Consider the following 71,692-nt stretch of genomic DNA (forward strand, 5'->3'; position numbering starts at 1 on the left):
AAGGAAGCTCTTTAGGGGCACACTGAAGCTTTAAGACGAGACAGAGGCCGGTGGGGCCAGAACACAGTGTCACAGACTCTGGCGTTGAAGGGTGAATTTGGAATTTCTTTCAGAATCGTCCTTTAACTTTACTCTGGAATTTAACTTGATTCATAGAACCATATTATGGGCTTTGGCAGGGTTTGTTTTCCAATCACCCAATCCCATGTTTGGCTCTTAGGTGCAGCTATTTTCAGGTCCCAGCCCTGTCTCCAGAGGGTCCCTATAGCGGCCTCTATGTGGATCCTCTGTATAGGGCCACCTGCCTGCCCCGGGCCCCACCTGCCTCCTCAAGATCAGAGCCATGATCCTGCCATGACCAGCAGCACCTCTTGTAGCCCTACCGTCCCATATCCATATTAAATGTCATGTCTGTGCCTTCATACTGTGGCTTCTTCCAGGAGAGGAGCTGAGACTGACAAGAGCTAGAAACTCAGGCAATTCATGGATTTGCTCAATGCTCCAAAAATCCTTTGTAGAAATTGACGCTGTTCACTTCATCAAGAGTGGTCAATTGGACTTGGTAAAGGAAAGACATAGAGGGCAGATAGAAGAAGACAGAGAAATGAGAGGCCACAAGAACATGGTGCTGGAAAAGCAGGTTTAATCAGAGATGAGAGAAAGAGAATCTGGAATGCCAGGTGACTGTGAGTTAGTTGAATAGTTTGGGGATCGTTGGGAAACTTGAATTTTCAACTATGAGTCTGATCTGTTCGGTCTGAGCTTACAAACTAACACACTGGTGGTTAAGTGATTATGATGACTATTTTTAAGCCCAATAAAGTTAGGAAAGCTGCTTATATGTTGTGATAACCTAGCATATTGGTACTACGCAGATCTCTTGGTGATGAGAAAATATAAGCATCCCAGAGCTATAGAAAGAACTACCACACCAGAAAAGATTCCCACGATGTTAAAACAGTGCTAAGGACACACCTCTACGTCCAAAAAATCACGTCTCATGGGAGAAGGAGTTGAAACTGGCCAGGACATTGGAGATTGGAAGAACTATTATTTATACAGATATAGCACAGGATTTTAGAATCCTGAAAACATCATCTCCTTGGCTATTGTGCTTAACATAATCACCTGAAATCTCTAATCAAGGCATTTTAATAATCAGGACAAAACTTGTAGGTGCTTTGGGGTTTTGTCAAAAGTGGTCATAAACAAGTTGCATTTTTAAGAGCTTTTAAAGCACAATCATAAATAGTGTCCACCATGTACAGACTTGTGCCTGTCGAGGCAGCCCCATGTCAGTGGGTTGCCTTTGTCCAGATTTAGTGACTGCTCACAGATCACTTGGTGCCCAACCGGCTTTTTTTCATGGCCCTTCAGTAGAAAACGGGATCGCCTCTAAATGACCTCTCATAATGTCCAGTTCAGGCGCAGGGAGGTTGTCATCATCATGGACCTAGGGCACTTGGATATCTTTTGAAGAAAGAAATCTGAGTTTGTCAATGGGCTCTAAGGCATTGAGGCCACAGAGGATAGACCAGGGCCCCTGCAGGCATGACATCTGCTTTTATTGTTGTGAAGTAGCATAAAGAGTATTGGACTCTAGATGGCTGGCTGAATACTTCTCTGTGTCCCCTCAGTGGGATGCTTAATGGAAAATTTGGTGGTAATGGTGATGAATTCAATCTTAGAACACAAACAATAAACTTCAACCATAAAAATTCAGGTGGGCATATGAAGATCAAACTTGGGAATCAAATCTTCTAACTGCCAGGTTTCTCTACTTTTAAGTTGATCATTGTGGACAAAATCAGAATTGAGCCCATAAAGAAGAGAATTGAACACTTGATTACACTATGAGGAAAAGGTTAATTTTCTTTTAGAACTAAATGGAGGCATCTGTTTTGTTTAAATTAAGGGTCTGTAAGTACCAGCCAGGGACTGAGTTGACAGCCATTTCTATAATAAAGTAATAAATCATGGGGATGGTTAAGGAAGCAAGAAACACCATATTCTTCCTTTACTCAACCAATTAAGCAATAAGCCATCTGGGTCTTTTTGTTAATTACCATCAAACACAACTTATACAATTGAATTCAGCCTTTTATTTAATTATATTAATTTATTCCAGCAACATCAAATACCCACAATGCCAATAATAAAGTTCATTTAAAAAAATAGAGGTCTTGTTTAATTTTTATTTTTTAACCGTTAATACCCTTTACAAGATTGCCATCTGAGAATTATTAGCTTTATCTTCACCTCAGGACATTAGAGGAATTCGTTTTAAATATATACAAATCTGAAGGAAGAAGACAGTGGCTGAAATTTCTTCCTTGATGGGCTGATGTATCTATCTAGATCAGTGCTATCTAATAGAACTGTTTGCAATGATAAAATGTTCTGTATCTGTGTTGTCTAATACAGTAGCCCCTAGCCACATGTGACTATCGAGCAGTTGAAATATGAGCAGTACAACTGAGGAACCGAGTTTACATTGTCTTTCCTTTTAGTACATTTACATTTAGATAGCCACATGTGGCTAGTGGCTACTAGCACAGGTCTAGAGCGTGTCTTCTGAGAAAGGGGAAACACAGTGAGTCATTGCCTTAAGTAGGTGGAAAAGGAATGCGTATATATGATAGCTATTGCCGGGAAACCCTCACTTCCTACCCAGTTTTCCTAGTTTGAAACACACTGCATTCTGAAAGAGCCCAAGGGAGACCAGCATCTTTGAGGAGAGGTTTCTATGCTGAGCATGTGAAGAGTGAACTCCATCTGGAGGAGAAATGGGCATGAATGGTGTCTTCTGAATAGCAGAACCAATCCTGCTCAGCAACTCTGATTGTCAGACTAGCCCAGGCCATGACAAGGAGAGCCAGTCAGCTCTTGCTGGCTTGGTTCTGCTCTAGTGGAGGTGTGTTCTTGCCACAGTTGTGAATGTTCAACCTGTGGGCACAATGGGGGCCCCAGACAGCTCCTACAGGCTCAGAAATGGCCCCGTCAGCCCTCATGAACATTAACACCCAACCCTGGTTCCTCTCTTATGAATTTTGGCTCAGAGGTTGGCATTTCTCCTCAGGAAGGTTTGTCTCTTTGAAAAGGTTGTTATTTCTGATCCAGTCAATGCAAACCCTGTAACAGGGCCTCCGGAGAGTTTCTTGAGTGTATGCACTTCTGTTAATGGGAATCCTCAGTCTGGGCTGACCCTTCCAATAATAAAACCAATAATAAGGAGAAGTACCCACTATATTGCATGAGAATCTGGTTGTGGTTAACCAAAGTACAGAAGGGCTAGGACAGGACGAATGGAGGTAGAAAGTTCTGAAGAAATTCTCATTAATGTGAAAACATTCTATAATGTGACTCTTTTGAGCTACTAGGCTGAGCTGCAGAGTTGGCCCAAAGCTCTCTACAATCTTCTCTCAGTAGTTTTCCTTCCTTCTTCTGAGCTACAGCTTAACCAGTGAAACATGGAATTTGTTCTAATAAATCTAGGCCAAAGGTTTTGGTATGCCAGGCCTTAATGCTGTCTTTATACTTGAATTTTCATAGTTGGTTACACAGACTATCTAAGGCAAGGCCATTTCAAATAAGCTGATGAATTGGATTTATGTATTCTGGAAGTGCTACCAGAGAATGTCCAGGCCTCTTTTCTAAATCAGAGATTAAAAGCAATTATTACATGCTCAATGCTCAATGGAAGAAAACGAAGAATCTTCTGTACTAGGTAATGCTCATCTACCAGTGATGAAGACAATGAATCAATTTTTTTCTTTTTCTTTTCTAAAACAGCCAGCAGTCAATGATATAGGCGCGAGATGGAAAACACTTCCTATACTCGTTCATGGAGCTTTCTTCTCTACAATCAGAAGGAGTACAAACGCAGAGGGGCCGACTCATGAAATACACCTGCTTTCTTAGTTCTCTTGGGGTTGAACTGTGAGGGCCCAAACTTCTCTTTTCCTTCTGACACTGGCATTCATCGTTCATCCACAGCCTTGACATTGTCAAAGTGCCACAGCTGGCTGGCTTTTCCATCACACTGGCGCAAGTGCAAATCTTTGTTGTTTTCCTGCACCACAGCTTCCATGCATTTCCCAGAAACAATGTGAACAATCATTCCGTTCTGAAAAGTGAGAAGGGGGAAAAAAAGACAACCAGTCAGTCTCCCTCAGTCAGTCAGCAAAGTAGGAAATTTCTAAGATTTGTGCTAATCATGAAAAGAATAATAGAGATAATGTGAACTGGAAAGGAACTGTGGTATTTTGGTTAAAGTATAATGTAATTTAGGTAGCTCTGAACTTTAGATATCAGTCAGAGTTTAGGAGCCATTGATTCAATTATATTTGCTGTGGTTGCTTAATTAGACCATATCTTAAAGTTCTGATTATTAGAATGCCCAGTGTAAAAATCATATTCAGTCTTTATATCATATTGATAGACTCATTGTTATCAGTGGCTTGTAAATTTCTGCTTTCAAATGATTTAATGTAATCTCTGCCCTCTATTAATCCTGTAATTTAGTACTGCTGCTACCAGGTTATAGTAGAGAGTAAGACTTTAAGGATATACTAGAGGCCTAAGTCAGCCATGTTTGAAAAATTACACCAAACCTATCAGGTTTATCAAATTTATCTAACCATGCCCTTTTCAAGGAAAAATCAATGTCTTTATGAAAAGTTAAACTTCCTTAATGGCACGGCTGATAATGTCCATTTATTCATTTATTTAGGTATTTTTGAAATGTAATTTATATACCATAATATTAATTATTTTAAAGTATACAGCTTGGTGTTTTTTAGTATATGCACAGAGTATATGCAACCATCACCACTACCTAACTTCAGAAGGTTTTCATTACTGTTAAAAGAAAATTACTGCTCCTTAGCAGTCACTTCCAATTCCTCCTTCCTTCCAACCACTGGAAATCACGAATATACTTTCTGTTTATGGATTTGTCTATTCTGGATATTTCCTATAAATGTAATCATGTAATACATGGCCTTGAGTGACTGGCTCCTTGACTTTGCGTAATATTTTCAAGATTCATCCATGTTATAGCATAAAATGGCATCTAGTTCTTTATTTTTTATCATGGTAAAAATAAATAACTTAAAACTTACCAGCTTCACCATTTTTTAGGTGTAAAGTTTAGCAATATTAAGTATATTCACACTGTTGTGAAACAGATCTACAGAATTTTTTCATCTTTCAAAACTGAAACTCTGTACCCATTAATCAACTCCCCCCTCACCCCAGCCCCTGGTAACCACCACTGTTTTTTCTGTCTTTATGGATTTAACTATTCTGGGTACTGCATATAAGTGGAATCATACAGTACTTTTCTTTTTGTGACTGGCTTATTTCACTTAGCATGATATCCTCCAGGTTCATCCACATTATAGCATATGACAGAATTTTCTTCCTTTTTAAGTCTAAATAATATTCCTTTGTTGGGTTATGTTTACCTCTTTACCCATCATTAGACACTTGGGTTGTTTCCACATGTTGGCTATTGTAAACAGCGCATCTGTGAATAGTACATTATTCCTTTTATGGCAGAATGATAATACTTTTCTAAGTCTTACTCTTTAATGCCTAAAAGATGTTGGGTGTATTCTATTCACTAATCTTTTGCTTACTATTTTAAAATGCTGTTTCTAAAATGTGTCTTATCCAAAGGATTTGCTTAGAATAATACTTTATAGTCATTTACAAAGGACCTTGCCTTGGTTTCTAAGGCTTCTTTGAGTGAGTGTGGGCCTGAGTTCCCCACAAGCTTTGCTCTCAAATGCTTATTGTGAGTTCTGCCTAAGTTTTGCATCATATAATTTTTTTCTTTCACAGCCTTCTTTAAGGATACCAATGCATAGTCTGCTTATTTTACCCTCTTCATTCCCAAGATGAAGTTAAAGGAAACAAAAAAAAGATGTGCATATTTATTTATTTGGTTGTATATTTTTACCCTAACTTATTCCAAAAAGGATTTGAAGTGGAGAAAGCGCTGTTGATACTGTCACCTTCCTATCCTAATTCTCTATGGGGGACACATGCACTCTCCCTAAGTATTTGTATTTTACTTATTTCCTCTTCATTGGTGCATAACCTCTCAAAAGGATCCTCTCCCCTGGGGTGACAGGAATCAAAGTCTTACTGATATGACAAGATGTCCATAGTGGAATTTGTAAAGGAAGAAAGCGACACCTATATCAGTATCTATGTTGGTGTAGAGGGGAGAACTTTTTCATCCTTAAACCACACCAATGAGGTGGTTGACTGCTTCTATGATGTCCTCCATGGTGCTACTTGTGGCCTGAGCTAATAAATTTCATGAGGGGACGTCTGCCTCCACTCTCTGCCACAAAGGAAGTCAAAGCTATGCAGAAACATGGCAAATTAGTACATTTCAAGAGTGATGACGCAGGCTTTCTGCAAAGTTGGCCCTCCCCGAGACCTTAGTGCAAGGCCATTCATTTAAACAACAGAGGCACAGATCTGAATGGTAAAACCTGACCACTTGGAGGAGCCTGGGACACAGCACCAACCACCGGCACTGCCAAGCTCTTCTGTTGGATCACTGACCTCCTGGAAATCCCAGTGCTGCTGATGGATGGCGAGGCCTTCCCCGGTGCAGTTCTGAAGAATCACCTGCTCTTGCGTGACATCGAAGCACAGGTGTTGCGGGCTGCCAAAGCGGATCTCCTTCCTGCCGGTGTGCTCCAGGTGCTGAGAGAGAGGGAGCGGTGCTTAGCACAGCCAGAAGGGGATACTCTCCATCACTGGAGATGAGGGAAGCACAGCTCGACGGAGCTGAGGTCTAGGGGAAATCTTCAGAGGCTGGGGCGGAGGGGTGGTCAGCAAGACTGTATCTCATCTCAAGTCCACAAATATGCTGCTCAACTAGCCCTGGCCTCTGACATCTCCACATTCCAGCTGCTCTCTCATTCATACTCATAGATCTGGTGTCTTCCTTCATTGTTCTATTTACTGCATCATAGATAAGGCCGTAAAGAACGCTGTGTGCTCTGTGAGTGTTCTGCTGGAAGGGCCGATGAGGAATCCCTCTGAAGGCTAAGGTGATCACTTTCTAGAGAGAGCTGACTTGACCCTGCAACTCATTTCCCTGCTGTTTGTCGTGTGTGTTGATGGTCGCTCATGGTTATTTCCTCCAGTGTTTTGGAGTATTGGGCTGTGCATACCTTTGCAAGTGGACTTTAACTGTGGGAAGTCTGTGTGCCTGGGAATAGAGGGTACCATTTTCTGTTTGTTCCTGCCAAGTATAAGCTGAACTAATTTTTATGTTAGTTGTGTAGCTTAGAGACAGGGCCACCTACAAGGGCATGTGACCTCGGCTGCCTTATGGGGCCTCATGCTTAAAAGAACTTAATATTCTTAATGTAATATAATTGGTTTAATGCTGTATCATCACTGCCTTGAAATTCTTAATACACGCTGAATTAGAGGCCTGACATTTTCATTTTTGCATTGGACCCCACAAATTAGGTAGCTGGTCCTGCTGGTGTATTCCCAGACTACACTGTTCATAACTATGGATCCCAAACCTACGTTAGATGCAAACCTCTGGTTAAACATTCAGGGAAGAGTAATTGTCTTCTCCTCAAAGACCCTGTGGAGATAGAGAAGCTTCCTTATCATTTTCCTGTGGCGCTGTGTGGATTTTTCTAGTTAAACTTTTCACATTTTGAAGTTTTTAGTTTCTCTTTGAAGGTCAACACTGGCTTGACATGGAAATCTCATTTCCATCTTCTCATCTCTAATGAGCTGCAGGAAGGCTCTTGTCACTTATTCCTGCAGGGAACCAACACCTTTGGGTCCCGAGGTTGTCAGTGACTGTCCCCTCCCCCGCAAGGCAGGGCAGCTTGGTCCATGGCCATTAGCTCTACTTTCAGTTGCCTCCTGATTTTTGGCCCCTAGAGTTTTCTCTGTCTTATAAACTCAGTTACTTATGCATGGAAAAGGGTCTTTCTTCTTATTTTTTAATCTAACACATCTGGATGTTCTTAGGAGAAGGACTTTTGGCTTATCTAGTTCACAATTTTGCTGGACCCTAGCTTCTCCTCCTCCTCACCAAAAATTTTAAAAACCTAAAAAGCTGCCATTCTGTTTGCATGAGGGAGGCTGCGTTATTCCCACTGCAGATGAGGAAATCGGACTTGGAGAGGTTAAGAAGCCTGCCCAGTACCACAAGAGTAAACAGCTTGAAATCAGCGAGCTGTTTCTGCCTCATCACATGACTTCCTCACTTTATGTGCATGTCCTCCTCCCACATGCCAGGTGTGAATGCCTATCGATGTGTTTGGGAAGACTGGCAAAAGGCAAAGCTGAAGAGGTTGAAGGGATCGTGAGCATAGCCTGCCCCCCCCTCCCCGCACCCCGTATCTTGGGACCTGCCCCGCCCAGCCCAACCTCGGCTGGTCCTTCCTGCGTGAAGGGCTGGACTCAGATCCCTCCAAGAGATGCTCTGGCTTTTGCTCTCAGGCTCTCAGGGCCTCACCTGACTCTGCTATCAATATCTCCAGGAATTTGTACTTGGTTTTTTGTTTTTAAATAGAGGTCTTTGGGCTATGATAGCTTAACTCAAAGGTCTCTGTCTCGGGCTGAAAGAAGAAAGATTGGGAGGCAGGCTTAACTTTCAAGGTCATCACCCAAGCTGTGAAAAGGAGTGGACCCGCCAACCTTCAGCCAGCATCACGGAGGCTGCCTGCCACCTTGAGCAGTTATTCCATGATGGAAATTTTGAAGAGAAGATACCCTAAGATGTAGGAGATCTTCCTGATGACCAGGGGCCTATACGGATTCCAGAATGACCCTGCTCGAGGTCTTTTCCCTGACTCAGTTACCTTCTTCTTTCCTCAAACACTTGGGCTAACCTACCAACAGCTGAGCAGCTGCAGGAAGAGACACAGTTCTACCCTGATTCTTTCATTTAACTTTTGGGAATATTGAGCCAGCAATTTCGGAGCCCCCTGCACCCTAGGGGGCTTCAGGGACTCCATGAACCCTTGACATTATTAAAATTTTGTGTGGACATGCTTATGTGCATTTTCCTTGGGAAAGGGTCCTGAGAGTTCATCAACTGCTTAAAAGAGACATGTAACCTGTAACAAACATGTCTTATGCTTGACCTCTGAGTTTCCAAGCCCCACCCCTCTCCTTCTCCTCTTGCCCCATTTCTGGGTGAGCTCATGAGAAAGCCTGGTGCTGCCTTCTTTGATGCTGGTGGGACATGCAAACCAGGTAAGCCCCAACCCGAGCCTGGGAACCCTGGCCCCAGCCTGCCCCCTAACCACATAAGATCCAGAGCCAGTCACTCTGTTTTGCTATTTCAAGCCAGTTGCAGACCTGCTTGGGCACCTGCCCTGCTCTCCCCCAGAAAGCCTCAGTATGTGAATAACAACGAGGCTGTTCATTCCTCCTTATTACCTGTGTGGAGTCATCAGTCTCAATATCTGAACCAAACTTTGGGTTGGGGGGTGATCCTGCCTCCTGTAAGGCAATCACAGGATGAAACCTACAAAGGTTAAGAACCACATGCAGGGAGTGGGCTAGTCACTAGACTGGCCCATCCTTTCTAGGCCTAGATTTTATCCAGGCGCCACCTGGATTTCTTGGTGTTGATCTCAAATAGCCTGTCCCATAATGGGCTATCCATGAGCAGGACCTCTGGCTCAGGGGCGGGTCTCTCTCTCTCTGGGTAGCATGCCTGCCACTCATGCTCAGCATTTCTCCTTGGCTGCCTTTTGGGCCATGAGCTTTATTTTGTCACCAGGGCAGTCCCAGTCTTCTTGGGTACTGAGGACTCCAGCCATACTGCAGAGTGGGGCCCTGGGAAATCCATGGAGTTGGTCTTCAGTGCTGTCTCTTGGTCCCTCCCCACACAAGTCATCAGAGCCTCGATTCTGGGGAGAAGAGGCCCCCGCCAGCCCTGGCATCCCAGGAGAGCTTCTGTGCGACTCCCCTCCTCTCCCCAGGGGTATTTGCTCCCTCTGTTTCCTTCTCCCTGTGGAAGGAATTCCACAAACCAAACTGCTGTGTGTGTGGGAAATGTTCTGAATGAGGCCAGGCCTCTGAAAGCTGGAGCCAGTGGCCCCAGCTGTGTGTAAGTCCTCCGCTGGCAAGTGGAGCAGCTGGTCACCTGAGGCCATGAGGCCTGCCTGCTCCGAACCCAACCCCCCCCCCGCCCACACACACACACACACACACACACACACACACACACACACACACACCAGGGTCCTTAGGGGGAGCCCTAAGGGTCCCCCTCCTGGATAAGGGTCGACTCCCATAGACCCCCATGGAATACCTAAAAGACATGGCACATCTACTCTGGGCCGGACTCAGGATCAGAGAACTTGAGACTTAAGACAGTGAGTCATGAGTCATCACTGCAAAGGGGGGATATTTTCCGGGTTCCCTTGCATTGTCAGGGCTTCTGAGCCTACAGCCCCCACTCGGTGACCCACTTTCCTCACCTCAGGTTCTAGTTGGCCAATGATCTCAGGCTGGACCTAATATTTCATAAATGGTGTCCTGGTGGATATTGATTGGCATACAGCTTTTCTTTGACCTCTGAATATAGCTTTTAATTTTAATAGGGAGGTTTTCCATAAATTCTGGATTTCAAGTATCTTTGAAAATTTTGGGTGATCTCGTAATTCTGAGCCCACTTTCATAATAAAAAAAAACCCCATTTATCGAGGCTGGGGCAGGTTCAGCTGTCCTTTCATATGTGCCATGGGCCCCTTAGTCACAACAGCCTCCACCCAGCTCAAGGTACCCATTTCCTTTACGTGCCTGAACCCTGGATGACCACCATCAAGCCTCAGTTTCCTCATTTGTCAGATAAAAGCACTGGCTCCACAGCTTCCCCATTGCCCTCGAGCTCAGTCTTATATTCTCTGATGATGGTCAGTGTCTGTTCTTGCATCTGGGGGCGGGGTGGGCAGGGATGGGGTCACAGTGGGTGACAGTGAGTCATCAAGGGACATGGAACCACGGAAAGTAGATGCCCTATGGGGAAGTGATGGGCATTACCTGGAGGACTCTGGCCACTTACCTGTTGCCGCCGGCTGTTGCTGCAAGGAGCCAGCATCATGGCACAGCCCGGGAGGTCTTCTTCTGCCTGGCAGTCTGCACAGAAGCCCAGTCCGGTGTTGTGGAGCTGAAAGTGGACATCCATGCAGAAGTGAATCCCGCCCCCCATATAAAGACACCCTCTGTTAGTCTCCATTCCTCTCCTTTGCTTTCTGGAGTATAGCTCACGGTGCCACGTTCAGGCCACAAAAATGAGCAAGGTCAGGCTGAAGCCACTGATGCTGAGGGACAGGCCTCCTGGTGGAGGCAGGCAGCACCTGTCCTGGTGAGGGACTCTGGGATGGGGCAATCCAGTGACCTCCCTCAGGGCAGGCATGGAAGCCCCTGAGGCCCCGCTGAGCTTGGACTGGTTGGCCAGGGTCATGGAAGACCACCAGAACACCCATTTCCTGCCTTGGGAAGCTGCCCACCCTTGCTATTCCTCTTCATCTTCCCTGGGTCACTCCTTGCCTTTCCAGAGAACCTGGGCCTGTGTTCAGATGGGTACAGCTCAGGGTAGACATTGGCCAGAAACCAGTGGAACGTTCGACAGCCCAGCCTCCTTTGCAGCTGCAGGCGTTCTGTGCAGTCTGGCTTCTCAGCCTGGGGAGGAGAAAGTCACAGGCAGTGAGACAGAGAAAGCCTGTTGTACATCAGAACGTATGTGGTGGAGGAGGGATAGAAGGGGCTGAAGCCAAAGGATTGGGACAGAATGAGGGGACCAAGACTGCAGCTCTCTAGAGAAGTGTTAGGAGAAGAGGGTTTGGATTGGACAGAGTAAGAAGGCTTTTAGAGATGTGGAACCAGCCACAGAGTAGGGGACGTCACTGCCTCCCCACAAGCCCTCACATCTTCAGTCTACAAAGACCATGATATCTATGCTTTGATGACTTTTCCGAGGCAGCTGGCAAAACACGATGGGGCTTTGCCTTTGGTTGGTGAGGCACAACACCAGGATGGGCCTTATGGAGGCAGAAACTGACTCAAAAGTAACTGAGATGAACCACGCTGGAAACTCATGGAGTGAGGGTAGAGACAAGGGGAACTTACCTTTCTTCCCTCTAGATGCCCAATTTCCTCCATTAACAATTCATTCCTTTGGGCTACACTATCCTCCTTTTTTGAGATTTTCCTTGATAATACAATTGTCCTGGAATGAATATTAAGGTAAGTCCTTAAGACTTTAGTATAAACTAATGTTTTGGGTTGTATTGATAAAGAATTCTTGACCAAGAATTCTACTCAGAAGTTTTGTACTAAATCCTGGATATTGTTAGGGAAGAGAAAGGGGCTAAGGAGGGATTTGAAGGACCAAAAAACAAACAAGAAGAGAGAGATAATTATTTCTTGGGGTGGGGAGGGAAATAGAGGAAGCTGAAACAGAAAGTCTATTCAGAGCTCTAACTTGATGGCCTCCAGTATGGAAATTAGACACTGGTCTAATTGGCTATGTGAAGTGAGTTTGGTTCTGTTTTACTTCTTCCCTCTCCTAGTCCTCAGATATAAATGTTGGGAAGAGTAAGGTCTGATTCTGCAACACTGAAATGCTCTCTACATGCTTCTCAAAGTGTGATCCCCTGAGCAGCTGGTTCAGAAATGCCCAAGGAACTTGTTTAAAATGCAGGTTCCTGGGACCTACTCCACAGCCTATGATTCAGTAGATAGAGGCATTTAATCTGCACTTAACCATTTATTTTCCACAGAAAGTTTGAGAACAACTTCTCTAAGTCAGGAGTTTCTCGTTTATTCAGCATATTGACCCATCAGCAAACCAAGCAGAACTGTCACTTTTCCTCTAAGGAAGTACAATAGGTTTTTTGATGGTTTCTTGGCATCCTTAGTGTTCATTTGATCTCCCCCAGCTCTTCTCCAGGGCTGGATTTTGGCACTAAAGCAGAAACATTTCTTCAAGAGAGTCCCATCACCTTCACTGTTCTTGGTGATGAGACAAACTGGCAAATCCACCCAGCCTCAAATGTGGGGGCATGTTGTCACTGAACTTTCCCCTTGGACAACCGTGTGTGAGAGAGGAGAAAACAAGAGAATGTCAACTCCTCCAGGGCTGAAGCCTGGCCTTGTCTTTGGGTGCCCGGGATTTCTGTATCTCAAAATTCAAGTAAGGATTTTGGGGGTGGGGCAGGAAGGAGGATGAACAGATAGAAATCATTAGAGCGAAATTAATTTTTGGCTCTTTAAAGTAAATGCATGCTATCAAACACCTTGGGGAGACAATGATATTATTGATATCTTGATATCAAAGTAAGCACCAGAGCATTTCTAAAACATGAATTAATGGAAATGTTCAAAAGGAAAACAAGTAAGGAAAAAAAGGTCTTCTAACTTACCAGTAGGAGGTGCCATTCTTCTTGTGAAAGTCATCAAAGGGACATTTGTGGATCAGAGAATGGACCACACTCAGCAGCATGGGCTGATGAGGGGCTTCTGGGAGCTCTTACAAGACTTCTGTGGGTCCCCGAAATCTCTCCTTTGGAGTCCCCACTCCCAGCACAGCAAACTTTAACGTGAACCCATGTCTCACATGAAATAATACTTGCATCACTCTATAAGAATTAAGCTGAGCGACAGTTGACCAGCTGAAGATACAATGTTTGTGGGCTTTAACTAAATGTTTAACATTTTTATTTTTGTATGGCTTATTTTGGATCCTTTGTGATTATTTTTATGCTTATATTTGCTTCATGTCTTGGATGATTTCACAGCCTAAGCACTTTGCCCAGGGTGAAAGGGCCCTCAGAGACCTGCTTTGCCCCTTACTCCCTACCCAAGCTCTCCTCCCAGCCCTGAGAAAGGCTGGAGACCTGTAGAGGTCATCCCACAGACTTCAGGGGGGCCCAGGCCAAGACCGGCTGTAATGCCCCATGGAGATGCTGAGAGAGACAGAGGACAGCCCCACCAGGTAGTAGAGCCACGTGACAGGGACAACTCAAGGGAAGCACAAGCCAGGAGCTTCCATTTTCCCCGTAGACAGGAAGGAGAGACACTCCCTGGCCCAGCCCCCAGCTGGTGGCCCCGTAATAGGCCCAGAAGACCCTGCCAGGCCCCCCTTACCTTGCTCAAGGAGAAGGCCTTTGGGTTGTGCTTGTAGAAGGTTTCTTTGAACGAGCCCAGCCAGGTCTCAGAGATGCGAACCTTGTTCAGCAGGGTGGCCTCCTGGTCCAGTGGGGAGTTAGTGTCCTGATTTCGGTAGATGTGCCCCACCCGAGAGCAGGGAAGGATTTCAACTGAGCCACCGCAAAGCCAGGTCTGCCATGAAAGAACAAAAATACACACCTCTGAGCTGTTGTCACTAAACTTTCCCCTTGGACAACCGTGCAGGGCATAAGGGCGTAGGGCATCAGGGGCCTGCTAGGGGCTGGCTAAATGCACAGGAAATCATGAGCACAAAATGGCAAAGGTATGCATAGTCTTCAGGGTGCAGCAGAGTTTCCAGATCTGTGAGTTCCGGGCGGGGCGTGACAAGGTAGGAAGTGAGGCCAGCTGTCCTGGGATGGAACTGTGGGGTGAGGGTGCCACAGCCATGCAGCTACCTGACCACTCCCCCTCGGACACACGCACAGACCGAGTGCTCTTGGTGATGTGGCCATATGGGTTAGCGCCCTATTCTCCAAAGGCTGCTTCCTCAGGGAAAAGGGTGTCCCTAGTGATCAGTCATTTTTAAAAGCCCATGAAGTCTCCTGCTGCAAAGGCACCAGAAACTATTTGTGTGGGAATCAAAGCGAGTTTTCGTTAAACAGTCTCCCTGCCCTCCGCTAACTCTCACACCTACTCCCAAACGCCTAGAATTCCTTTGACAGGAAGCCTTGCACTGCACACTTGGGGACAAAGGTGAAAATGAAAACATTCCTAGCAGAGGTGCGTGTGAATTAAACACAGAGGCTGGGGTTCTCAGACTGTGTGCCAAGGTACCCCAGGGTGCCCCGGCAAACTCCAAGGCCCGTGTGGGTAGCTGAAATGATTGAAACATGGTGACATCTGTTGGACATCCTGCAAACTACAAGCACAAGGGAATTTCATGGTTTCAATTCTTTTGATGGATTTTTGATGGAGTATATCTTTCCTGGTTTGGGTTTTCAGGAGTTGCTTTGATGAAAAAGCAGATATGCTCACATCCTCGTGGAACAGGAAATGAGGACGGTGGCGTCCAGTCTGATTCCAAGGTTAGAGAAGTGTGCCGTGCTCAGCACGTGCTCAGTTGTTCCAACAGATACTTATTAAGTTGTTTGGACCAGACTACTCAATATACAGAAAGCTTGGGATTTGTTTTAGGCTGTGGGTGTTGTGAAAAATAGCTGAGATGCTAAGGATGCTGTGAACGGAGAATGTAGGGGAATGTCTGCACTAAGGTGTGACTGCCCTTTCCCGTGGGCTGGTCTGATAGTCAAGTTCATGGGGAGGGGAGGGGGCAAAATCAAGGTAGGGCAGAAAGAGACGGAGAAGACGAAGGCATGGGAGGTTCGGTACACAGCATTTACTGACTTTATAATTTTCCCACAGCCTCATCCCTGAACGGTGGTATTTCTAATGGCTGCCTCCAGGCTGTGGCCACACACACAGCTCCAGAGAGCCCATCTGGGTCCTCCCTTGGTCCAGGGCATACCTTGAGAGACAGTTCGAGGCTTTCACCACCCCGCAGTGACATGAGCGGGTCATACGCTCCAGTGTTTTGGAAGTAATGCCTGTCCACGGCCACGACCCCACCGGGCAACACAGGGCTCCTGGAGAGAGAAGACAGGAACAGACTGCAGTGCAGAGCCCAGAGCACATCAGGGAGGCTAACTGGGCTCCAGTGGCTGAGAGAGTTGACTCTGAGCTCAGATAGATCTCACTGCTTTTAATGGCAAGACTGAAGCAAAACCACTGTGTCAGAAATCCTGGTATTACGAGAAAAAAAGAGCTGTGGTTGCCTGGGCCTTTTATATCCCACCCCCAGGTACTGCCCCTCTAGGGAGGGCCACAGGGTCACACCTGAGGATCCCCTACCCTTTGGCTTGAGACCCTCTGTTGGGACTTTTGGGAAGAAGGTCAAGGTTAAAGGAAGATACCCTAAGGCAAGTAGCACCAGGTGTGGACAAAGGTCAGCTCTGTCTTCCTCTTACTTCCCTCACCCCTGACCTTACCCCATTCTTTTTGCTTCATGACATTCCACCCCAATTCTAAGATAAATCCACCAGGGCCTGTGTAGTAGATAGGTCGGGCCCACCCTGGGGGAAATATATATGACTTACTGAAATGTATTTAATGTTTAAATATCAGCTTAAACACAGGAAACTAGAACCCCAAATAAAGGAATTAAGATAACAATAATATCTCTCAGAAGGATTTAAACAGGAAAAGACGTAGCTGGGAGGCTTTTGAATAAGTGTGACCCTCCTTTCAGGAAGAATTTTTTTTAATAGAACACATATTAATGCAGCTAACCTCTGGGTATATCTTGAGATGTAAAATACTCAGAGTTCATATTTTTTTTTAATTACCAAGAAAATAGTGTTACATTAACAAAACGACTGACCTTTTGGTTATTAAAAATACTAAGTTATACCAGAATACTAAAAAACAGTATTGTATGTTGCTTGGTACAATTTCCAACTTTGCTGCTTAATATTTGTAAAATCAGGGTTAATTTCTGGAGGGGGAGGATCCAACGCTTGTGGCGGGACACCTGAGAGAGGGGGGCACTTTGCCTGCCTCCCATATGGCTGCCTGGAGAGCCCAGGAAGCCTTTACCACCCTCTGCCCTAGGAGACACCATGGGGCACCAGGCAGAAGGCGGCAGGCACAGCTCTCTGCAGGACCCAGGACTGTCAGCCGAGCAGCATGGGCTGTGGCACGGTGGCCAGGAGAGGACGAGGGGCTTTGGCAGACAGGATATGGGGGCGCAGGCTGTGGGGCCCAGGCATGTCAACCTCCCGCCCGAGACCATGACCAGGGAAGGTGCACCGTGGTCGGCACCGATGCAGGACAGTGTGAGTCCAAGGGGCACTCCCCGCCCCCAGCACTAACTCCACAGAAGCCTGAAGCTCAAAATCAACTCCAGGGAGACAGGGAGAGGTGGTGGTCACACAAGATTGGAAAGGCACTAAATGCTACTGAATGGTTCACATTTAAAAAATTAATTTTATGCTATATGAAATCCACCTCAGTAAATTATTTCCTTAAAGGGGAGTGGGGAGACGCAGCTTGCTTCCCCAGCCTCCCTCAGGATACTTGCTCTTGGAGCCCAGGGTGGTGACCTCATGAAGAGAACGGGTAAGGATGTCCCGCTGAGGTCCCAGGGATGACCAGCGCAAACCTTCAGACTTTGAAACAGCCTGCAGGGGATTCCAGCCCCCAGCTGCGGAGTCATTGCCAGCCAGTCTAGGGAGGGATGGTCCCACGGAGGCCCCAGACACTGTGGAGCAGAACCAACCAACCCTGATGCTTCCCCTGAGAATTCATGACCCACTGGCCCCATGAGCTTAATAGAAGGGTGGTTGTGTTACAGCGCTCATTTGGGTTAGGAGTGTTGTGCACCAGAAACTGTCTGAGACATCCACTTGAAGAGCACAGTTGTCCAAAAACCAAATACTTTAGAAGCAACCCACTTGGTACCTTAGCATTCACCTGTCTGTATCCTTCTTTTATACGGACCTGAAGCCAGGGAAATTCAGTGTTACCTACTGAGACAGATCAGGCCAAGATCCCGGATCAGGGTCTGCCACTGCGTCGCACGGGGGTGTGTACTGAAGGTATCTGGAAGGGCTTCGCTGGACGCCATTAATATGACAGTATGACAATAACAACACTGATAGCTGAGTCCCTGGCACCCTCTAAATGCTTTTTATATATTAAAGCATTTAATCTTTTTTATGTGCCTTTTAACATTTATTTTTGAAGGTGAAGGGCTTAAGAAGTATATTAACTCATTCAGTCTTAACAACAACCCTATAAGATTATAATCATCACTGATGGATTATTGATGCAGGCTCTCCCTGGGAACACGAAGATGGGTAAAGCTTTTATCCTGAACGTGCTTAGTCAGTCTTTTATGCCCAGTTTACTAATGAGGAAACTGAGGCACAGATTACGTAACTTGCTAGCAAACCCGTGGAGCCAGGGTCAGCTCCCAGACAGCCTCGCTGCCAAGCCCATCCTGAGGAAGCAAAGGAGAGGTAGGCTCCGCGGTAGGGCCTCACCTGATGGGGCTGATGGGAGACTCGCGGGCCTTCCTCTCACTCTCCGGCAAAGCCTCCCAGCGGGAATCCAGCTTCCAGTCCAACACACCCCGCTGCAGGTCCTGGGCAGGGTAATACTGGAAAGTCTTCCAGTCAATCACGTCTATGACTGGAGACACCACCCGGCTCCTGGAAAGAATTATAGCATCAAATAAGGAACGCAAACCATTCCCTTGTTGCGGGGGTAGAAATATAATGTCCACTGCACTGCCCAATAGGGCAGCCACTAGCCACGTGTGGCTATGGGGCACCTAAAATATGGTCTGTTCGAATGGAGATAGGGTGTAAGTGTAAAATACACACTGGATTTGGAAAACAGTATGAAAAAAGTTTAAAATCTCAGTAATGTTATATTGATTATATTTTGAAGTGACAATGTTTTGCCTATATTGGATTCATATCAGAATATATTAAAATTAATTTCATGGATGTTTTATTTTGCAATATGCTTACTAGGGTTACTAGAAATGTTTAAATGTCATGTGACCTGTGTTATATTCTATTGAACAGGAGTGTTTTAGAAAACATGTTTTTCCATAAGAAATCGGGGGGCCATTACATCAAAGAGCATGCCTGCCCCTTTCTTTTTCAAAAACCTCTGTCAACAGTGCTGACAATTAGGAGAACAGGGTCCTTGGCTCAGCTCTGCCACTACGGGCTGTGTGACCTTAAGATGGCTGTCGAACTTCTCTGGGTCTCAGTTTCCTCCTTTGTGAAATGAGAGGCTGAGCTTCTTCCCACAAAGGCCTTCCCCAGCTATAATGCTCTAGGACTCTTACGGCTCTTAACCTCTCTGGGGGCCTCTGATCTCCTTGAGAATTAGGGGGAAACTATGGACCCCTCCTCAGAAAAGTAATCATAAGCACATGCACAAAATACTGCACTCAAATTCAGAGGGTCCGTGGGTCCCTGCTCTAGGGTCTGGCTCTTGTTCCTCCCCGTATCATAATACTTGATTGGCTTGAGGGATCAGCATGGCCACACCCCAGAATTGTCCCTGATATATGATGCTCTTGGTGATTGCATTTTATCTTTTTTTTTTTTTTTGCACAGCCTGTGATAGGATGTCCAAGAGGGTGATGTGAAAAATTGGTACAGGTCAGAGACCTCACCTTTAAAATAAACAGGCAGTCACTCAGATGTACTAGGAGCTGCTTTCCACCTAGCCAATGTCTCAATCACATTTTTTTCCTGGCTTCTCTGAACTTCTAAAATCTTCTAAAATTTGTGCAGTTGCCCGGGGGGTGGGGGGGGGGGGGGCGGTCAGGCCTGAACTCAGGGGTGGCTGGCAGGTATCACTTTAAGGAAATGAGGTTCCTGCACAGAGACACCAGCCACGCCATGCTTACGCTTCCATCAGTTCCACCTCTGCTCTTTCCATCGCAGGGACAGCTGGACTGGTGTTAGCCCAGGCCTTACGGAGAGGGCCGGAGTGGTCCTGGCCTTCCATTATCAGCTTTAATCTGTGGCCTTAAGCGCCTGACATTGGTGTGAGGAGTCGCGGGGTTTATATCTAGAGCAACAATCTTGATATGCTTTTCCTGCCCTTTTCACACTCTTCCCTCTGGAAGGTAAGGCGAACTTAATCACCCTTGGTCTACACTATTTTGGGGCACCCTGTATTGACCTAAGAAAACTGAGAAGCAAGATCAAGGATGAAAGGAGGGCACCCACCCCCCCGCTCAAGACTCCACTTACTGGGGAATGAACTGAGCAGATGGGATGAATTTGGCTGCTGGCAGAGCATTTTGAGGAATTTCAGAATCAAGAGCCAGGGAGCCGTGTGGCTGAATTCTGAAGAATCCCATCAAATTTGTGCCATCTTAGTAATCATAACGGGACAAGAAAGGAAATTGCATTCGAGCAGCCACACAATCAATTCATCCTAGGCCTCTGAGCTGTGCCCTTTTGACAAAGTGCACATTACTTTATATCAGAAAATGAGAACTCTACAATTCATCAAATTTCTGTTTTTGCTGTTTTGCTGGAAGCTTGGAGTGAGTCATATGTACAGCTCACTGCTACTAACTGCATCACCCCCGATTCCCAATACCATCTCTTCCTTTCTGAAATCTCCTTTTCTTTCTATTTTTAACCAGACATATGTGTGATTAATCATGAGTCTCTCTGAGTACATTTTGGAAAGAGATGAAGAATAAAATGTCAACGAAGGGGGTGAAAAGCTTTCTGCTTTGGTTTTTATTCCCATGGACCACAGAGGCTGTTTAATCAGGGCGGAATTAAGGAGTAACTGCAGTCCAGTGACTCAGAAATGGTGACTTTAAAAAACCCAAACTGTCTTCTATTTAGCTTTGGGTTTCATACCTACACATGTGAGTAGTGTTCTTGGAAATCATTTAAAGTAAAACAGCAAAGCTACCCCATTTGGCTTGGAAGGAGCTAGAAGCGTCTGCCTACTCCCTCCTTCTCTTGCTTATGAATTGAGTTTTAACTCTCAGGTAAATAAAAGGTGAATCCTTTCTTAAGCCTTTCTAAGCTCCAGGAGGACAAGTGTTTGGATTTCAAAAGACAAATAGGCATTGGAGCTGCCAACAAAGACTGGTTAACTGGACTACCGATCCTGGCTTGGCTTCCTCCTCCTGTCCCCCCTGTCTTCTGAGATTTGACCATTTTGGGTCATACCACACTTCATTCACAGCTTCCTGAACCCTTCCTTTCTCTAAGCCCTAGAAACCTGGTTAGGTTTTCAACATGTGAATGGCAAGAGGGGCACAAACCCTCAGGCCATATCAGGTCAACTAACAAATCACCTGCCAGAGATTCAAAGGCTAATGGCAGTTTCAGCCTTAGCAGATGACCCTTTTACCACCAGAAAGACTAAGCCCTCATTCATTTCATCTTTTTTTTTTTTCCTGGGCCTGGATGTTCCTCTGGGCCTGAGAGATGTAAGGTCATTTGGGAAGTGCATCAAGTTTTGTGGTGTTTGCAAAAAGCTTCTTCTACCAAAAAGCACGACGCTCTGAGTTCTCTCTTCCCAGAGCTCTTGCCGCTCAGGCGTGACTCCAGGACAGGAGCCAGCCTCCCGGGGCTCTGTCATGCCGAGGGGTACGGAGCAAGACGGGGCTGGAGAGTGTCCTCGGGGCATCAGTCCCAGAGGAGGCTGGGCTGGGAGGCACCTTGGGTGCCCTGCTGCTCCTCAACACGCACTTGCCCTCATGCATTCACACAATCGCACTCACGCACACACACTCACACACACTCACACTCACATGGGATATTTCAGACTGCCTTCCCTCACTTAACTCCTCGAAGAGCAGAGGTGGGAGGCAGTCTGTTCCTTGCCCCTCCTTGCTTTGCTCGGCACACTGGGTGACCTCACAACTAGTCTCGAAGACAGGGGACCAGCCCCATCTTCAAGTGGGAAACAGCTTGGACAGCCTCTTGAACTGGCATCACCCCTAAGACAGTGTTGCTTTTTAGCACTTCTCTCGGGACTGGCTCTTTCTCCTTGGAAATCTTCATTTTAATTGAGCCATGACTCTCATTCCTTGGCTTGGGTACTCGGGCTGGCAGTCAGCACAAAGCCGCTGGCAGCTACCATGACAGCTACTCTAGATTTTCATCCTTGTTACTTTATGTAGAATCCAGCTACCAATCACCACATCCTAAGACTGCCTTAAAAACAATTGCTCCTGAGGAAACTGTCCGGGGCTGCGAGGCACAGCTCTGAAGGCAGTGTAGTGCCCGTCCTAAAGAATGCCTCAACTACCCTAGGCACTGTGAATTTGCATGTTTATTTCTTAATTTTCTGGCAGGTAGCATGAAAGTGTCTTGTTCTAACAAAATGAGTATATTGTGACAAAGGTTCTGAGGAACGGGAGTAAAGCGTCATGAGGAAGGGACTCCTTTTACCCATTCATACCATGTTGCCACGCGGCTATTGGCAGACTTGCTCCGTGGGCAGGGAAGCAGGGCTAGTAACCAGGCCCTGAATTCTCTGACCAGGGTCCTGAGAAAGCAATGATTTTGAAATAGTTGATTTATGGTGTATTGCACTGTTTACTCACTATTTCCACTATGCCCTTTTAATGAAAGCTCTTAAAGACCTTTCCTTGCTTTGGGGGCCATAGGTCCTCACCTGGTGACAGATGTCTCTGGCCAGGACCCTCTGAGGCAGCTGGGGCCCCTTTGTTTTCTCAAAGAGCAGCCGCTATTAGGATGCGTACGCAGTGGCTTCCGCCATTTTGTGTTGCAGGAGGTGAGGCAATGTCTGAACAAGGACCCTGGGGCAGTGAAGCAGACCTTGAAAGGGGACGCTGTCCCAGGCCACAGCTCACAGAACACCGCTGTGTATAGTAGAGAGAGATGAGAGTTCAGACCCAGGTGAGGCAGCTTTTCTTTCAGACCCTCACCTGTGAGGGCCTGCAAGCCGAACCCTGGGGCCAGAGGAAACCAAGTGCCCAGGAAGCTGTGAGTGAGGTATGGGACATGAACTGCAAGCCAAGCCAGGGTCATTCAAGGACCAGAGGCCAGTGAGAGGGAGAGAGAGAGAGAGAGTGTGTGTGTGAGAGAGAGTGTGTGTGTGTGTGTGTGTGTGAGAGAGAGAGAGTATGTGTGTGAGAGAGAGAGAGAAAGAGAGAGAGAGTGTGTGTGTGAGAGACTGTGTGTGTGTGTGTGAGAGAGAGAGAGAGAGAAAGAGAGAGAGAGAGTATGTGTGTGTGTGTGTGAGAGAGAGAGAGAGAAAGAGAGAGAGAGAGTATGTGTGTGTGTGTGTGTGTGTGAGAGAGAGAGAGAGAGAGAGAGAGAGGGAACATGGGGAGAAAGTTTAATAAAGAAGGGAGGGGAAGAGCCCAGGAAATTAGAATTTCATGGATTCACCACCTCTTAACTATGGCAGCCTTCTCAGGAAGCCCCATTTTATTTATAACTGGGGAAACAAAGGTATTGCCAAGTCTTTCTCGCTCTGGCTCGGGTGAGAAATCTCCAGATCTGTGAAAAGGGCGCCAAAGGGAGAAGCAGACGTCATGAAGGACTGATTTTAATCAATGTTTTAACACATGTCTCACAACCAGGGGTGGGGATGACTCAATGTTTCTCCCAGATCAGCTTCTCCAATTCTTTAAAAATAAATTCATATACAATGAAAAGAGCAGTAGACCCAGAGTCAGAATACCTAACTTGGCTACAAAGTGTCTGCCTGCCCTTGCATACCTGGTCACCTCTCTGAACCCCGATCCCCCTCTGTGAAATGGAAGCAAAAATATCTGCCCAAAGCATTTCACGGGGGGTCACTGAAGGGTGTATATGAAAAGAGTCTGTTAGGATTATACATACATAAGGCTTAACAATATTAACTCCTAGGTTCCTAAATGCATAAAGGAGCATAGAGAACAGCCTAGCTGTCAAGTGGCTGTTCTCTCTGACCCATTGGCCCTCTTTGAACTTTTTTCAGTAGTGAAATCATGATATAGGACCAGGTGATCTTAAAAGCCTCTCTGAGCACCATCCATCTGTGATACCAAGATGGGAATTAGATGGGATGTGGGCGGGATCAAATTTAGGTTCCACTCTGTGATTTTGAGAACAGACTCTAAGCTGGCGGCCTCGTCCTAGTCCTAGCGCTAAATTTATACATGTCTCCTGTTCTTGTGAGATGTCAGCCAGGAGTGGGCAGTAATCTGTGTCATGGAACTAGGCACAATTAATCCTTCTTGATTTCATTCATGTTCTGATTATTCCTTATGAGAAAGGAATCCTGGGCTATTAACAATTTACTTCATGGTGCTTAAAACTATCTCCATTTGGTGAAATGCTAACACTTTTACCTCCTTGCTCAGACTTTTTGTGTTTTTTTTTTGTATGTGTGGCCAACCCCAGGTCAAATGAGACAATCAACATGTACCATGGGAAGGAGTAAAAGAATAAAAGCCCTGGGCTTGGTTCTGGTGTCAGCCCTGTCTGGCTGGACATCATCAAATACAGCCATTTATTGCCCTCCTACGGTGTGACAGGCCTCCTCGAGCCCAAGGCATGCCAGAGGTGGTCCGAGATGAACTAGCCACCACCATGTTTGGGTTTTCTTGAGTGGGACGTTCAGATGGAGGGAGCTGGTTGACAAGACATGTTTAGGAACCGTGAGTGGATTAAGGAACTAGGGAGAGAATGACAGCAAGATGGGGAAAAGAGAACAGAGAAACAATCCAACAAAAACTTTAAATGTTAGGCTAAAGGGTATGTGGTGCAGCCCTCTCCAACTTCACATTTCAAGGGCTGCCCTCTGTTAGAAAATTAAAGACCCCTTTGTATAAACCAAAAAACCAAAGAATGCTAGTTCTCCATGGAACTTTAGCAATCACAGTGTCTAATGCTTCATTCTTAGGGGAGAGTAATCTAGCAACATTTAGAGACTTTTTCCCAGGTTATGTGACAACCTTGATTAAAATTGCTGCCTTTTCATCACAGGGAGTGATAACCATGGTAAACTGTGACCCTTCCCAGGGGTATTTGCAACTTAATAGAAGCTGTTCTCTAAGCCTCAGTTTCTGTATCTATAAAACAAGGCAGATGGACTGGGTAACCTCCCTTTCGACTCTACTTCTGTGCTGCTTAAAAGCCTGAAACATATGAAAAGCCCTAAGGAATATATCTCTCTCCAGTGGTTGTCTTTTTCAACGACAGATAGATGATCTGCGAGTGGCTGAGCCTGCGAACGACTCGCACTCCCACCTCTGGCTCCGGTCCTCAGGGGGTGTTACCTGTCACCAGCTATTCTGCTGAGGAGGGGCTCCAGCCAGCCCGGGTGGCACTCGCAGTGGGAGTCCATGAAGACCAGCACATCCCCAGTGGCCCTGGTGGCTCCCAACATCCGGGCCCTGATGGCGCCCAGCCTCTTGTTGCTCCTGAGCAGTTTCACTCCCTCCAGCCTGGCCACATATTCGCTGAGAGCCGTCTTGAGCTGTCCTGGAACCGACAGGCTTGTGGTCAGTACAACCTCTTACCACTTGACTGTTGCGTTTCTCAGAGGTAAAAAATTGTGCTGATTTATTGCTTTGTATTCATTTTTCTGGTAAGTTTGTTAGCTCCAAGTCCATTCCCTAGAGAAGGACCCCTGTTAATGAAGCTGTTAAAATTTCTGAACTTGGACGTCTGAGAACCCGTCCCTCGGAACCCGCCCCTCGGTGACGCCGCTGCACTGAGCATTGCTACCATTGTCAGCAGCATTCCTTCTCCCCTTCCACCTTCCTCACTAACAGAAACTTGCTTTTGTTCAGGGCAGCTAAAAACTCACCTGCCAAGACATCTTTGCTGCTTGCTAGTGGTAGCTAGTGGTGGATCCAGTTCCAGGAGAAATATACTAAATAAGAGGATTCTGGAAAAAAACTCTTCTTTCTCTGAATTTTTCTAAATTTGACTGGCCTCTGCCTGCCTGCTTTTTTGTCCTTTTCCTGCCTCGAACATGGACGTGATGCTCAGAGGTGGAGCAGCCTCACAGTGATCATGAGGCCAAAAGCCACACACCAAGCGTGGCTACATGGAAAGCAGAAGGAGCTGAGGACACTGGAAGCAGCTCACAGCCCCGAGGCCCAGCTCCTTTGCCTCTACACATGAAAGGAAACAAGAAGTCTCCTGGGGGGACAGTGACAATAATACGCTTCATCAGCTGATGGGGGAGGGACCACACATGTGCTCTTGAGAATACTCTGCCCCCTGTGACGGTATAGAGAGTCTCTCTGGGCACCGTCACTGGCCAACCCAGCTCAGCCCAGGACCTGCGCACTTGCCCTGCCTAATACACAGCCAGGCACACTTCCATAACCCCATGTGCTCCCGTGGCCTCTGGCCAGTCTGACTCACTGCCATGGCCAGGCTGGCTGAGTTCCCAGCATGAGAAACCTAGGAAGAACTAACAGAGGCACCTGGCCACTCTGTCCTGTCCCCTCTCTGTCCTCTCCCAGATCTCCGCTTCTCTTGGAACAGTCTGATCTCGCCACAAGGCCAGGAATATCTTCCGTAGGCCATTGAGTTGAGCCAGGACTGTAGTCCCCAAGGCCCACCCAAAGACTAGAGCAGTGGTTCTCAAAGTGTGGTCCATGGACCACCAGCATCAGCACCGCCTGGGAGCCTGTTAGAAATGCACATTCTTGAGCCAAATACCAGGTCCAGAAACTCTCAGCATGGGCCTGGGAATCGGTGTTTTCACAAGCCTGCCAAGTGATTCTGATACACGTTCAAGTCTGAGAACCAGTGACCCAGAAGTCGGGCAGGGGGTTTCTCTGTCTCCATTTTCTCTTAGGGACTTGACCACGCAATGGGCTGGTCCCCAGTGGTGAGCTTCCTGTTGGTGGAAACATTCGAGCAGGTTCTACAGGTCTGGGCTCTGGGCCTGACTCCTCTGCTCTTGGCGTAACTCAGCCCTGGTCAGCTCTTCTCTCCGGGCCCCAGCTTCCTCCTCTGAGAAGTGAGTGAATCAGGTTGAACAAACAAGGATGATTTAATGACTAACACGTGTCAGATGCTCTGACCAGTGTCTGCAAGGCAGGGGATGTTCACCAAGTAGCCATACCTCATGATTCTTGAGTGTCTTGGGCAGAAGCTTGTCGGACCGTGAGGAGCTTGGGGCCCGGGGAGAGAGCCCAGGGGAAGGCTGGAGCGACCCTCCTGAGACTCTTGCCCTGCTTGTCTGCTTCGCCTTTTCTGTCCCGTTCCCCCTCTTCTGCACTGGTTGCCCTGGGGGGCTCTTCGGTAATGAATTACCTGCACCTGAATTCTCATCTGGAAGTCTGCTTCTAGGGACTTTTCCTAAACGGGTTCTGTACCCCCGTGTTTGCATGGCAACCCCCCCAGGATTCCCTCCCACCTGATGGAGCCTGGAGGAAGCCCACAGCCACCTTGCTGGCTGAGGTCGTCCACGAGGATGATCTCCTTCAGGAAGGCCCTGGGCGCTGTGTCGAGGATGCTGTGCACGGTTCGCAGGAGGGTGGACCAGGCCTCGTCGTGGAAACAGAGGATGATGCTAGCCGTGGGCAGGCTCTCCTCAGGCTGCTGCTGCAGGCACCTGCAGGGACGAAAGCCAGGGAGCCATGGGGAAGAAAGGCCATAGAAGGTGCTCAGCATCCTCGAACCCATCCCCCCAGGCCCTGGCTGGGACTGCTCCAACCAGATGGCTCTCCTCCCAACTCAATAGGTCTCCCAGGGTTTCCTTAAAATTTCCATGTAAAGAGAGCCCACTGCACCCCCACAGTGATGCTGTGCACTCCCTCCCAAGAGCTTCTTCCCAATGTTCGATCCCCGCCATCCTCAGGGCAGTTGAGAGGTGTTGCCACCATTCTCAGCAGATGACAGCCCTGATCTGTAAAATGGGAACGAGTGATTTATTACCAACCTCAGAGAGCTGCTGTGAGGCCTAAATAAAATGACATACATAGTGAGTGTCCTATGAACAGTAATTGTCATCCGTTTAAGGGCAGAGACGTTATTTTCTTTATTTTTGTATTCCTACAACCTAGCATAGCACAAGCCGCATAATAGATGTTTATTATTATCTTTGAAGAAGGGACAATGATTAAACATTTGTGAATGCCAGCAATGTGTCAAACACTATGCTAGGCCCTTTGTACCCTTTATTGCATGTTCACCCTATGATAAGTCTGTGGATTGGGCTCTTACCCCATTTTACAGATAAGAAAACTGAGGCTCATTAGAAGACAATACTGGTTAAAGGGCCCATCACCGATAAGCGGCAGAGCTGGATATTTTCCTTCAGAGCTATCACGCCCTTTCCGCTCTGCTAGTTCACGGCTGGATAGAAGGGCTTGTGTGGTGTTCAACCTCCGCTGGGAGGCTGGCTGGCTCCCTCCTCCTGTCCAGGTGAATAGGAAGCTCTGTGTTTGCTTTGCATTGCGCCGCCTGAGATTTCTGAGTGAGCCCACGGTGGCACTAACTATGATGATGGCCTGTTGCATGGAGCAGGGTGTGGCTCACAGTTGCTCACAAAGGGCACTTTCCTAAAGCGCTTTTCCAAGGTGCTTCTCTCTAGGTTTTAACTGTTAAAACCACACCCCTCCTCAGAGGAGTATTTGCTTTGGAGTAGTGGATGTCTCATGGACCCCAAACTTCCAACTTCTAGAGGCACCTGTGGTGGTGGAACTGCAGGCAGAATGACAACCAGACTGGCCCTGCCTGAGGGAAGTGTCCTTGTAACCATGTCAGCCCATTAAGGCTGCTCATTAGCAGTGTCCTCTGGCTGGCGGACCCCTGCCCAAGGCCGGAAGCCTCAGTGAGCAGGAGACCGACGCGTGGCTCTCAGCGCAAAATCTTATTGCGGGAGGGGAAACTGATACCAAGTAAGTGCTTTAAGGGCACAATAAAACAGCATTCCTAAATAATATTTTTTTTAAAGCACACGACCGTCTCATAAACTAGCTATGCCAGTCATTTATCAGTTTGCATATTTATGCGTTATTCCTTTCCATAAAGGATTTGAAGTAACTCACAAGATATATGTACAATAAAATAATGCTAAAATATAAATAAGGATAAACAGTCAGGAGCAGGGAAATACAAAAGCATAGAAAGTCAGCATTTGACATGAATATATAGGCCATAGGGCTTTGTATTTCTAGAGTGAATTTTTGAATGTGGCTCTGGGCTTCCTGGTAGCCAACGGAAAATGAGAGACTTGTCCTGCAACAGAACTGTTGCCATCAGAGGAGTTATAGGCCATTGTTTTAGGGAAAGTGATGTTCTTTCTGGTACTTCTTTCAGTTTCATAACTTTTTATTTTGCAATAGTTTAGGACACTCAAGAAGTTGCAAAAATAACACAGAGAGTTCCTGCGTTATCTACGTTCAGCCAGCTTCACCCAGTGGTAACATCTTACCTAACTATGGCAATGCTCAAAACCAGGAATTTGACGTAGTTCAACACCATCAACTCAAATACAAACCTTAATTGGATTTCACCAGTTTTTGTATCCAGCACTAATTTTTTAAAGGAATTTTCTATGGACTTGAGAAAGAAATGAATACGGTGTCCGTAGAAGCATCTTGAAGACAAATAAAATAATGAACTTTACATGGACTTTTACAGTCTGAGCTCAGAGCTGTTCAAACATGTCCAGAGTGGAACCCATTACTGGCAAGATTTTAGGAAGATAACTGAGTCCTCCCCAACCCCCACACACCTGCTGCGTCTTTCTCTTACCTCTTCAGCCTCCCTCCTCCCGCTGACCCCAGAGCACCACTGCATGGCCTCATGGAGCTTTCCTCTTCCAATCCCCCTGACTTTTGAGCATTTCCACTCTGCCCTAAGAATTGCTCTAGAGCTGCTCACACACAGATTCACAACTTCCTTAGAGGTTTCTCCATTGCCTTTGTGGCCGTGGGCACAGACAAATCCACAGGCGCCTTGTGGGGCTATGAAAAGAAATCTTGCCTCAGTAAATTCAATGGACATGAAAAAAACCTGAAACATTCCTTGGGCAATTACCAGGGGGCTGATCTGGAGAGGAATTTGGGGACAGAAAGATCTGTGTATGAAATTCCTGTGGGTGCAATTTTATAGGGACCAAATTTCATCACCACAGGGCAGAACACGGCCATGCCTTCCCACGAGACTAGCCCTGCTTTCTAGCCAAATCCAGAGAATGTGAGGACCAGGAACAACATGAATGTGTGATGTGTGCATGTATGTGTTATGTGTTTGTGTGTGTGTGTGTGTGTTTGTCTTTTAAGTGAGGTGATTCAAAGAGCTTAGACTTTGGAATCAGACATATTTAGATTTGAATCTTCACTCTCCTGCTTCCTAAGTTCCCATGGGCGGTATACTCAATATTTATAAGCCTCAGTTTCCTCATCTGAAAAATAAGGATAATAATATTCACTTTTGGGGCCTGCTGTGATAATCTAAGAATAATTACAGGCATGTAATAGACAGTGGATATTTTATAGCTACCTTGGAAAAAGATACAATGTGATTAGCACGTGTATCATCTTTGTAAAATATCATTATCTTTAAACAACCACTCTACAGTATAGCATGAGATGCCTCCTGAACTACTTTGGGAAGTGAGTTTTCCACATCTGCACAACGTTAACAGCACCCACTTCAAAGCTTTTGTAAGAAACAAGTGCTTAGCACAGCACATGACAGGGGCTCCATCAACGAAAGAGCTTTGTATGGAAACTCCAGCTCTGCAAGACCGCACTCCTGGCATATTCCTCAAAGTCAGGCTGCAGAAGAGCTTCCTGCTCTGCTCAACAGCCAGGGTCCCAGGGCTACTGACGTCCTCTCTTTGACCTCAGGGAATGGTGCTGTCTGCGGAGAGGCAGTCAGGCATGGATGCTGGAACTCTGCCACATCCTAGCTGTGTCAATGAAGGTGGGCAAGTCACTTAGCTCCTTGGTGCCTTGGTTTCCTCAGGACGGTGATAATAGCATCCACCTCATAGAGCTGCTGTCACGATGCATGGCCTTCATGAAGCACCCAGAGCAGCAGCTGGCAGAGTAAACGCTGTGTAGGTATTTGCCGCTGTTATTGGAAGACGTGCTTTACTGTAAGATGTACCCCTGAGGCTCTTCCAGCCTTGGAATTCTGTGTTCTTGACTCTTTGGGGCCCCCTGGGGGTAGGAGAGGGGGAAGGGAAGAGGGAAAACCAGGGCAGCTGGAGTTTTAAAGAGAATTTCATGAGAATCTCTTCCTCTCCAGCTGGCTTGCTCCCGAATTTCTAGGTTTTATGGCTAGAAGGAACTGTGCTCTCTCTTCACAGTGAGAGAGGATGGCTAACAGATAAATGGGCAAGGAGTGTGACTGGGGTAAACTTAATAGGTTGCTAAGGATTTGGAAACACCAAGTGGGTTTTTGAGAGTTATTCCAAAGCTAAGGAAGATGCCTCCCTCAGCTCTGTGTGTGTGGCGGGGGATGGCGTGTTGGGGGGGGGGTGCAGCAGGGTTTGGGGGTGTCCTGGCATCAGCCCAGAAAGGATTTGTATCTGCTCCATGGCAGAAGCTCATACAAACTTCAGGACAGGAACAGACAGCTTTGGGGCTTCTCAGGCAACTGCTAAACGGCCAGGTGGCAAGAGCTGCAAATAGCTGTAGAGATAATCTGATGTTTGAGGGGAGGATAAGCACGGGCTCTGTGTGAATCCTGTGGCCTGAGAGAAGGCCCAGCACCCTCGGCCTGGCCCCGGAGTACAGCGCTAAATATTATGAACACTGGCAAGGCCTCGTGCGTCAGGCCTGTTAGATGCTTCTGAGAGGAGTCAGGGGTTGATTGTTTCTTGGGGGCACAATGACCTGGACGAGGTGGCCTACGGATGGTGCAGGCTGTGTAGCCCCCAGACACCAGCAGAAAGAACGGCTACCAAGTATGCGCATGGGCTTATGGCGGTCCAGGGTCATGATCGCGGGGATGGGCTTTGTCAGCCTGTGGGAACGATGAGTCTTGTGAAGATGGGCGAATGGAATGAGCCCTCCCTCTGTCTGAAGGCCCAGCTGGCAGGGCAGAGTGGAGGAGGGCATGACATGTGATACCTGAGGGCAGCCAAACTGCAACTCCATCCACCTTGCTCAGAAACTGTGTCAGCTTAGAGCAACTTCGGACGAAGCTGTATGTGAAGTGGCTAGATCCTGCGTCTGTTCTTGTGTGTGACTTGGACAGGCACCACAAGCTTCTGATAACCACGCTTTGTTTCCATAATTTCCGGATCCACAGGCCTACTTGCATCTATAGCAACCAATTTTTATTTTTCATAATCTTCTTGATTCCAGTAAGTCCTTCTTAAGCATGTACTTACTTAACCTCAGGTTTCTCATCTGTAAAATGGAGTTGTTGGAAGGATCAAAACGGTTAATATATATAAAGTACTTAGCCCAGTGCCTTGTTCATAGTAAAAGTTCAATAAAGGCTAATTATTGTTATTATTTCTTGCATGTCTCCCATGTGCCTGGATATCTCTCTAGGCCTCAATTTCTTCATCTATAAAATGAGGATAAGGATAACATGTAGTTACTTCAGATGGCTCTGTAAAGATTATATAAGCCAAGAGATGTGTTGCGTGTGCTTTGTCCATAGCAAGCTTTCAATCAATGGAAACTGTTACTGTTACTCAGGTTAGTGCTATGTGCTGGCTGGCTTCTGGTGGTAGAGAGCTCGCCAGATGTTCTTGGAGTAATTTGTAGAATTTTCCCATATGCTGTCTCATTTAATCCTCATCCCCTTCATTGGGGCTGTTGCATTGCCCAGCTCCAAAGGGCACCATGCTTATAGAACACCATGCGGCGGTGTCCCTTGGAGTTGGGGCATGGCAGTACTGTCCATCATACAAGGGCACAGGCAGAGAAAGCCATGGGAGTAACTGGAGCTCAGGCAGACCCCCAGCTGGTTCCAACTCCCCAGAACACAGGCCTAGCAGGGTGATGTTTGCAACGACCCAGGAGGTCATGGGGAGCAAAGGCCTCCCATCTCCTTGCTCATGCAGGTGGATTTGGAGGCTTCCAATTTGTCTGTTAAAATGCAGAGTGAATTCCCCTCCGGAGGGTAACACCCATGATGGCAAGCATCCCCTAACTGTTCAGCTATGTGAGTGTGTACGGTTTCAGACATGCTGGGGGAACCAGTAAGGAAAGGTCCAGATTGTGGAGCCCAGCTCGCCTGTTTATGGGAGCGCTGGAGTCTGATGTCACCAAGAGGAAGCTGGGTTCTAAGGAGTGAGAGGGCACAAGGAGGGAGGTGGGGAATGAAGAAAGGGAGGTGGTCCCAAGGACCTGTCATCTGCTTCTGCTTCACAATATACCCACTCTTCCTGCCCCTTCTTATCCAACCCCACAGAGCTTTGCGGGGTGGAGAGCGAGGGGTGGGTAGCCCAGAATTAGGGAGAGAGTTTGAGTCAGTGATTCAGAGAAACTGCTGGAGGCTTTAACACAAATCCTCTAAGGCCAACAAGGATCTTTAGAGGGGGCCTTAAAGTTAATTGAGGCCAATGCCCCCTACTCTTTTGTCGGGTATGAAGAAAGCACAAACTCGCGTGTCTGCAGAGGCTGACAGGCAGCCAAGGGGTCACTGTCCCTGCTGTTCACTGGCCGAGGGACACCTGGCCCATGGAAAAGTAGCCAATGTTCCCAGGAGGAGATTCACCCCAGGGTTGCCAGATCTTTCTGGTTTTCAGAAGAAGCCACACATCTCAGTTGTTTACATGAAATCTCTTGGTTTTCATAGGTTGGTTACTAATCCAATGTTTAAAAAAAAAGCAAAACTGTGTGGCCAAACAGCATGTCTATGACAGGACAACCTGTGGGCTGCCATTTTGTGATGCCCGAGTTTCCTAACTCCTGCGATGCCTGTGCCTTCATCCCCAGACAATATTTCGCCCTCTTTCCCCCCTCAAAGGCCCCTCCTGCAAGTGGATCCCACACCACATTTACGGCCTGCGCCAGGATGCCGGTCTGGAAGGAAGAGCGTGAGATGAGGTGTGAGAGGGGATTTTCCACGGGGGCTGGAAGAAGACCCTCCATCCTGCTCAGACCTCTGAAACCCCCCCGAGTGAAGGGAGGTAAGGGACCTTGGACCGGTCTGCCACGTCTCTCCTCTGGGCTCTAGTTCCCACAACTGATAAGTGAGGGGCTCATTATACAGAGTCTAAAGACCCTGCCAGCCTTGAACCTGGGATCACCATGGGGTAATGGGGGGTTGGGGCAGGCCGTGTAATGGTAGCGTCCTATTAATACCCATCATAGCCGCCATTTAATGGGGCAGAGTAGGTAGAAGTTACACGCATCTCCTCCTGGGACTAAATCAGAAACACAACTAAATTATAGGGCAAGCAACCTGAATAACACACTGAACGCAATTTAACGAGTACGCCGGTATACTGAATGCTGTGTTGAATACTTTATGTGCACTACCACATTTAATCTTCCAGCTGCCCTTTGAAATAGCTATTTTCATACGTGTAAGGATGGTCCCAATAATTCTGTCCACCTTGTCCATACATGTTCCTTTGCAATGTGACTTAGCGCATTTCTCATCAAAAGGTGAACTCTAATTCTCCACCTTCTGAACCTGGCAGGACTTGTGACTTTCTTTGACCAATAGAATGTACTGGAAGTGACAGTGTGGGACACCCCAGATCAGGCCTCAAGAGTCATTGCAGCTTCTACTTGCTGCCATGAGATGCCATGCAAGGAAGCCTGTCTAGCTTAAAGGAGGACAAGAGGCGACTTGGAGGAAAGCTGAAGTGGCTCAGCAGAGGACCCGCTCCCCATGCCAGACACGAGGGAGGCCATGTTGAATCACTGCCTCCCAGATGGCAGCAGGAGGGCCCCAGGGGAGAGAGGCAGAACTCCCCAGCTGAACCCAGCTTGCGTTATAGGATCATGACCAAATACATGGCTATCGTGTTAAGCCACTATTTTTAATAACAATTTTATTGAGGCATAATTTGCATACCATAAAATCCACCCTAATACAAGAGTACAATTCAGTAGTTTTTAGTATGCTCGCAAAGCTGTGCAATTATAGCCACTATCTCATTTCAGAACATTTTCATCAACCCCCGACAAAACCCGCTGTGCATTAGCAGTCACTCCTCAGTCCCCTGACAACCACTAATCTATGTTTTGTCTTTATGGATTTTCCTACTTTAGGCAATTCATATAAATAGCGTCATATAACATGTGGTCTTTTGTGTCTGGCTTCTTTCACTTGGCTCAATATTTTCTAGGTTCACCATGCTGTATCCTGCGCCAGTACTTCGCTCCCTTTTCATGCCAAATAATATTCCATTGTTTAAATATACCACACTTTATTTATCCATTTATCAGCTGGTGGCCACTTGAGGGTTTCCACTTGTCGCCATCATTAGTATCGCTGCTATGAACACTTACATATATAAGTTTTTGCTCAGACATATGTTTTCAATTCTCTTGACTATATACCTAGGAGTAGAATTGCTGGGTCATACGGTAGTTCTATGTTTAATATTTTGAGGAGCTGCCAAACTGTTTTCCAAAGTAGCTGAACCATTTTACATTCTTATCAGCAACATATGAAAGTTCCAACCTCTTCACATCCTTGTCAGCTCTTACTATTGTCTTTTTTATTTTAACCATTATAGTCTGGGTGAAATGATTTCTCATGGTGGTTTTGATTTACATTTCCTTACTGGCTAAAGATTTGAGCATCTTTTCATGTGCTTTTTGACCATTTCTATATTTTTTTGGAGAAATGTCTATTTAAATCCTTTGCTAACTTATAAATTTGCTGTCTTTCTGTTGTTGGGCTGTAAGGGTTCTTTCTGTATTCTGGATATCAGTCCCTTGTCAGATATATGACTTGCAATTTTTTCCTCCCATTCCTGGATTATCTTTTTACTTTCTTGGAGCACACAATTTTTAAATTTTTATGAAGTCCGATCTATTTTTTAAGCCCCTAACTTTTGAGGAGGTGTCTTGTGCAGCACCAAATAATGGAGAAACATTTCCATTTTAAAGATGAGGAAACCAGAGCCCAGAGAGCTTAAATGATTTACCTAAAGTCACACAGCAAATGGCTGATGGTCAGTGTGACTCCACACCGAGTGCTCTTAACCAGCATATACATTGCCGTCTTGAACGAAAGGAGGATGTTCTGGATTTAGGCTTAGGTTCCAGTGTCCAAATCACAGTGACAATAATGGAGGGTTATTTGAAGCACATGTAATTCATTGGCTCCTTCATATGTTCTGAACTATCTATACTGATTAATGAAGACCCTCATTTAGATCCCTCTGCCTCGGCTGCCTTAGAAATTTGTTTATGTCTAGCCATGCTTAGTAGATCATGCTCTCACTTTCTTCAGCAGACAGTATAAGCATCAATGTTATGAAATCTGCTTTGCGTGTCAAGGCCAAGCTGTAGAGGACGCTGTCTTCTCTGTCACTGTCTCTTCTATGAGGCTTTGGTGGGGGAATTCCTGTCGAAAAGAAGGGCCAGGAAAAGCTCCTCCTCTGAGGACCTGGTGTGTTTCCTCCCCATGAACAATAAGAATCATTGTTTCCTTTCTCAATTTGGCTGCCAAGAAGCTCAGAGTAAGGAAATAGGGTATTTAGTTATTGAGAGGGTTTAATGCATTGCCTATCTCTACTCTAACTTCTCTTTGATTTGACCTCCCATCTTTCCATCCAGCCACTTAACAGATATTTACTGACAACCCACTAATATGAAGGCTGAAAGATGAATTAAGTCGGTGGGATCTTGGAAGCAGAATCTGCAGGGCCCCTGTCGGGACCCCTAGGGCCACATCGTCATAATCAACAGGGGACCGTGACTTCCAACAGCCCAAGGGCTTTTTCCGGCTGCGGGAGGCGCTCTCCCCCTCACCTGCGGGAGGGAATTAACCTCCCACCCACCCCAGTGAGCTGCCCCCAGCCAGTGACTAAAACAGAATTGGCATATTAGTATCCAGCAACCTTGACCTTAGGGTGGGGGAGGGGGTGAGTAATACTCTGTCTCTCGGACTCGCGCACAGGGCTGAGCTCTAGCTGCCGACTGTAACTGCCTTGGATACACACCTTCCCTTGGCTGCTCCCTGTTCCTGGGCCCCTCCCAGTGCTCCCTGGTGTCACCTGAACAACAATTGCCTGTCTCAGGGTCTGCTTTGGGGGAAGCCAAACTAAGATAGCCTCTGCCGTCATGGAGTTTATTAAACAGATAACTAAATAATTATTCAACAAACATAGTAAGGGCTCTGTAGAGACGCTCAGGGAGTAGGGCCTGAGGTGAAAGCTGAGGACTGAGGGTGGGCAGGACACCGCAGAGAAAAGGCACATGGGTGGGGAACCATGTTCCTGGAGATGTCACAGCCTCTGCCAAGGCCTGGAGGTGGGAAGGGGCTTGGCAGGTACGAGGAACTGAAGAGAAGGTATTATAAAGTACAGGGTTCGGCAGAAGTAAAGCCTGCTTGAGTGTGGTTGGCGGGGTAATAATACGGGGGTAATAATTTGTAGTTTTAATTCGAACATTTCACCTAAAATGTCATATGGTGTGCTTGAGTGTGATATTGTTATGTTACAGAATTACATGCTTATGATTTTGTAATAAAAGACTTTGTAATAAGTAAGGACCGTTATTTGTGCTGAGCCCTGTGTATTTCCCCTTTTCCTGACTAAGCATTATATTAACAGTAATTTTGTATTTTATGATGTATCTTTAAATTCTTTGAGGGACCAAGTAGGTAGATAAACAAACAAGGGGCCTTGGGCAGGATACCACCTCTCCAGGCCTCAGGTTCTGTCTGCCCGGTGGGCGTGCACGCACCTCCTGCTCTATTTGGGCCACGGCTTTGCTGAGGGAATCACTGAGGCAGCGCAGACATGATATCGTGAGGCAGTGCCCACGTGTGACCAGGTACTCACGGGGAAGGCCCATGTAGAAACACATATTTTCATTGTTAAATAATGGGGCTAGCTACTTTCTCTGTCCTTCAACCGGATATCTGGTACATATTTTACTACCTCCGTTCGTACACACACACCCACGTGTCCAAAACCTAGTGTGACCTCATTTGTCCATCTTGTGAGTGGCAGCCGTGGGGAGGGAAGACCTAGGGCTTTGGAATCGAATCAATCTGGCTTTTGAATCCTGGCTCTGCTATTTACACCCCCTAATTAGCCAACACAAGGATGCTGCTTCCCTTCTGCAGCCCAGGGGTGCTGCCTGGATTAAAAGGGATCATCCTGGCCCAAGGGAGCTGCTCAGGAAGTGTTAGCTTTCTATCGTCAGTCCCCACGATCTCAGGAGTCCCGGCGTGTGTTTACACACAGATGCACGCCCTCCCTTCATGCAGCTCCAGGATCCCCTGTGAACTCTTAATGCATTTGGATGATGATTCAAAGAGAGTGAGTCACAGCCTTGCACCAGATGGCCTGGCTGGGGCACAAACACTCCCCCACCTTCCCATTGCCGGGCTAGAGTAGAAAGGTTTCTGCCAAGTTTGTAAAGCTATTTTGGGGTTACTGACCCCCAGCTCCTACGAAATCAGCAGAACCCTCACTCAGGGGGCTTCCATATCTCAGTTCTGAGCCCACCCATGTAATGGCCTTGCTGCTTGTCTGCGTCCCCCACATTCCCTCTAGCTCCTTGGGGTTGGGGCTGGGTCTTGCTCACCTTCTGACCTTTAGTAACGGCTAAATACATATTTGTTCAGTGAATGAAAGAAGATACTGTTCTTGCTCTCAAGGAGTGTATAGGCTGGTTGTCAATATGAACGGGAGAGTAACATCATACAGCCCATCTCCTACATTCTAAGGAAATGTTCCGCCCAAATCGTGTCTGTAATTGGTGTGGCTCATCCTGGGAACATCAATTTCTTTTTTTTTTTAAATAATTCTTTTTTGAAAAAAATTTTTTAAAAGATTTTATTTCTTTATTTATTTTTAGAGAGAGGGGAAGGGAGGGAGAAAGGGAGATATCAACATGTGATTGCATCTCGTGCACCCCCTACCGGGGATCTGGCCTGCATCCCAGGCATGTGCGCTGCACTGGGAATTGAACCGGCGACCCTTTGGTTTGCAGGCTGGCACTCAATCTACCGAGCCACACCAGCCAGGGCAGAACATCAGCTTCTAAGTCAGGGCTTGGGGGCGGAGGGAGGGATAAGGGGGAAAGGGCTGGGACACAGCCTGGAGGGGAAAAGAGCAAGTGCGTGAGTGAGCGGGGTGGGAAGGGCTGGAGCCTGCACTTGAGGCTGATTCCCCGCGGTGGAGACAAGTCCTCTAAGGGGCACGCAGTCCCTTTCTCTGGGTGGAGGGTCCCCTGAAGTCTCACAGCCTCCTCCTGCAGCGACTCTGGGCATCCTTGGCCTGGCCCCCTGGACCTGGGTATGAGCGATTTCTAAGACCTTCCAGATAATTCCAATGTGCCCCCAAGTTTGTGATTATTTTGCAGCCCCCAGGGACAGAAAAATAACTGCTTGATCAGAGAAAGGACAATGATGCCTGCCCCAAATTTCCTCCATCTTTCCAAATCACTCCTACGGTCCTGTACCCAAGAATGTGATGGGGCAACTTCTGTCTGGACTTGAATATTGTGTGAAACATCTTCAACATTTAGTCTCATTTGAGCTATAGCCTCATGCAAGGGCGTTACCTCCCTTTTACAGTTGAGGAAACTGAGGCTCAGGAAGGTTGAGTGATTATATAAGGTCACCCATTGAGAGTGGTGCCAGGATTCAGTCCCAGTCCACTGTTCCATGTGACTTTGATGTCATCGCAATTTTAAGTATATAAACCAGGGTAACCTAGGGCTGATGTAAGAAGGTAGCACACAGCGAGCTACAGCTGAGCTGACATTTCTGTCTAAGGACAAAACCCCCGGTTAGGAGGGGAACTATCTTCCTCTATGTTTCTCTTCTATATTTTCCAATCCCAGTACAAAGTCCATGGAACTTTCCAGAACTCTATTACCTCTCCACTCACATTCTATACCAGTGGTTTCCCAAACTATCTTGCATCAGCTTTTAAAAATTCAGGTCACTGGGCTCCAACTTGAAACTATGGAGAGTCTCTAGGGACAGGGTCTGAAAATCTACATTCTAAACAAGCAATAGATGGGAATCTACTACACAGCTTTGGGAACCACTGATGTAGCCCCTTGCTGCTCAAAACATGGTCTGTGGTCCAGCAGTGCTGGCACCAACTGGGAACTAGATGGAAATGCAGCCTCTTGCGCCACAGCCTTGGCCTATTACTGGTAAATTAGATTCTTGAGTTTTAACAAGACGCCCATGGGGGGTTGCATGCATATTACAACTTGAGAAGCACGCCTCTGTCCAACCTGTTTGGCATAAAGAGTGTCCTAGATCAGTAGCAGCAGCCGCAGCACCCAGGAACTCATAGAAATCAAATTTTTAGACCCCACCCTAGACCTACTGAGTCAGAACTGCAGGGGCGGAGGCCAGGAATCTATTTCAACAAAGCCTCTAGGTGTGGTGCTACTCACAAAAGTCGGAGAGCCACTGTGCCTCGAGGGGAGGTTGCAAAGCCCTTTCTCAGTTGGGAGCCCCTTTGATCCTGGACATCCATTGCCCCTTGCTGGATGCCAGGACGATCAAAGGAGGGCAAAGCCTGGAAGGGCGGTGAAAGCTGTCAACACCAAGAAGCTGAATGGGCAAGGTTTGTTCCTCCCCTCCACCCCCACCTTCTGACGGCAGCATTGAAGGGCAGAGTCAGTCTTAGTCCTCAGCCCCTGGCTCCCTCCTGCACCCTTCTCTTCATTTCATCATATTCGTTCACTGCCTGCCCCTGAGCCCAATCCCCTGCCTTTCCCACATTACAACCGTTCCACCGTGCTTCACTGTGCCCAGGGATAAGGCTCCCAGGTGGCTCCCAGCTCCTCCGTGCCACCATTGGATGCTGCGATAAACGTCGTCTTCCCTATCTCCCTGTGCACCCGTCAGTATGCGTGCTCCCCATTGTATAGATGGAAAAATTGGGAATGCTTCCCACTTATGTGACCTGTCCAGAAAATACAGCATGGAGGTGAAGAGCATGACTTTGGTGTCAGACACACCTGGTCAACTAACCTGGCCCCTGTCCCTCCATCTTTCTGTGCCTCAGATTTCTCATCCATAAAATGGAGATGGTAAGACTTACCTTATAGGTTTATCATGAAGATTAAACAAGTAAACATCATTTAGCAGAATCCCCAGTGCATAGAACATATTTAGTAAATGTTCATTATAGTTTTACCCTTCTTTCCTGTTCTGCCTTTTGATCTTTTACACCGATTTTTTTTTTGTTTTGATCTTGCATTATTAGGAAGTCTCCTCATTTCCTCTTTTGAAACTGACCTCCAGCAATGACCCTACAGGTAGTTAGAAAAGGTCAGCTGGCTTGGGGGATTTGGTGCAAGAACTGGAGCCAGTGAGGCTTGTCTGGGTCAGGAGCCAAGGAGGGGCTTGCAAAAAGCTCTGGGGTGGAGGACGCTCACTGCAGCAGGCGGCAGAGCGGCGAGGAGCCTGGTGTTCTGGCTCTGGTGGGGAAGCAGCAGTGTGGGACCTGCGGGTAGCTGGTGCTGAATGGATGGCTGTCCTTTTTGGGGCCTATTTTGGCCTGGTTTTAAAGTGGTGGAAGGAGGAGGGTCCTGTCACCCTGTAGAGAGGGTGTGTGTGGGGCGGTATTACTGTCTCACTTTACAGAGAATCCCTTATGTATCCTAGAGGGGTGCTGGGTGTCTGAAGTGGGCACCGTAGAGGGGAGTCCGAGGCCCAAGGCTTGGGAAGCAGAGGCTGCATGGACCAGCTGCAGCCAGCAGAGGGCGCCTCACACCTCCAGACAGAGCTGGGGGCTGTGCTGTGAGCATTCTGGGAAGCTGGGGAACAACAGACCAACTGTCCTGGATTGCCTGAGACCTGTAGTGGCTCTCAGTGCTAAAATCAGGCAAGTCCCAGGCAAACTGAAATGGACTGGTTACCCTCGCTTGAAGAGGAACCCACTAAAGTGGTGCACATATACATATATACACATCACACACAACACAAAATGTACCCATGCTCACACCACACACATGTACAACACATACTCATGCACGTCACACCAACAGCATGACACACACGGCACAATTCTATACATACAAGTGCCACAAAATTTGCCCACACTTGTGCCGTATACACAGCACACCCATGCACTTCACATCACATGCATAATGCAGAGCACATTTGCACATATACATGTGTACCACTCACACAATGCATTTATCACATGCATGTAGCAGATGCATACACACATGAGCACAATACACACACGAGCACATTATAAATTTGTTATACAGTCAAGACATAATAAACATACACACATACCACAAAAATATATGCAAAACATCACAAAACATACATGGATACATGTGCATGATACACGTGCAACTCACACCATATGCACAACACACTATATATGTGCACCATACACATCACAATACATATCAACCCATATGAGCACTAACACATTTATTACAAACATACACATATAACATACAATACAACTCATACCTGTGCACATCACATCACATATACAAATGCACAGGCACCCCATATTGTGCTACTCACACGTACTATATGCATCCCATATGTACAACACACATTTGGTACACACACAACACAATGCACACACACTACCCATGTTCAAACACATATGCAATGTACCCACAGATATGCACGTGCAGAACACGCTTTCACAATGCAACACACATAGTCACACACACGTTGTAAACAGAGATCTCTAGTTTGAGGATATTCATTCTTGCTCTAGGCCAGTGAAAAAATGTATGAAAAGAACTTGAAAACTCTATTCACTTACTCAGCAATCATTTCTTTAATGTATGCTGAAACCTACGGGCTCACCACACAGCAAGGGGAGCAGGCATTGAGCAAACCAACACAGCAATGACTATTCAGCTTTGGCTGCAGTGAGTGTTATGAGTTAAAACTCCAGAGAGCACAAAACTTCAAGGGGGTGGAGTTGGGTGGGGCTGGCTGGGTCTGGAAGTTTCCTGAAAAGAGCTTTTAAAGCCAAGGCTTGAAGTCAGAACAGCAGTGTTGAGACCAGAGGGAGGTGAAAGGCACCCAGGCACACAGCGTCAGGAGGCGTCACTCCCTTGCACTGTCCTGCATTTGCACATCCCTGAGAGTGAGTGGCCAATTAGCCAGGCTCAGAGAGACCCCATGGGGATCCGTGGTGTACGTGGCCCTGCTCCCAACTGCTGCTCTACATGGATCCTCTCGCCCAGAGGGTGGGAGCGTGCACTTGCTTCCCAGGAAACTCCCTGGGCTCTGGAAAGAAATGTGGCTTATAGGGAAGGGGCCTAGATCGCCCAAACTAGCAGCTGCATTTCCCCTGGCTGCTGCTAACCAGGCCCCCTTCTCTGCAGCCGGCCATGTTGCTGGTGTGAGTGGAGGGAAGAGGACAGGAGTGTACAGGATGAGCCCACCCTCTCCCTGGGCACAGCCTGCATGTCATCCCAGCTTCCTCCTCAGATGGCGGGGGCGGGGCAGGTGTCACCCTGCCAGGTCAGACTGCATTGGTGCAGTATTCCAGCTCCTGGGCACTGGACTTATCCCTTTAGTGGACTAAGGAGAGTAGCATAGAGTGGTGGTTCAGGTAGATGAAAATTTCTACCTAGATTCAAATCCCTGCTTTGGCACCCGCTAGCTGTGTGACTGTGGAGAAGTCACTTGGCCTCTCTGTGCCTTATTTTCATATCTATAACATAGGCATAATGGTAATATTAGCACCCATCCAACAGAGTTGTAAGGACCTTACAAGTTAATACATGAGAAGTTCTTAGATTAAAACCAGGCACAGGGCAAGAGCCACATAAATGTTAGCTGCACTTATTTGATCCAAAATAAAAGCAAACACTAACAACAATCATAATATCAAAATATAGTGGAGCCACAGTATTGTAATTGGAAGGTGCCTTGGAGAACATCTGTGTTAGGTAGACAAAGCCGTTTGACCCAATAATCCAGACAGAAGGACTAGAGCCCAAGATGGGAAAGAGAAGGAACAAGTAAGAGTTGCTCCCTTTGTGTTCCCTAGGACGGCGGTTCTGGCCTGAAGGGCAGGTTAGATAAAGATCAGGGGACCCCACCCAGGGTTTCTGACTCGGGGGTCTGGGCGGGGCCTGAGGCTCTGCCTTTCCAACACGTTCCCAGGTGACGCATGCCGCTGCCTTCCAGTGGCCACACCTTGAGAAGCACTGCCCTAGGGACAATGGAGACAGAGTGCAGAAAGCTTGCACCTCATCGTTGCTGATAGCACCCCAGTACCTAGGAAGGGGAAGCAGGGCCTTACTTACAGCGGATGCCGTACCTCGGGCAGCGCCCTCTGCAGGGGGATGTGGACGCTGAGTGCCTCCTCCAGGCGGCGTGTGGTCAGCAGCTCATCTTCCTCAGATACCTCCTCGTCCTCCTCCTCTGCCCCCCAGTCCTTCTCCGGGGCCTCCTGGTCCAGCCTCCTGCTCGACTGCTTGATGAACCTGTAGCTGCCACCTCTCCTGACCTGGCTCTGGTTCCTTCTGACCCTGGGAGAGGCCACGGCCACCAGGAGTTGATCCTCCCGCAGTGAGATAAAAGGTGGCAGGCCCTCCAGGGGACCGTATTCTTGGTCCTCATCCTCAGACTCCAGCACCCATTCCTGGGATTCCCCGAAGTCCAGGCGGTACCCAGCTTCAGGGCTGTGCTGGGCGGCCTGGGCTGTGACAGCCTGGTGCGGGGCGTGCGGGGGAGGGGGCAGCATGGCCACCATCAGCAGGACGCATCCCAGCATCAGCAAGGGCAGCAGGAAGTGCAGTCTGCATGGTCCATGCTTGCATCGCTTCCTTAGGAGCATGTTGCTGGAACTTGCCAAATGCAACAGGTCATGTTCAAGTTCGCTTTCTCCTCCTGCTCCAGGTTCCCTCCAGCTTGCAGCAGAACCTGGGTTCCTGGTTCTGCCTGGAAGTTTTTTGACAGTCACTTAACCTGCTCCTTTTATCCCATCTGACATTTGCCAACAGCGTGTGTAAGGCCAGCCTCCATTTACAATCAGAAAGCCACAGGACCCAAGTCCCACCCCAGGTCCTCTCTGAGAGGATTTCTTTAATTGCCTTCTGAAAGCCCATTCACAGGGACTTCAAATTAAATTGATTGCCCCCTTTTACCCTCTTTTTCTCCTTGGGAAAACAGTTATTCCATTCTGCTCAGGTGTTTAGTCCCATGTGATTCGTTTCCCCCCTTGCATGAGTGGTCAGGTTGCTATGCGATGTCAGGGGGAGCTGGTGGGTCCTCCGTCCAGCAGAGCCGACAGCTGTCGTCCTTTGGACGTTTCAAGTCAGGTCAGATCAACAGATGAGAAGCCGGCAAGCAGTGCCTGATTTCCTTTCACACATAGCTCCGCGCTCAGCCGAGAGCCCTCTGCCAGACACAGCGCGAGCCAGGCGTACGCCTCGTTCCTGGTCCTAATGCCCTCACTGTTCCCAGGCTTTGCACAGCCCCATGGAACACAGTTCCAGAGGAAGATTAACGTCGTCGCTGCTAGGACCAAACCCAAACAGAGACATGCCAGGGGTTCAGATTTGAATCTTGTTCCTAGGGGGACTTCTTGCCCCACCCAAAGGGGCAGAAAAGAGTATTCCCTCTTGTTTTCAGAAAGGCTGTACATGTGACGTAGATGCAAGGAGCTGGCTGTCTGGTGGCACCCTCAGCCTCCCACAGGTGCCCTGTTAGGCTAGACCAGATGTCATCCTCCCTCCCTGAAGACTCTGTTCCCTGTCCTTCTGACGATGAGGAAAGCTGGGGGGAGGGGAGGCTCACAAAGCCTCTCCTGCCCACAAGAGCATCTGAATGCCTACTATGTGCTGCCATCGAGGGGGAGTACTATTGGGAGAGGAGTGGTATGCTCCTTCAGTTGTAGAACTTGGTTCAACCAAGCATTGATGAGCATGTGCCCAAACTCTTCTGGGGACTGGGAGTGCAGCAATGAATAGAACAGACCAAAATTTGTGCCTTGTGGAGCTTATGTTCTAGTGGGAAAGGAAGACAGGTAATTTATTAAAATTTACAGTGGGTCAGATGGTGAAAAATATATATTGCAAGGAAAGAACCTAGAGATCATGGGCTGGGGTTGAAATTTGACTCTAAATGGCGAGGGAAGGTTTGCCAAAAGAGTTAGCACTTGTATAAGGAGGGGGGCTAGGCAGCTACCTGGGACTAGCATTTGAGGCAGAAAGAATAATCGATGTGAAGCACCGAGGTGAGGGTGTGCCGGGTCTACAAGAGGAACAGCAGAGGGGCAGTGTGGCTGGAAGAGAGTGGGCAAGGTGGGGCGTGACGGGAAATGGAATCAGAGGTAAGAGGGGTAAGAGCTAAGGGGAGGGATCATGGTAGGGATTTTGGCTCTTCTTCCGAGTGAGATGGGAGCCCTTGGAGGGTTGAGTAGAGGCCAGATGCACTGACTTGGGGTTAACAGGCTGCTGTGTTGAGATTAGACAGCGGGGGAGCAAAGGGCAGAAACAGGGGGACCAACTAAGGCATTTCGCAGTGAGAATCATAAAGACGTGGACGACAGTGGCATCGATGCAGGTGAGGAGATGTGCTCAGCTTCTGGACGTACTTTAAGGAAGAACATGTAGGATTTGGCTGATGAATTGATATTCAGTGTGAGAGCAAGGTAAGAGTCAAGGATGGTTTCAAGTTTTTGGTCTGAGTATTTGGAAGAATAGAGGTGCCATCAGCTGAGCTGGGGAGGTCAGGAGTAGGTAGGAGGCGCAGAGCAGTGGCTCAGTCGGGAACGTGTGAGTTTGGAGGTGTTGTTTAGACCGCCAAAGGGAGATGCAGGGTGGGCATCTGGATAGATGAGAGCTTCGGATAAAGAGTCAGATACCAGCAGCACATAGAAGCCACAAGCCACCAGATCAGGGAGGGAGTGATGGAGAGAGGACAGGGAATCTAGCATGCTCAGAGTTCTCCACTGGATTTTGACTGGAGCGGGTTCATTAAGGGGAACTGTCACTTGCGAGATGGGTTTCTCCTGATGGCTGCAAAGCTCGAGGCTGTCCTGTAGCCAGGAGTGAAGTGGGGGCTGCATTGCCAATGGGGAATTCCTGAAGTGAGTTGCTCATTGTTTCTGTTTTGATTTTGATCTTAGTATGTGAGCTTAAACAAGTCATTAAAAATGTTTTTGTTTTGACCCAGTTGCTTCTTCCAATGTGCGTGTGTGTGCATACGTGCATGTGTTTTCCCTGAAGCCACTCAGAGGGTCAGAGGTGAAATGGTGGGTTGCATGTGGCTGTTCTCTGTCTCCCAGAACAGTGCTCTGTTGGAGAGCACTTGGGAATTGCTGGATTGGTCCGTATTTTTCGCGTCCCTCCTCTCCTGCTTTCTTTGAGAATCTTCGTGGCTCTTCTTAACCCTTGAGAAGTAAGCTACTCAGTTCTTTATTGTCTGTCCTCATCTCACCCTCATAAAAGGTAACCTCTGCAAGGGAAGGGCTTCTGCCTGCCCACTGCTGTTTCTCTAAAGACCGGGCATGGGTCTGGCATCCACTAGGCACTCCGATGTCTGTCCAGTGAATACAGAGACAAGTGTACAGCCGTTCTGATTCAAGACAAGCAAGGTCTACGTGTCTTCTGAGACTATAGGGTTTGGATCAGCCCTTAAAGGACTCCACAGAATCCTGGGATGACACTTTAAGGATGCCCCAAATGAAATAAAACTCCTAGGCAGTCCCCAAATGGACAGAGCAACCTCAAAACTCCTCAAATTGGTCCATACCTGCTGGGATGGCTTAGAGGTGGAATGGACCATCTTGCCATGACAGCCATGGGTGGGGCTCAGCCGTGGCTCTGACCTTGGCTCTGACTCCCCCCAGGCTCCTAGGGTAGTTCATTCTAATGGACCCCTGAGGGACCCCTCAAGTATTCATTAGACAGCTAAAGGCAGGAGCCCCACTCCTGGGCAGTGTAACAAGTGTTACATCCCCACACAGTGTAGGATCCAGACTTCCCCACAAATCCCCAGGCTTTTCAGAGTCATCGGGTCTAGAGTGAGCAACAGGCTTGTCCGACCCCAGGCCATGGGGACCATGTCCCACATACACGCTGCTGTGGCCCATCCCAGCTGCGCGCGCGCACGGGTGTTACTTTGCTGCTAGTACACAATCCTCATAGCCCGAGCCTCCCTTCAGCACCGAGATGTCAGCAACACAGCCTCAGCCTACAACCCCGTCTCTTGGCTTCTGTCCTAGTGTAGACGGGATTTTCTTCTCCATGTCTTCTTTTCAGAAGCAAGACCAAGCAAGCCACAGATCCCCAAGCACAACACAAAAAAATCCTTTCTCTCTCCACCTTACTCCTCTCAGCCTTAGAAGCGGGACTTCCTTGAGGGGCGTCCCTTCTGTTACTCCCTGCCCAAAGTGTCAGGGGCTATGCTGCCCCTGTCCAGGGCTCCTCGGGGGAGGGGGGCCTGGACACAGTCCTGCAGTGCCTGCCCCCATCACTTGGCTCTCTCCCCTGTTAACAGTAGCCCTATCTTTGTCCCATGCCCAGTACGGTGCTGACTCAGCAACACAAATCAAATAAATGACTCTCAGAGAGGAGGTCTGATGTTCACTATACTCTGGGCACTAAACGAATTGTTGATGATAAGGTAACACCCGAGGGTGGTATCAACATTTGGCCTTAGAAAGGGGAGAAGGAAGGGAAGTGGAGAGCGTACCACCGCCAGCAGCCAGCTCCACTCCTCCCTTGCCTCAGGCTACCTGGGAGCATCCTGCGAGAGCTGGCCCGCCTCCCCCGAAGAGCCCCCCACTGCCTGGTTGTCTGATGCAACCCCAGCGACTCCGCCCACCGAGGGCTCACGAAGGGCAGGGGTTGTACTGGGAAAGAACGGTGCTGCTGATGAGGGCGTGCCCGTGTGTTTAAATGCCACAAGGGCAAGCACCGACAGGGAACAGCCTTCACACAGGATGCTTCTAAGCGCCCTCCCTGTGCCCAGCCATCACTGGCAGGGTCATCTTCCAATGCAAAGGTGGCCAAGAATACCGGCTGTTCTAAGGCCCTTGTCAGACTAACGGTCAGTTTACGGGGTGGGCCTGGGTATCCGGATTTCAACAAGACCTCCAGATACTTCCCAGGTCAGCTGAGACTCACGAGCACTCTCACAAAGAACACATCTCCCCGAACATGACAAGGAAGAGGTCCAAGTTCAAGTTGCTCCTCTCTGGTCCAGGACCAATTCTGCTTAGGCATGAGAGGGGAGCAAGGGAACTCAGTTTGGTGTGCCTAAGCCTCAGGCCAGAGATGCAGATGTTCAAAGCCAGGGGAGAGTTTTTATTCTGGGCACAAATGAATTCATGAACCCACATTAAGGAAAATCACATCGAGGAGAGCGTGTGTACATGAGTTCATTTATAGCAAAAAATAAAAAACTCTCCTCCAGCCTATGCATGAACCAACATCGGGAAGTTCAAAGTTTCCCCATCCCCTCGCTCTCTTCAGGATACGGTCTAAGCTGTGGGTGCCACACAGGACCCAGGTGCTGGAATGGAGCTCACCTGTCCACATCATTGCCCTCCGTCGGCGCGGGAGTCCTCTGAAAGGGCCCTTTCCCTTTGGCCTCTGGATTCTTGCCTGCAGATGTACTGGTATCGATACGTCCTCCTGCTCTCCAAACACCAGGCCCCCTCAGGTCACAGGCCATCTGTGACATGCCCATGCCACTTCTTCCAGGGACACGGGGAATCTGGGAGACTGGCTCCCACCCACAATTTGAACCGAGGTAAGGCTTTTCTCTGCTCCCACGCCATGCTGTTGATGAGGACTCTGGGCTTGCCATTGCCCTGGGCTGTACCTGACCATGGCCACTGGTCTCCTCTATGCAGGGGTGTCCAACCTTGTGGCATCTCTGGGCCACACTGGAAGAAGAATTGTTGTCTTGAGCCAATATTAAATACAAACACTAACAAAAACAAAAAAAAATGTGATAATGTTTTAAGTAAATTTTTGATTTTGTATTGGGCCACATCCATAGCCATCCTGGGCCACAGGCGGCCCGTGGGCCCCATGTTGAACACCCCTGATAGGGTGTCTGTGATTTACCTCTACATACACGTTCTGCCCTGGGACTTGGATTTGGAGGAGGGCTTAGGGCACTTTTCAGGGACCCATCAGGACCAAACTTTTTTTTTGCTTTCCCTTCAACCATTCCTCCCCCACCCTAGGGAATCTTAAAACTATATTTAACATTTTTTTTTAAAATCCTCAAAGAGGCTTTAGCAGCTATGGGTGATTCAGAGCTCTAGATCCCTCGCCCTCACTCCAACGTCACTGGCAGCTGCAGGTGGACAATTACCGTGCACTGTACACATAGGCAGCTCTCACCTCTAGCTCCTGCATCTCCCTGCCTGCCTGAGGGTTGCTCCAGCAACAGGGAGTGTGCTCACCTTTTGAGCAGAGCAGGCAACAAATGCTAGGGATTTAACAGCAATGATGAAGGAAAGGAAGCTCCTATCCTTAAGGAAAGGAAATTGGTGAGTATATACCTTAGCAGAGAATACTGAATTGGCTTGGTGAGATTATTCTGAGAAATGGTCTACATAATCCTTTAAAGAGTTCCTAGCAGGATGTGGCCCCCTTTGTCCACAGTGGTATCTGCTCATCAGTACACCCTTACTCTCCCCACCCTGTCCTTCCAAATAAACTTCCTACATCCAAGTTACTGTCTCGGGGCTCGTTTTCAGGGGAATCCAAATTGAAACAGAGATTCCAAACAGCATAAATGCTTTATCTCTTCCTTTTATTTCTGCTTATAGAATAAGAATCGATGAAAGAAGTAACTCCCTGTAGTATTCAACAAGATTATTTCTGTTCTTTTTATATAAGTCTAACTATGACAAGTTTCCTGATTTGTGCCGGGTACCATAAAATGTATAACTATGTAATTGGCAGCCTCTTAAATCTAAAGTCTTAACAAGAGTGAAACATTCTTCGCTATATTCTATATGTTAAAGGAAAAGGCCATGCCTGACATTGTAAAGTCAACCTGTCTTAAAAGTTGATGCCAGTGACCCTAATAGTATTCTGGAATTGATTCCAATCAACCAACTCCATTAAAAAAAAAATACTTTCTAACAAAGTGTAGAGGAAAGATTGTGTTATTTTGTTTTCAAATCATGATTACATGTATTTTAAAAGGCAACATCTTTTCTTCTCAAAAGAAAAGTTTTCAGAAAATTACCCCTTTTGCTCAGTAGACTACTCAGTAATACCAGGTGAGTGTCAAACTGGGAGGGAGGTCACAGACACTAAGCTCGTCCCGTGAGGATTCACTTGGAGAGGGTGATGGGGCGGTGAGAGCATCTTGCCGCTGCCTGTCTGGGGAGGCCTAGACTTGAGCAGTGACCTTAACCCAAATCAGCCTCTTTCTGAGCCCAGAAACAGACTTCAGATGGTTCCTGCCAGCTCCCAGCGTAAGATGTACCAGAAAAATAATTCCAGAAACATCCAGGTCCCATGCTTTTCAGCTTTATGTTGCAGACACTCCAGGAAGGTCTTGCCTTGTTTCTTCCCTCTTGTCAGCCACCTATGACTCCCTTGTCCTTCTGAACTGGCACCAAATTCTTCTTGTAACCACCCTAAGATTGGTCACTTGAGCCCTCTCTGTATGATATGAGTCGCTGTTGATGCCACAAACTCATTCTCAACAGACTCTGCTCTGCAAACCTTTGACTCTTGTACAGAAGAGGGAGGCTCTGTTGTTATTCTTCAGGTGATCTTCCAAATTCTTTTATGTTCCAATGTAGCCTATTGAACCTCAAAAGCCAAGTAGTTGATGCCTTTGTCATCAGCTCCCTGCAGTGCCATTCTCTCCCCGAGGCAATGAGGACAGATGCCAGTTGTCAGGATGGGGAAAGGGCCTGGGCATAGAGGAAGGTATAGAGAGCAAAGCACCTCAGTGAGTACCTCAGAAATCTCGTCCTGTCCTGTGAGTTCCAGGTGTCTTCGAAGGCCTGAGAGGTCTGAGAGCAGTGTATCTCTGCTTTTCATTGTTTCTTTCATTCTGAGAACAGAGGTCCACCGTCTGTCCTAGTGAAGAAAGCAAGGGGAATGCACCATCTTTTATACTCAGGTTAGAAACCATGTAGTTAGTGTGTGCGCTATACTAACACACATGTGCATTTGTAATGTACATTTGAAACGTTTGTAATGGACATTTGAAACAGAAAATCTTGGTCATTTTCTCATGCAAGTATTTATAAAGCCGCCTCATTTTATTTAATGGCCACATAGTGTTTCATTAAGTGGTTAAACTTTAATGGTTGATTTAACTAGTCTTCTACCAGTGCTCATATAGGTTGTTAAAGTTTTTGCTCTTATAATCATCTGCCTTAAATATCCTATACACAGGAAATCTCATATATCTGTGCATATATTTGTAAATTCCTGAAAATGGAATTCCTCAGTCAAATAAAATGTGCATTAAAAATTTAGAGCTATTACAAATTGTACTCCAAAGAGGTTGTATTAATTTACACTTGTACTAATAAAATATGGGAATGTCTGTTTCTGCATAATCTTACCAGTACAGAGTGTTATAAACCTTTTTTATCTTTGCCTACTGATAAGCAAAAAATGGTATCTCTGTAACAAAAACTCTAAGGTACCTAGTAATAAACACTGCAGAATTTAAGGGTGGAACTATAAACTACATTAAAAGAATAGTTGTAAACATGGGGAGATACACCATGATCCAGAGTGAAAAGATTCAGTGTCATAAAGATGTCAATTGTCCTTAAATTCATCTATAAATTCACTGTCATTACCTTCAAAATCCTAACTGAACTTACAATGGGTCTTCACAAGCGGCCCTGCAATCATTACAGAAGGGTAAACAACCAAAAGTTGGTAAAATATTTATGAAGAACAAGGAGAGAAATACCTCTCACCAGATACCCAGATTTATAAACCTGTAATAATTAAAACGATGTGGTATTGGCACATATGTGAATTTTAAAAATAATCTAAATGGTACTACATATTAAGCATATGTGGTAAAACACAAACATTATTAAAAAGAACAACCCCTGTAGGAGGTAAGTCCTCTGGGAATGGAGGGAAAGGAAGGATGGAGTGGGGGAAGGTGTTAGCTGTACTCCTAGCTTCAACTAGCAATGAAAACAAAAGAGCTGATGCCAATATGGCAAAATATCAACCTTTTTAAAAACTTGGAGTGTAAACACATGTGTGTCTTATATTACTTTCAGGATGTTTGAGACATTTTATAATTGAAAGTAACTTAATGGTATCTTATTGAGGTTTTAATATTCATTTATGCAGGGCCCTAGCATTTTTCAGATATATTTAACATATCTATGTATTATATAATATATAAATATACATATGCATATATTATATGATATATAAATAAATACGTATATATTATATAAATAAATACATTTATTCAGGGTATATTTAGCATAATCTGAGAAGGAGCTTGGAAACATCTGTTGAGAAAGGCAAAGCCACCCCTATTTTTATACTTTACAATTTTTAAAAACAAAATCTATGAAAACGTAGTGTGATATTTAGGACATTTACTTTATCTTCCTTTTTTATTCCTGTCACCTGTCCATTTCTCATTAACAAGTAGTAAGTCAATAAAACAAAAAGTGCCTGTGTTCGTAGGAGGGCAAAAACGGGGGAAAGAACTGGAGCGACAGGAAACGCCATAGCCACTCCTTTGCATTTCCGGGGAAAAAAATCCCTTACCAAGCAGCAGGTGGAGGCAGGTGGGCCGAATCTCTGAGGCCAAAAACAGAAAACTAGAGAGCATTGGAAGCCACCCTGAGCCTGAGCAGTGGCGGAGGCCTTGCACATTCCCCCGGACAGTGTGTCTAGCACACTTGGCCCTCAGTCCAGCTTCCCCTTCATGTAACCTCCCCAGGGCCACAAGCGCCTGTACACCAGTCAGGTTCCAGGGCAGCTCTAAGTGACCTGCAATGAGAAGCCATGCACCGATAAAGCCTCCGACTTAACTTACTCTTTTCCTCTCTGAATTTCAATTTCTATTTCCATTTTCTGTTGCTGTGTCTTCAAGTTGACTAATCTTTTCCCCTGTAATATCGAACCCGCTATTCATCCCATCTAGTGTATTTTTCATTTTTCATCTCATACATTCTAATTGTATCTCAGGAAGTTCATTTTGGATCTTTTTTTCTATCTTCCATGACTCTACTTAACATGCTCAATCTTCACTTTCTCAAACATAAGGAATATAGTTATAATAATGGTTTCGATGTCCTTGTCTACTAATAATATTATGTGTCATTTCTTGATCTGTTTCTATTAATTTTTCTCCTCTTTATGGGGCATATTTTACTGCTTCTTTGCATGCCTGATAATTTTTAATTTGGTGACAGATGTTGTGAATTTTATCTTGTTGTGTGTCTGTATGTTTTTATATTTCTATAAATATTGTTTAGGGATTTTTTGGAATATAGTTCACTTCCTTGGACACAACTTGATCTTTTGAGAGGTTTTTAGTTGAGGGCCAGTTTTTTCTTCCTACTGAGGCAAGACCATTCTGAGTACTCTGCCTTATTTCCCATCAATTATGGGGTTTTCTACTCTGGCTGGTGGGGACACCCTTCCCAACCCTGTGTGAGCTCTGAGGGTTCTTCCCTTTGCTTATATAGTTCTTTCCCTGGCCTTGGGTTGTTTACTCACATGCATGTTCCAATCAGAACTCATATGAAGACTCAGAGAGATCTTTGCAAACCTCTGGCGCTCTCTCTGTACAGAGCTCTCAGCTCTCTGGGACTCTACTTTGCAAACTCTAACCACTATGGCCTCCCCAGGGCTACCCTCAGGCTCCACCTGAGTTTCTCCTTCCTGCACTGCAGCCTGGAATCATCTCTAGGCAACACATTGGGGAAGTCAGAGGACTCACTTCATTAACTTCTCCTGTCTTGGGAATCCCTATCCCATGCTACTTGATGGACACCTCCTAAAAACCATTGTTTTCTTTAAAAAAAAAAAATTTACTTATTTATTTTTGGAGAGAGGGAAAGGGAGAGAGAAAAAGAGGGAGAGAAACATTAATGTGCGGTTGCCTCTTGCTCGCCCCCAACTGGGGACCTGATCCACAATCCAGGCATATGCCCTGACTGGGAATCAAACCAGCGACCCTTTGGTTTGCAGGCTGGCACACAATCCACTGAGTCAGGGCTGGAAATCATTGTTTTATATTTCCTTTTGGGTTTTTAGTTGTTCTTGAATTACTTGAGAAGGAAAGCACTTTTATGTCTTCTATTGGGGGTTCCTAGAAGCAGAGTCTGGGGTGTCGTTGATCCTCCTGTATTCTGTATTTGTGAACTTGCCTTCTTGCTACAGTTTATTTGTAACCTCAAAATCAATATTGGTGTCACTTTCAGGGTCATTTGTAGACATCTACAGAATTTGAGTTACCTAATGTGCACATTCCCAGCTGGGATCAAACAAGGCTAACTAATGCTCTGCCTTCTTGTTTCACTCCTTTTGTTGTAAAAAAGGGTCCTTTCTATGCTCTGTTTAGTGCCATATTTTTTGTAGTGTTGTATTTTGTGTTGGTGATTTTACTGTTTAAAATGGCCATATTGCTAAAGGGCTGTCTAGTGTTCCTGAGAGCCAAAAGGTTATGATATGTCTTATGGAGAAAATACAGTTGACCTAGAAGAGCACAAGTTTGAACTACATGGACCTGCACAGTTTAAACTCATGTAGTTCAAACTCGTGTTGTTCAAAGATCCACTGTATTTCCTATCTGCAGTTCAGAATCTGCGTATGAAGAGGGCTGAGAATTTTTCACTGGGCAGGCTGTTGGCACCTCTAACCCCCACATTGTTCAAGGGTCAACTGTACATGTGTTAGTTAGATGAGCTTCATTCAGGCATGATTCATGGCACTGTTAGCTGTGAGTTCAATGTTAATGAATCAACGATATTTATTAAATAAGAGGTCTTTGAGTGTAAAAATACATAAAACAAGATTATGTATTGATTGGCTAATGAAAATGTTGTGCCCAGAAGACCAGGAACCTAACCTTCTATTTCTCCTGGGAACAATGGTTCAGTATTCCCTAATTCAGTGTTCATGCAAATTGTATAGAAAATAACTACCACAAATTCTCATTATTGTATAATAAACTGCACAAGTGGTTTATTCAGGTGGTGGAGAAAAACACTAATAAGGGAGAGGGGAGGAGGTAGGGAAGGAAAGGCAGCCTTTAAAGGCATGTTATCAAAGCAATTCCCACTGTGGGTATCTAGAACTTAATATCATTGGGGACCTGCAGGAACCAGAGTGTAGCGTATGCCTCAGAGTGACCCCAACTGAGGAGGGAGGCAGCTGGACTAATTATGCACCAATTCCCATCATTGAGGGCTGCTGGGAAGGGACACTCATGACCTGCCGAGAAGCAGACAGAAGGACTGGCTGCCACAGGAAGTCCTCAGGCAAAGAGGTATAAACACTGGCAACTGAGGTCCAGCCTGGGTTTCCATTACAGTAGGAAAGTATATGAGCTCCTGCTACAGGTGGCATGATCAGGGCTTGTAAATTTAGGTGCCACCAGCAGTCTGGAACCTAACATAAAGGAGAGCAGTAGGCTGGGTGGGACTTCATGAGCCGAAGACTTTCCTTCCCCGTCTAGCAAGAACAGCTGCTCCTTAGTTATGGCCAACTTTTTGCCATGCAGGAAAATAGGACTATACTTGCCAAATCTCTTTTTTCAAGAGAGGTGGGACACTCAGATTTTTAAAAAATGTGAAATCCCCAGTTTGTAGAAGTTGGCAATAAATTCAAAAAATGTTAAAAACACTGTTAATGCCAAACAAAATATGCTGGCAGGCCAATTTTAGCCCACAGACTGCCAATTTGCAACCTCTTTGATAGATGATGCAAAACCCCACCTGTTGGGCATGAGCCCAGAGAAAGTGTACCTTTATCTCATGTGTACTCTAAGCATTCTGGGAGAGCCAAGAGATGCCTTAGCAGCCTGTCCTGACATCCACGTGGCAAGGCACCTCTGTGTCTGCCTGGTGAGTGCACTTCACTCTCCTGCTTTGAGATTTATTCAATGGCCAGAGACCACAACTCATTGTAGCTGGTGAAGTTCTCCAGTGATTTCTTGTCACGGTTTTGGCACTTTTCCTATTGCAAGAAAATAGTCGAACCTACTGGGCTGTTCATCTGGCATCTGCTAGCCTGCACAGCCGGTCAGCCCACTCCACAGCTGAGAACACGGCTGCCTGCCCAGCCTTCCACCTGCACATAGAATAGAGGTTGTCAGAAGGAGCTTGCAAGTTGAGTGGTGGGACGTGTAGAAACAGAGCCTAGAGAATTGGCTGCCATCTGGCATTTTCTGCAACACAGAGGGAGGGAGAAGCCAATGGCTATGCTCCCAGAGGATGGCAGGGAACCTTAATCAGTCAGGGGTCACAGGTCAACTAGAGAAGAAGAATAGCTAAGTGGCATATACAGTAGTCACCCCTTAACCACAGGGTATGCATTCCAAGGCCCTCAGTGGATGCTCAAAGCTAGAACTGCCAAGGGGAAGTTACATGGCAGATTTGGCTCAATCAGTGGGTGGACTTTATAATAATTAAAGTAAGGGTTTTACAACTGAAGGGATTGCTTTGTTGGGAATTGAGTCCAGTTTTTGACTTGCTAGTTTTAAGCAGAGATTTAACATCCATCCACTTACCTTTCCTTCCTTCCTTCTTTTCTTCCTCTCTCCCCTCCTTCCTTCCTTCCATGCATCTGTCCATCCAGTTATTCATTTACAAATGCAATTATTCAACCAACATTTACTGACTACTTAGTATATGCCAGCTGCTATGTTGGGTTCTGAAATCTATGTGATAGACACTGTATTAGGTGCTAGAGATTAGACCTTAGGCTAGATGACAATCTGGGACTATTGCTGAGTTCCTCAATTCCGAGCCATTACTCTTAAATAGATCTCCCAATTTGTGAGTTCTAGCCTGGTTGGTCCTACCAGCCATGATTCTTTGACTCGCACTGATCCACAGGGCTTCTGCAGCCTCTATGACTATGTTTTCTTGGCTGGGTCTAGTAGGGCTGGGAAGTTCTGGGCTCTGACCTCATTGTTTATCATTTTTAAAAGCTTCTTCCTCCCTTCGGTAGATTGGATCAGAGCTGGAGACAGCAGGGTGGGTGTATAAAATAAACTCCAGCCATCCTGAGTATAATCTTGAACACCCAAACAATGGTCACATGCCCACAGCTCGTGACTTCTTGGCAGTTTGGCGGATCCTGATCTCTTCCACTTTCATCTGCCATTTGAGATGGGAAGGCATTGGACACAGCTAATCTGTGAACGTTTGCTGTGTAACATCCAAGTGGATAGGGAAGAGATGAATTTATGAACAGTCCAATCTTAGCCCTGAGGGAAAGACTAGAAAAATACATTTAGCCTGACATTTAAAGAGCTGATGTAATCCAGATGCTTTCCTTTCAGCACCCAGTTCTCCCTAAGTGCTGTGCAGCACTTGGAAGGGAAGGGTTGGGGTGCCTTACGACTTCCGAGTGTAGGAAGACCATGATGACAACTGTCCCCAAGATGGGAGGATGGGGGTGCTAAGCTTTACTCCTTGGATGTTCTTTACACTGTGTCCCAGTTTGCAAGGGTGGGGCTGTCTCTCAAGGAGGCTTTTCAAAACCTTGTGTAATCTTGAAAACATGAGATGATCCCTGAGAGAAACTGCACAGGCTGGAGATAAGTCTGGACAAAAGCAGTTTGCTAATAAGCAAAAGGGGGCAGGCAGACATGTATGCCTTCCCTGACATCAGAGAGGAGGCAGGCTGGGTTCCCGCACAGAGAGCCCTGGTGGCCTGAAGGAACCTTTCATTAGTCCTCGTGTCCAGAAGACTGTGTATCCGATGGTTTAGGGCATAGATCCCCCCAGCAATTTTGTAATGCTTGGAAGAAGGATGCTGGCGTGCGTGTACCTTGAAATTATGGAGTAAAATGAAGGTATATTTTGGAGGAAGTCTTTGAGAGGTTGCTCTAGAGGCTGGAAGAGAAGTTTATGATCCTGATTTTAGGTTAGTTATGAATGTGGTGGAGATTGGATCCCAGTCCTGACTCTGCAACTCATTCTCTGTGTAATTCTGGTCAAGTGCCCATTTATTCACAAAAGGAAAGGGCTGGCTTAGATGTTCCCCAGAGATTTTTCAGTACTAAGATTCTATGATGGAAACTGGACATGCAATATAAAATAGAGTTTTTGCCTGAGTTATTTACATAGGACATCTGAATAGTCATGCAGCTGGAGGAAAGTGAAGAAATCTTCAACATCCTACACAGCTTCCCTGATTTCTGAACAAGAGAGAACTTGGAATAACCAAGTTCCTGGCATCTACAAATATAACCCCACAGAGAACCAAGACATCAGCCGCAGAGAACCGTAACAGCTTCAGGTATTTAAGACTACCCTGCCTTTCCATTAACAATACCCATGATCTTGGCTCAAACTATTGATTTACATTTTAAATTACCTTTGCATATTGATTTCAAAAAAACCCTCAGCAACTCTGTAAATAAATCTAATAAATTAATTAGAACAACTGAGTGTGGTAGCCCTCCAACCCAGCAGTGAAATCACTCAGAGTTCAGAGTTGAGCTTGTAAACCAGTCAAGAGAATTGTGTCCTGAATGCGAAGATAAGTATGTTGCTGAAGAGAATTGTCTGCTCCTTAGCCAGGGCTGTATGGAGAGGCCAGAAGACAGTTTCAGCGAGAAGGCTGAAGGGCAGCCTCCGGAGAGGGTGTTTGGGCACGAGCACTTTTCCTGTATGAGTTGGGGAAAAGCATGCATCCTGAAGAGGCTGCTTTGCATCAAAGATTGATAGGCTCGCATCATGAGAATCAGCATGATCTGCTCCGTAAAGTTCAGTGTTTGTGCTCTGCTTCTTCCCAATATTAGCAAGTACCATTTCCATTTTTATATATTGAGCCTTTCTTTGGAAAAGATTTATGACAGTGTGTGTGTACATTCGATCCAATAGGACAGAATAAATAGCTAAGGACACTGGGTCAAAGGGAAAGTAAGCTTAGAGAGTAAGATGAGACCAGAGGTAAAGTTAGCACATGAAGTGCAGTTGCTAAATCTGAGCCACTCTGAGCTTCCTAGTAGCAAATGTGAAGAAGGGAACATGATTTATCATTAGATTTACAGTATCCACAGAATAAAAACATTCCATTTGGACAATCAATAGATCCTTCCAATCATTGTTCATGAAACCTGGAGTTCAGTGTTTTAGTTTTCAAATGACAAGTACTGGGAGATAGAAGTGTCTACATTGATCAGTAAGGGCAGTGCCTACATGGACAATCAAGAAAATATAATATATGGCTGATATGTTTTTGGTTTAAAAAAATGCTTAAAACAGTACCTATACCTGTGTGGAGGCCCACTCCACACCTGCAGGGAGGTGGGCTGAAGGAGACCCTGAACAGAGCCAAGGTTTTCCTCAAAAAACTGTCTTAAACAAAGAGGCAATCAAGGGCCAGTGTTCTAGGTCCTTAGAGCGAGGGTCAGAACCTGGCTGTGCGCCATAATGACCAAGGAACTTTGAACAACACTAAGGTCCAGCCCCCTCCCCTGTTAATTCTAACATGTAGCCAAAGATGGGACCTGTGCCTAGGTATGGAAGGGGTTATAGAAAAACGAAAACAGCTGTTACCAATCACTGGTCACAGCCATAGTTAGTAAGATGTCCTTCCTATATCTGATTGTGAGTGATGAAACATTCTGAGGAACAGTGAGAAAAAATGTACCTGGAGAAAGTGAAGGAGTTGACTGGCTGCCTCAGATTGGTGGGACTTCGCAATGAGCCTCAGAGGACACCCACCCAAAGTGATGACTTTGGCCCTTTCAGAATGGGACAATTATTATGACTTTGGTTTATGTCAGGTGACCAGCCATCCCAGCTCACCCAGGCTAACCAGGTCATGGACTTTCATTGCTAAAACTGGGAAAGTCCCAGGCAGAATGGGATGAGTTGGTCAGGCTCTTGGTTTGGCTTCTTGTCAGGACAGGATCAAAGAGGGGAAGGAGTCACTTGGCCAATGAAAAAGAGTCAGGCATGAGGTGCTCAGGGCCGCTGCTAAGGCAGAGCCGGCTCTGGCCCTTTATGGGTGTTTATCTGATCAGCTGTGGCCTCCTTTCTAGCTGGGCTGCCAAACGTGGGTCCTCTTCCTTCATCTTCATTTCTATCTCCCTGAGATATTTCTGTTTTAGTTCCAGAGCCCCTAACAGGGAGGAAGTGGGATTTCTCCAAACCCTGACGACGTGCTCTCTGGGACGCTCGAGGACCATGGCTCTCCTCCAAAGTCAAGGTGTGAGCCTTCACAACTTGCTGCCTTTTGCCTGGAAGCTTTGTCTTTGAAAATCAGACGGACAGCCCCTGGGTTATGATTATTCAGATAACAAACATAGCATCCCCACAGGCAAACGGTGCCCTCTACCAGGGCTAGCTTCATGGGCATTCACACAGGGCCCCAAACCCTGGGGGTCCTTGCTCTGTGTAATATTTTGGCTGTCGCCATCTTGAAATCCTTCATCATTTTTGAACAAGGGGTCCACATTTTCATTTCACACTGAGCCTCAGCAATTATGCAGCCAGCCCCGCCTGCCACCCCAGACCAAAGGCAACCCCAATGAATTGGCTTCTGCTGCCTTTGTCAGAGGTGCCATTATAAAAACCGACAAAAAAAAAAATGGGGACATTTTACCTCAGGAACTCAACAAACCTGGCCAATTCCTAAGTCTAGTTCCAGAAACTCCCAATGAAATCTCCAAAAGGCCCAGCCCCTGAATCTGCATTTTAGAAGTTCTTGGGTGACTCTGAGGAACGGCAAAGATTAGGCTCCAGGTTTTTAGAGCAAAGGTAGATTTTAAGTCAAAATAAATAAAGAAAATATAACTGGGGGAAGAAGCTGCTAGAGATAGGATGAGCTTAGAGTTGCTGGAAGCAGAACCTCAGGCCACTGCACTCAGCCTACAGTTCCCCAATTTGGCCCGGATTGCGGGTACTTCTCTTTGTGTTTCACTGCCTGATGTAAAGATAAGAGTGTCTCCTTTACAGTTCTGGTGAGGAAGCTCTTTAAGCCCCAGGCCTGCTCCCTACCCATCTTTTAGCCTCTGCTCCCCGTTGCAGCCAGGCCAGGGCACCTAAGAAAAACACTGGAGCTTCACACCCCTGCGTGCTCCCCTCTCACGTCTCACAGCCTCCCAAGCGCCCACCTTCTGTGCATGCCCTCCAAGCCATATTTGCTTCTGAGTTTGACTGACCTTGACCCAGCGTTCTTGGTTAACTTCCTCAGGCACCCTGGTGGGAGACTCCAAAGCAAACAATTACCCATCCCCTCCAAGGCCAAGCAGCTGGTCCATAAGGTGTATTTGTGAGAGTGAGAAGATAATGCCTCTAAGCAAGTCTCACGTTAGTAAAAATTGCAGCTGGACTGGCTTCAGGCATGGCTGGATCTAGGGGCTCTCTCTATCTCCTTGCGGTGATTTCCTCTGTGAGTGCCTTAAGTTGCATCTTTCTATGCCAAAGGGAAGGCACAGTGACCAATACTCCTTCCCCCATCACAGGTAGCAGGAACTTGATCAGCACCCTCTGCCTCCTCTGCGGTCTCTTACCACCTGATGTTGACATCTGATGGTGGCGTGCTGGCAAGTGTTTCCCAGCTGGCTGTCACCAAGAAAGTGGGAGGGATATCTTGACTTGTAGTATTTGCCAATTTCTGTGAGGTAATCCTACCACTGTGGCCTTTTTCAAGCTACTTGTACCTTATCTCTCAACACAATGCTGGGCAGAGCTGCTCAGGGGTAACGATTATAGAGTATTTCCAGATACTGTATATGTAAATATCCTCAGGTACATAAATAACAGCAAAGTGTAGTAAAATGATTAGGAAGTGATGAATAGTGAGTATTCCTGACCTTTTCTTTTATTATAATTCCTTTAGTTATACATTTATATACTTTAGTGTTAATAATGAGTGTGTTTCAGACCCAGCTAGCGAGATTCCTGAAATTTAACAGGTGGCACTCGTGAGCTGGAAGCAGCCATCTCCAGCCCATCCCCTATCCTGGACCTGGCTCGAGGAGTAACAGTGCTGTGATCAATTAACAAGGTCTGCCAAGGACACAGGAGGAAGACAAGTGGCACCTACGCCACATATTTACATTTTCTAGGGTGTCGGTGATTTTATGAAAATAACTTCTATTTTGTAATGCAAAGAGCCTGGTATCACCCAAGGAAGTGACACATTTTTCCCCGGAAGGGGACATACAGATCTTGCTGCCCGTTTATGATGCTTCTGTTGTGGTATCTGACTACATCTCATTAATAGTTGTCAAAGTCCTGGAAGGAAAGGAGTGGGAACCACCTGGGGAAGAATTGCTCACTTTGTCCCAAGGTGCTAGCAACTCCATTGCCACACACCACAGAAAAGCCAACTGCTGTAATGTGGGCGTAAATAGGTTTTCCGCTTCTTTTGCTTGAGTATAGGGAGCCTTTAAGGCCAGAATTGCGTGGTTTAGTATCTCATTAAGACTTTCTGCACCAGCTTTCTCATTTCCCTTTTCTTTTTCCTGTACATTTTCAGCAGCTGAGGAGTTCTGTGGCCTGGCTGGCTCTTGGAGGGACCAGGCAGCAGCTGCCTCAGTGGAAGCATCAAGGAGGTAATGTGGTTTTCTTAGTGTCAAAAAGCCTCTTAATGAGCTGTTAGCATTTGGTACAGTTTGGCTTTGTGGCTGTGACTTGAGGACTTCCAGCTATTGTTTTTGGAGGTGAAAAAGTGTCCCTGAGAACTAGGGACCAAGGTTACTTTTCCCCCACCTCTTTCGCAATACCTGTGGTGAGCACAAGAATCTGTCCACAATGGAGCCGTTAAAGGGCGAGAGTCACAGTGAAGAGACAATCATTCTTGCCAACAGACATTTTCTTCCTTTTATGTTATGTATTCATTTTTAATTTGTAATTTACATCTAGTTAAATGCATGCACCTTAAGAATCTAGCCCAATCCTTTTTTTGCATATGCATGTAAGTATCCATGTGATCACGGCTCTGTCAAGGTGTAGAACATTTCCTTCACCCTAGAAAATTCCCTGGGTCCTTTCCCAGTCAATGCCACTTTCCCTAGAGGTAACCACTGTTCTGCTCTTTTCCTAGCTTGGGCTCCTATGATAAAACATCATACACTAGGTAGCTTAAACAACAGACACTTGTTTTATTCTGGTCTGGATGTTAAAAGTCAAAGACTAAGGTTCCAGCCAATTCAGTTCCTGGTAAGAACCATCTTTCCGGTTTGTGGATGGCTGCTTTCTCACTGTGTTCTTATGACCTGGGTGTGTGTGTGTGTGTATGTGTGTGTGTGTGTGAGAGAGAGAGAGAGAGAGAGACAAAGAGAGAGAGAGAGAGAGAGACAAAGAGAGAGAGAGAGAGAGAGACAAAGAGAGAGAGAGAGAGAGCGCACCAGCCCTCTGCAGTCTTTTCTTATAAGGACACTATTTTACAGGATCAGGGCTTCTCCTCCTTATGACCTCATTTAACCTTAATTACATGTTAGAGGCCCCGTCTCCAAATACAGCTATACTGGGGATTAGGCTTCAACATAGGAATTTTGAAGGGACATAATCTATCACACAGATTACCATTCTTGGTTTTAGAACTTCATGTAAATGGACTTACACAGTATACACTCTTCTGTGTCTGGCCTCTTTTGCTTGGTGAAATGTTTTTGAGAGTTATCCACATTGCTGCATGTGCCAATGGTCCATTCCTTTTTATTGCTGAATAGTATTCCGTTATACAAATAAACAATTTTTTTTTCTGTTCTCCTTTTGATGAACATTTGGGTTGTTTCCAGTTTGTCAAGAGATACTTATTTTGTGTAGTGCATTATGTTAGCTGCTTGGCTATAAAGAAATGCAAAATATGTCCTGCCCATCGGGAGCTTACACTTGGGATCCGTGCTTTAAAAATAGTTAAGAATGGCCTTGGCCAGGTTGATCAGTTGATTGGAGCATTCTCCCATCCACAAAAAGGTCACAGGTTCGAGTTCCAGTCAGGGCACATACCTAGGTTGCGGGTTCAATCCCTGGCCGGGCACATACTGGAGGCAATCAATCAATGTTCCTTTTTCAATTGATGTTTTTCCCTCTCTCTCTCCCACTTTCTTTCTCTCTCTCAAATCAATAAAAAAATAGCTAAGAATGCACCAACATATCAAACAAAATATGGTTCTGACTCACTGAACAGGGACTGAGTCAGGGACTCAGAAGGAAGAAGCTTTTTAAGGAGCATCAGTCAAGTCTGTTTGTAAATGCATGCACTTAGAAGATGAGGCAGCTAAAAAACATCAGCTGCCAGAGAACCAAAAGCAACTGCAAATGAGGTCAGAGCTGGCGGGTAGTTGGACCTGCTGCTTGAGCACCTCTGGGAAGCGTCATAAATGCTTTATTGCCTGGGTTCCGGGTCAAAGAGCTTCATGGAGTGGGAGCCAGGTGAAAACATTCCCCTTGGAACAAAGCTGGCTCCTGCTTTGTTTTTGTGGTTTCCTCCAAGAAGGTGGGGAGGGAAAGACCTGTTCTTAAAAGGACAGCTAGGTGCCATATCCCTGGTCAGGAAGGACTCTCTGTGGCCCGATGTGGATGCTCCAGGTGGTAGGAAAACAGTATGAGCAAAGGGGTCTGGGTCCTGGGTCCTGGTTTCGGACCTAGATGGCGCACATTTGTGCTTTGGTCCACGGATATATGTGGATGAGTCAGGTAGAGTTTTTGGCACCAGGGGAAGTGCCCAAGGGGCAGGGATGGGTGGCCAGGACTGGAGAGCCCACCCCCGACGGGGGCCTGAGAGCCTGGCAGGGGTCTATGGGCAGAGCTGCTAATATCTCTGTCTGTGAGTCTGAGAGTCTGAGAGGTGAGGTCTTGTGTGTCCTCACAAACCCTTGGAGCTTCACTTCCCCACGTCCCACCGCCGCCAAGCTCCATTTCATGTCTCAGGTTTTGCCTTTCATTGCCCTAGTCATTCATCATGACAGAGATGAAAGCGACCTTGGAGCACCTCAGCATTCGGTGGTGAGGGGCTGAAAGAATAGGTAGGTTTGGGGAGATTTCAGGAGAGTTACTCAATGAAACCTCCTACTCATAGTTTTATGACCATGTTGGTGATAACTATCCATGTAATGTCAATACCACATAATGTTAATAATGTTCTGCTTGCTTAGGTTTTAAACTTTCTTTTTTACATTTTTTTGTCATTGAAAAGACAAAAAAGTATATTAAATAAAATTTGGGGAAAAAAACAAGAAAGCTTCCTAATAGCCCCTCCTCATGTTCGTCTTACTTTCCAGCTCATATTTTACGTACTGTCTTCTCACATATTTGCTTGAGCATTTATTTTATGTTGCTGTAATGGCCTTGACAATGGGTACACTTAATAGCTGCAAAGTATTTAATATGGATTACCATAATTTCCTATTTTTTATTGCTGGACATCTTAGCATCCAGATTTTGCTATTTCTGTAGCTCTGCAATTGAGTAAATCCTTTTAAAAAAAATTTGTATCCAACGGTGGCTTTGGATAAAACCACAGCCCTGAGGGAGGCCCAGTGTGTCCTCTATTTGAAGACTAGAAAACCAAAGAAAACTTGTGACTTAGAACTGTGTTTTTGTGGATCCAAAGGGAACTAAAAATGGAGGTACAGTAGGGGGAATTGCCCAAAGTATAATTTTTTTAAATGTAAAAGGAGCATAATTCTCATACAAATCCATAATGAGTACATGTCAAAGTTTTATTTTAATTCATTGATGAATTTTATAAGGGGTATAAGAGGAACTGGTGTATGAAAGTTTAGTAGAAGAAAAAATGTGGAGTAAGATTGCTAAATTAGATACAAAACTAGATATTTTTCTTCAATGCAATATAGCTATAGCCCTTAGCGTTACCTTCTCTAAGAAACAGAAGTCATTTTTATCTCTACAGAAAAAGAAAAAAAATTTGCATTGTTACCAGGGAGACTTGAGTTAGGGGACGCCCCCTCCTCGGCTCTTGTCTTGCTCACAAGAGATGAATTCAGACGAGAGACATATAGTGGAAATGAGATAGCAAGTTTATTTATGAAATACGCTTCAGCACGAAGCTGCAAGTGGGCACCCAGCTAGCCTGAGTGCTCTGCTTTTGGGATTTTGTGCTTGTAGCCAGCTTCCAGGTTCCCCCTCCTCCTCCCCTCTCCGGACCTTGGGATTAATATACAGTTTCAAAGGCCTTCTTTCCCAGGTAATGGAAACGACACACACAGAATTTCAAGGGCTCCCCTCTTCCTGTGCTATCACAGTTTTTCTTGTGATTTTCCAAACACCTGGCAATCTTATCTGATGGGGCTCAGGACTGCTGCATTAATGAGTGAGACATGTCTCTCTCCCCCTCCCTGCTTTGGTTTGCTAGCTATCCTGCCTAACAGCATCACTATTGGATAAAAAACCATTTGAATTTTAATGGTTTTCAACAAAGTAATAGCTAATCTTAGAGGGCTGTAAAATATTGAATTAGGAATAAATAGAAGTTATATTCTACGAGAAAGTTGAATTGACCTTGAGGTGGGCTTGACAACGAAGGTCATGAATCTTTTTGCTCTATTTCTGACTTTGGATGTTTTTGCCTTGAAGAGAGAAATGACCTGGAGAGGCAACTCCGTGGTGATACTGACCGCCTCCTCCACTTACTTCAGGTGCGGGGCAGCACAGGGAGATTGTCCTCTTGGTTTGAAGTGCCATGGGGTACAGTAAGGACCAAAAAGGGAGCTTGGATAATTAATGCCCCTCCACTGGGGATGGGGTGGGGAGGAAGGGCCCATAGCCTGTGAGGGGAATAGAGTAGAACTGTGGGATTTGGCTAGAGGCCTCTCATTTGGAAGGCTGCCTGGAAGGGACCTTAAAAGCTCAGGTGGAACCTGTTCCTTTCACAAAGTAGAGGGGTCCCTTCCTCACACGGTGGCATTTGACCCCCACTCTGTGAACAGAATTGTTCCCCTTCACCACTGCTGCATCCTTATCCTGAACACAGATCCCTCTACCTGGAAGCATACAAGCTGTCCCTCCAGCTCTGCTCTTTCCCCTCCAAACCCTGGCCTGGGATCAGCTTCGCCTCCTCCTCTTGTTGCAGAGCAGAACCTGGCTTTTTCCGGAGAGCAGTGGCGGCAGCTTGTGATTGAGGAGGAGAATTCCAGCTAGGGTGATATACTCGTCTGGTATTCCTGGGACTTCCTAGATTGGAAAGACCCATCCCAGGAACCCCCTTCAGTCCCAGGCAAACTGGGACTGTTGATCACCCTAAGTTCAGTCCCATTTGTATTCTGAGCAGCTGTGGGGTACTTCCGTTCCCACTCATAGTGGATTTTTCAGCTCTTTCCCCTTAATTCTCGTACTCCTAACTTTCTGCTCTTCACTCTTAAATATGCTCTTAATTTAGGAAGCTTAGACCATGGTTCAGGACTCATATGAGTTTCCTGTGTATTTCAGTCTGGAAGAGAAGTTAATACAAGTTTTGCAATTCTGTTTTCCAGCAAGGAGATATTTGTGGAAGCTTCCAAGAAGACAAACGGAGTGGAATGAGATGTTTGCTGTCATGGATCAGGAATGAATCACATTGCTTTTCTTTCTTTCTTTCTTTTTCTTTTTTTTTTTCCAGGAGTGACACAGAGTTGTAGAGTCTTAGGGAAGACAATGTTTTCTGGTGCAGATCTGTGAAAGGAAGGAAGGCTCCTGGGTGGAGAACTGGGATTAGAAGACAGAGATTGACTTCGGTTGGACTCTTGAAAGATAATAAGCTTGTCATGCTTATCTGCACCCAGGGCTGTTTCTAAATGCTGCCTCTAGGCATTCATTCTGCTCCAAGGGCTTCAGAAAAACAGACTAATAGCTGACCTAAAGGAAAGGAGGAAAGGGGGCACTATGTGGATGTGGAGTGGTCCATGGCTGAACTCTCCTTAGGTTAGAAGGCAAACAAGGGGGAATCAGGCACAGCTCTGAAAATAAAATGTTATTGGCTCAAGTCACAAACTGTCACTTTCCACTGAGATGGAATATATTACTCAGAAAAGAGAAGCAGCAAATATTATGCAGTCTGCCTTTGGGAAAAGCAAAAAAGAAAAAACAAAACCAAAAACACCCACTTCTTATAAAAACACTTTTTTGGGGATGAAGGATTTGATTTCAGCTGATGAGTCATCTCTGTGTTTTTTTTACCACTTAGCCAAAGAGTGAGGTTTTTTAAAAAGCATTTCTTGAAGCAAATTCTTCCATTGCTTGGGTTTCTCTCATTTGAGAGAGAAGGCATCCTAAGCACTTAAATATACAATGCCAGAAGCTGTCCTGGTTTGCAAGTTACAAGATTTGTAACTATCAAGTTCTAGATTCATTATGAAAAAGTGACTTCAAGACAATATTTATGATCTGCAAGCAAGAAATTATCAAGGAACAGAAAATAAAGTTTAAAACACAAATTTCAATGAATAAAGAATATGTTTTAAAACGACACAATGAACATCAGAAAGGCAAAGGAATTTAAGGCAGCTTGGTGTACCTCCTACTAGGAGCGACCATATGTCTTGGTTTCCTAAGGATAGTCCAGGTCATGGCTGAAAAGCATGCACTTTCACTCTTGAAATTGTCTTGCTTTGGACAGTGAGTTACATGGCCACCCTCGGTGTGATGGTTTTAAAACATGTCTGCAGATTCTTTGACACTCTTACCATCAAGAAGTCCTTGTCCTTTCCTCTTGAAAAATGGGTGGTTGTGGGTGACTGCCTCATGAGCCGTGTGACAGCAGAGACACTGCCTGACGTCCAAGTCTAGGTTTGAAAAGTTAATGCAACTTCTCCTGGTTTGCCCTGGGAGACTTGCTCCGGGGCCATCCGCCGTGCTGTAAGAAGTCTGGCTACCCAAGAGCTGCTGCACCAGAGGGACCCCATGGAGACACCGGAGAGCAAGAGTGAGACAGAGAGAGACGCCTGAGGAGCTCCAGCCGTGCTGGCCGCCCTGCTGGAGGGATGCTGGCCCCGCTGTCGGAGTCTTCCCTCCAGGCACCAAACACGTGAGTAAGGAAGGCTTCGGGATGACTGCAGCCCCAGCTGCCATCTTACTATGGCCACATGACGGACCCTTAGTAAGAGCTTCCTGGCCAAGGCCAGGTGACCTTCGGAACCATGAGAGAAAATAATAATAAATGATGTTGTTCTTCTATGTCAATCGGTTTGAGATCGTTTGTGGTGCTGCAATAGAAAACCCAGATGCTAGGTACAGTCATACCTTGGTACTCATTGGTTTCAGAACACGTCAAACCCTGTCCTCATCGCATTTTGATGGGAAAAAATGTTCCAGCACTCGTCGTTTGCCCAGGACTTCTCGCACCTGCTAGAACTTGTGTGAGTCACAACACCACCCTGCAAGAGAAAAGTTTCACCTTTGGGTACTCGTCAGTTTCAGCACTTGTCAATCTCGAGAACGAATTAACGAGGAGCACCGAGGTACCACTGTATAGGTTAAGTACTTTGAGGGCCCCTATGGGGACTTTTACATCATTGTAAGCTTTTTGTCATCTATGGGGACTTTTACATCGTTGTGAGCTTTTTGTCATGAGCCTTCGCTCACTGCGCTGCAGCTGCTCCGGCCTCCTTTCAGTTCTCCTCATGGTCGAGGCCCATCTTTCTTTCCACATCCTCCAAATCCCAGCTTAAAACTCCCTTCTTGGAGCCTTCTGATACGGCCTTAGCTCACTCACAGCCACGTGTGGGAGATGGCATTTTTCAAGAAGCACCACAGCCATATTTCTGATCCTACGTGTTGTTTCAAATCCCTGTATTTCCTTATCAAGAGGTGGGGTCTGTTTCCCCTCCCCTTGAAACTGTGCTGCACTCCACCACTGCACTGATTATATGGCTTCTATCTTGTTCTCTCTCAGGGCACACACCCTGGGAACCCAGCCACCAAACTGTAGGAAAGCGCAGGCCACACAGAGAGGCCGCATGTATGTGTTCCCTCTGATAGCTCCAGATGAGATCCCAGCAGACAACCCTCATTAACTGCCAGGCAGGTGACTTTTCCTTCAAATGATTCCACTGCCCAACTTCTGAGCCACCCCAGTCAATGCCAACAGAGCAGGAATGAGTGCTCCAATATTTGCAGCCTATTGTCATTATTTTAAGACGAAGTTTGGGATGGTTTGTTACGTAGCAATAGATAATAAAAGTGCCACTGTATTTTTATTTCTTAAAATGATTCTAGTTGTGGTTATACAAACATGTGTAAATGATTTGCTGAATGTTTGTTCCTCTGCCTAAGTTGAAAGCTCCACGCGATGCATGACCCTGCGTGCCTTGTCCATCATCGTCTTTGCACCACCTGACTGTGGCTACTGCACAGCAGGCACTCTGAAGTTTACTCGTGAATGAGTGAATAAATGAATGAATGTACAGCCTGCAAGTACATGGGAATGTCATCAAAGTGAAAATGAAAGTCAGGACAGTTCCTGAAGATACAAAAAAAAAATATTTTGGTTATTAGAAAAGCAAAGAATATGCTGCTTAAGCAAGATACCTGGGGAGCTTGGAGGCTATTCTGTAATTTTGTATTTATCAACTATCCAGTCACATTTGAGTGCACGTTAACATACACATGATTCCATCAAGGGCCTTTTATAATCATTTGTCACATTCAAGAGTTAGGTTCAGAGTAGATTCTTGGCTCATGAACTTCATTAATGAATTTATATATAATGTAACTACATCTCATACCAAAATAAGTACTATTTCCCTTAGGCAGAGAGGTG

The 71,692-nt window shown here is 46.4% G+C and overlaps 1 protein-coding gene across 1 annotated transcript; it reads right to left on the reverse strand.

Moving 5' to 3' along the window:
* Positions 1-2,091: 2,091 nt before the first annotated feature.
* GALNT15 (polypeptide N-acetylgalactosaminyltransferase 15) lies at positions 2,092-45,341 on the reverse strand. The gene is made up of 10 exons (XM_054595410.1): positions 44,114-45,341; positions 27,176-27,342; positions 25,043-25,247; positions 18,288-18,455; positions 15,713-15,830; positions 14,164-14,358; positions 11,566-11,697; positions 11,078-11,182; positions 6,583-6,726; positions 2,092-4,126 (listed from the first exon to the last, which is right to left on the reverse strand). The coding sequence occupies exons 1-10, from the start codon at positions 44,644-44,646 to the stop codon at positions 3,980-3,982; spliced, it is 1,914 nt and encodes a 637-aa protein (XP_054451385.1). The 5' UTR covers positions 44,647-45,341; the 3' UTR covers positions 2,092-3,979.
* Positions 45,342-71,692: the final 26,351 nt, after the last annotated feature.

This window comes from Pteronotus mesoamericanus, unplaced genomic scaffold (genome assembly GCF_021234165.1).
Source record: "Pteronotus mesoamericanus isolate MK-2021 breed Mesoamerican mustached bat unplaced genomic scaffold, CSHL_Meso_final scaffold_54, whole genome shotgun sequence".
Classification (NCBI taxonomy): Eukaryota; Metazoa; Chordata; class Mammalia; order Chiroptera; family Mormoopidae; genus Pteronotus; species Pteronotus mesoamericanus.

What these genes read in the sequence shown, in the direction of transcription:
- GALNT15 (XM_054595410.1), bottom strand. Translation starts at nt 44,646, where the DNA reads ATGCTCCTAAGGAAGCGATGCAAGCATGGACCATGCAGACTGCACTTC. An exon ending in TCTCCCATCAGCCCCATCAG is followed by an intron (nt 15,831 to 18,287) that starts GTGAGGCCCTAC and finishes TTCTCTCTCCAG; the next exon opens with GAGCCCTGTGTTGCCCGGTG. An exon ending in AGCACTGGGATTTCCAGGAG is followed by an intron (nt 4,127 to 6,582) that starts GTCAGTGATCCA and finishes CTCACTTTTCAG; the next exon opens with AACGGAATGATTGTTCACAT.